The sequence below is a fragment of the Lissotriton vulgaris genome, chromosome 12 (assembly GCF_964263255.1).
Source record: "Lissotriton vulgaris chromosome 12, aLisVul1.2, whole genome shotgun sequence".
Lineage (NCBI taxonomy): Eukaryota > Metazoa > Chordata > Amphibia > Caudata > Salamandridae > Lissotriton > Lissotriton vulgaris.
In genome coordinates, this window is record NC_141700.1 from 287367996 (window position 1) to 287440084 (window position 72089).

Genomic DNA, 72089 nt, shown 5'->3' on the forward strand with positions numbered 1-72089 from the left:
CATGGGTGGCATAATACATGCTTCAGTCCATGGAGGCCTCTGGGGTACCTATGTCCTACGGTACATTGGTACCATATACTAGGGACTGACAAAGGTACCCCAGAATCTAATCTGGAGTGTACCTAGGTGCATGACATAACAGTTTAGGTAGAAATCAGATTGACTGGGGCCCTGATTAGCAGGATCTCAGTCAGGCTAGTCAAAACAGTATCACATGAAGCTAAAAGTGGGGGTAACCACAAGAAGCAGATCCTACTTTCCTACAGTGAGCTACCCAGCTACCAACGACTGAAGAAGGGGGGAATGGGGCAGACTGGGATAGCCAGATGCCACACATAACAGGAAATTCATCAAGCAAACTACTAACTCACTTGTCCTGATCCATCCCAGACTTAAATGCCAAAAGGCCCAAGCCTGTGCTTTCTCTGGTAATGCTCCTACGATTTGGAACACTCTCCCCAAAGATCTTCGCTGCAACCCCTCTTACTCTCTCTTCAAAAAAGACCTCAAAATACTTATCCTCAACAAATATTGGGGTGCCTAGGGTTATTGTCCTTGATCATGTTCACTCTTTTCTCTTCTCTGGTCCATACCTCTCTTCACCCCATCCCACTCCTTCTCATATTCTCACTCACCCTCTCTATACTCCTTTCTCTCCCTCAACTCTCAGCATGCATCTTCCCATTAATGTACATCCCTGTTTCTCCACCCCCTAGCTCTTCTCAATACAATATTTTATTCTTTATGAATGTCCTTCATATTGTTAATTTTATCTTATGATTTTTTCCTTACATGTATAGCGCTCTGATTGCAATTCTATATCCCTTGCATTTTCTGCACATTGTTAACTTTTTCGTATTATGTCAACCTTCCTTGTAAAGCGTTCTGATACTCTCGGGTCCAGCAGCGCTATATAAAACCTTTGAAATAAATAAATAAATAAATAAAATAGCCCATTGACTAGTGACCACATGTTCTCCTCTGGACAATTTTCTAGGGAAAGTAGGGCACCCCAGGCATCCTGCTCCTCAGTTTACATTGGAGAAGAAGACGAGACCTGAAGAAGGACTACTTTGCTGCCTTTTGTTTGTACAAAGTAGGGCTGCACCTTTGTGAAGACGGCACCTGCTGCACTCCTGGGCTAGTGAGGCTTGGACTGTGCCTGCAGCTCCTGAAGCCAGGAAAAGGTGATTTTCCACATTCTCCCAGAGGAGCGACTCCGAGGATAAGGTCACTGATCTCCTGGAACTAGATACAGGATAACAAGAGCTGAAAGAGTCCACAAAGAGAAAGAGGTAGCTACTGCATAAGTTTTGCACCTACCTGTTGCTTTGCACAACTGATGGACAATACAGAATAGCCAAAGTCTGCACTCAAGTCTGCCAGATTGTGTGTTGCTCGAGACCGCATATGTCCACCACAAAGATCATAAGCCCCTACCAAAGGTTTTGCATCCAACGGTGACCCTACCAGACTAGGTGTACATTATTAGCAGCCCGACTACTGCAATGTAGAGGACTTTGAGGGAATCAGATCTCAGTGGCCAAAATTGCCCCAAGTCACCCGTGGTCCGAGGAACCACCACCAAGATATCGCCGCATCACAACCGAAGCATCCTATTGAGCATCTTTTCCAGTGAAGACTTGACTATCTTACTCTTCAACTCTTTCTTTTCCGTGAGAATTTTATTATTAAGGAATCCAGCTCTTTAAAAGGTACCTTAGTTAAAATAAAATAAAATTAAACAAACAGAGGCAAGATATACATGTTTATCAGTGAAGCCCTCCCTAATAATGTAGAGGCAACAAGAACCATCTCTTCAGAAGCCTTCTCGCCTTCTCCAGCATTTTATTGGAATGTAACTTAAACAGGTCAGCATAGTTGTTGGTCACATAGATCGCAAGATAAGGAATAAGGCAACTGCTATTGTAATTCTTAATTAACTCCACAGGTAGCACTGATGGCAGCACGTTACAAAAACAAGGGGGCATATTACCATATGTGATTATCGCTACTTTATCAGCCGTTTTCGGCCGCTAAGCGGTGATAATTCTATCGCCCTATTAGCAAGCTGTCGCTAACAGCAGTTAACGACAGCTTGTAGGCGATAGCGAGCGGTTTGGGGCCCACTTTGCATGTCAGTGATATTTAAAGCTAATGACATGCAAAGTGGGCGTCCCCTACCTGTTAGCGACTGAAAGCAGTCCAGTTCTTAGCCATTATATCCAGTGAGAGTTGGATATTATGGCTAAGTCCTCATTAGCGATAATACGTGAATATCGCTGGATTTCCAGCGATCTGCACGCATTTTGCCGCTAACGCCGGATTTTTTATCGCTTTAGAGATAAACTTTGCTAATAGCACGTTATATCTGAGATAATATCCGGCGATCCTTGGCATTCAAAAAATACTCGCTAAGCCCATTTAGTGATAAATATCGCTAGTTGTTGGTAATATGCCCCCTGGTCTCTGTTTTATCTCGATTAACCTTGTATCCCCCAGGTTTGTATATTCTTGAATAACATTCAGAGCACCCTTAATATTGCCCTGGTCAGCTCTTAAATACAAGACCATATCATCCGCAAAAAACTTAAGTTTGGGCATCCCCTGTAAAGGAGCAGCAATACTAATGGTACTACGTATTCTTCCAGCTTTGGTTAGTGGAATAAAGCAAAAAATAGGGGACATTGGGGACCCCTGACGAGTACCACATTTGATTTGTATAGTTTCTGCTACATTTGTGTTGATTATGACATTTGTGTTGATTATGACTCGTGCTTCAGCCACATGGTATAGATTCTTAAGCATTGCCACCATACTAGCTGGAAATTCGAACCTCTCAAGAGCAAAAAGAAAAATATGAAAATAGGGCTACTATGATTTATTTTGTACTGCATCTGGTAATTTGCTCAAATTAAAAAACAAAAAATGCATCTTTGCCTGCATCCCTCAGCATCAGGGCCACTATGTTGTTTCCTATGGCAGTTGTGCCGTAAAGTTTGCAACTGCAAAGCTTTCCTACTGGCCCCCTACATCTCATCCCTGACAGATTTGGTAGACCCAGCTTGGGCCAGAGTACCCGCATTACCTTTTTTAAACTTTTGAAAAGTTTACAATTTTTTTATTGACCATTGCTTGTATGGGGTTATGATCAAAATTAAATAGAGCTTATAAAATCTGAATGTCTGAAACCCTCAAGTGGTTTTAAATGACAAACGTCTCTAAAACTCATAAAAATAAGCACTATTTTTATAAATTGTTATGACTTTTTATTGGTGTGTGATTATCCTATTTCGTTGTTTGGAGCTGTTAAATGATGTACACACTAAAGCCCTGATTCTCAAAGAATCACAGAACACAGCGCAGCAGCAGAAATGCTGCGCTGCATGACAGGGAGGGAGCAGGAGAGCGCCATATCTACAGAGATGATACTCTCTCCTCCCCTCTCCCTAGCACCAGCGCAGCTTTAAGCTACAGTGCACCAGGCACACACCTTTGCGCCATAGTGCAAGGGTGTGTGCCTGAGTCTACTATTGTTTTGTAGTAGAAGGATACCCTTCCTATACCAAATACAATTCTTAGACACACTTTAAAGCTTTTCCTACTTTGTAACTGTGTGCTGCACAGTGCAGCATGCATGCAAAGTTGGAAAATAAAGGAACAATGAAAACATTTCTCCTTTTAACGCTTGCTTTTCAGTGGTGTTAATTTATGGCACTAAACCCTGTCTACTAATGTCAGTAAATAGGCTTTAGTGTCAAAAAGCATAGGTGGGTGCATAGGAATGCCCATGTACCACCAATGTAATGCCCCCTTGATGCAAAGTAATGCAAAGTAATGCAACGCAGCGCTTTGCTCTGCTTTGAGTTACTTTTCCATACAAACCAATGCTAATACCAATTAGTGTTGGTTTGTTAATCCCCACAAAGGTGCAGTGTTGGGTTAGCATTAAAAAAATAACGCTATTCCGATGCTAAACCTTTGTGAATCTGGGTCCCAGTGCCTATGCCAAGCCTTACTGCTCGTAGCTACCCAGTGTTAAGCTAAGGTTGGCTAAACTATACTGACTGGACCAGAACAGTTTCTGCAAGCATACTTCATGATAAAACCCCACAGCCATATCATATAGTACCCCCAGATCCTCACCAGGGGAGTGAGCTGAAGACTATGGGAGAATAAAAGAGGACAAGGTGAGAAAGCGATATAAATGTGCACGAGTACATGAACAGGCTATGGAGTAGAAGAAGGTAAAGAACTTAAAGGAGAAAATGTCTAATAGCTGAAATAATAAAATATTTCTAATCCTGCTGAAAGAAATGCACCAATGCAAATTGCAATCCATGTGCTAAATGTACAACTGTTTTTCGAGGTTGCAAATGGAGACTCGGGCCATTTTCGTCCACTAAAATGGCTTTGTCATGTACTAACCCGATTGTTCGAGTCGGTAACCTAGTAACGACTCACTGAATAGGGTATGTGACTCACTTTTAGGAAGAGACGTGCGGAGGGCTTCCCTTTCTAATATCGAGTTGCAGGGGCATGTAGGAATGTTTTGCAACCGGAATGCTTTAATGACCCAGTGAAGGAGGTTGTTACCCATTCACAAACAGGAAGGGGTCCCCAATGGTCCCCTTCCTCTTTGTGAATGCGGGTGGCAACATTTTTTAAGAGCAGGCGGGGGCACACTGACCACTGCCTTCTCCTACAAAATAAAAAGGAAACTTTTCATTTTTCTTTTTTAAATACATCCTGTTTAAACAGGCTGCATTTTAAAAACATTGCTTTATTTAAAAAGCATTCACACACATGGTGGTCTGCTGACACCAGCAGGTCACCACCCCTGTGAATGCAGGCTATGTCCAATGGGTTGCAAACTGCGACCTGCCTAATGAATATTGATGAGGCAGGTCATTTAAGACTCCATTGGGAATCGCTAAATGTGGATGAAACACATTAGTACATTTCATTTTGTAAGTCTGTAATTGCGAGTCACAAGACAATCGCAATTAGCAAAATGAAATGGTTGTACATCTGGCCCTATGTGACTGAAACAAATTATAACTTTTCTTTGGACTTGTTGTGGCCACTGGGTAGGTGGCTGCATTGCAGACTAAGGGGCTTATTTACAAGCCTCTTGCGCCGCAAGAGTGTACATTTTTCCCATATTATAAGTGAAGCAGCAGCGCAAGCGGCTTGTAAATAAGGCCCTAAGTGTGTTGGCAAATTAAGGACTCCTTGCTCAAACCCTAAGTCATATGAAGTTTACAAGTTCAAACCTCATCATTTCTTACACTGCATTTACCCCTTCTGAAGTACTTACATTGCTCTCTTAGAGTTGCCCTGTTACTATACTAATCCTGATATCTTTATTCCAGATATACCAATTAATTCTAAAGCCTGAGACTTTTCAGGTAAGGACAGGCCACGTAGCCTTTCCCACTGTATTGTAAAGTCAAACAAATATACAGCCTCATCAGTTTGAAAGTTGGCACAGCATATGATACTTCTTGCATGGGGCAGTGATGAAGGAACTTGCACCATGTCCTCTACAAGATTGCAAGTTGAAATCTTGGCATTGCTCGTTTGGAATGAGTTAAGGGAAACAGCCAAAATGTCTTTTGGTTCCCATAGATACAAGGACAGATACATACAAGCTTTTTTAAAGTTATAAAAGTAAAGTTTATTAGGTCGGAAAAGGGGAAATAACAAAACAGCAGGTTCACAATATCATATAACCTCTTAATCGCTGCCGACGGCCAACGGTCGTCACGAGCGCTACCTCCCCAGTGCTGCGTACGACCATTGGACGTCCATTCAGCACTAGTTCCAATGGACAGCGCAGCACTGGGGAGGGATATTTGCGCCGCAGCTAAGGTGTTAATATCAATGTGCTGAAAACATTTGAATAATAAAAAGATAGAGCAGGAAAATATTTGCAAATATATGTAGAAAATAGGACAAGGAGGGGAGGGAAAATAGAAACGGCAAAAATAAAAGCTCTTTTCATGTAATGACCTTAACATCATTTTAAACAGTAGTGGAATTACATAAATCATAGAGTGCATATTAGGGAAACAAAAAAGCAAAATATATTACAATTAGAATGAGAGCACTAATAAGAAAAATAATGCAATCAAGAAGGTCTAGATACTTCATCAGCTTAGGGTTGATGTATGAACGTTTTTAAAACTGATGAATCTAGAAAAATGGGTATTGGAGACCAGAGAGAATTTCGTTTAATAGTTAAAGACATTTAGCCAGTGTACACTCTATCTAGTCTATAATTATAACAAACTCCATACCACCATGCTTGAAAGGAAATATGAAGAGCAGTCTTCCAATATTTAATAACCTGTTGAAATACAACAGCAATTCATAAGTCTACAATTTATATATTAAAAGTCCAACAATGCCAAACATCAGAAACACTGCCTATAAAGAAATTAGGAAAGCAGAATAGCATATTGTTGTTTAGTCCCCACTACACGACAATATACCATTCTGCGTTTGTTGGACAACCTAACTTTGGGCGCATTGGTTAGATTGATTCCGGGCACCCGCTGGAAATATTGTTGTCCTAGACACCAGCTAGCTCACAGTGCCACCATAAGCATCCCTATGCTTACGGGGAGAGTTTTGGGCAACCACTGAACATGAAAACCCTGACGCCCTTGGGGATCATGGAAGCAGATCAGGGTCTTTCACTCAGTCACTTGTGCTCACTCTTGCTCAAGGAAATACGCAGAATACACAGTAGTACGTTTTCAATATATTTATTGAACAAATGTTATTTTTGTAAAGAATACATGTACTCTGATAATCAGTAGACAGAAGCAGATGAAAGTGATTACAAGCACCAAAAGTGTGAATAGTTAATACAGTTCTACCATGGTACACTTCTACTATGCAAAACCCTACTCTAAGTACACCTAGAGTGTGTGTAGGTGCAATACCAGGAATCTCCCCAAGGAACTATCCAACCCCATTAACTGGCAGGAGAGAATGTAAGAGACTTTCTTGGTCATGAACTGGACACCACCTCATGGAAATGTCAGACGGCTGTGTAGTAAAGTCTCAACATGCGCGGACCCTCGGTGTCAGCTGAATAGCCTTCTTTACTAATCTTATGGGATGCTATTTATTTATAATATACATCAGCCTTGTTATGTGCGTATACATTAGTGATGTTATGGATATGTAGATAGCCCTGTCGCCCCATAGATGAAGATAGAAACAACAGCTATACACACTGCACAGAAGGGCCTTGTACATGATGTTCGAGGCATTGTGATAATGTTGTACAAAGCTAGATGTGTAAACAAAGTAGCTTCAGAGAAACTAATCCAACATTGTTGTGCACTCAACTACGTGCAAAAGGCCATGGCAGAAATGCTGTTCTGAAAAATAGGACAATGTAAGAAATGAGCAGCTTCCCTGCATGGGCCTTGCCCGGGCACATAACAACATGTGTATGAAAAATAGAGTTAATCTGTTTGTATACAAATAAAATATGCTTAATTTCAGAAATTGATGCAGGACAGGACCAACAAGATGCCTGAGAGGCACTATCAAACTTGTGTAAAGAAGCAGGAGAGATTAGAAAGTGGCTATAAATAAAAAAGAGTGTTGGATTTGTGTTGGCAGCACATGATGGCTTGCAAATTTTAAGACATAATTTGTTCCACAATGGAATAGGAAAGGCGGTGTGAAGATCTACTTCCAATTATAATTCTTGTGTTGATTTCTGCCGATCAACGGGGGAGAGGTAAGATGGGTATATATACAGAAGCTGTAGTGGTAGTTAGCATTAATGATGGTGTAGGTGAAATAGGAAGAGGGAACATGGGTAACAAATAAAGTAAAAAGGAAATGGTAGAAGTAGAAGAGATCAATGACTTAAATTTGTGTAGATATGAAAGAGGAAAGTGTGAGATGGATTGAGCCTGCAATAAAGAGATAGGTGAGTTGTTATATATCAATTGATGAGTCCGTAATAGACCTTTATCTCTCCAAGCTTTCCAAAAGATAGTATTATCATTCATTTTAATGAATGTATTATACCAGATTGGGGATTGAAGGAATTGATCTAGAAGTGAAAGAGAAGAAATATAAAATGGGCGTGGTATTCTGCAAGTAATCGTGGGAATAGGAAGAGACATGGAAGAAGGACGCTGAGCAAAGGACAAACATTCTGCAAAGGAGAAAGGTTGAATAAAAGATAACTCCAATTCTGTTCATTAGAGAGATGGAATTGTAGTTGGGCCATCTTGAAAATGTATTGACTGTTTTAAAAGGAAAGCATTTTTATAAGACTGAAAATGAGGAAAATTAACTCCCTATTGCTGCTTTTTCCTTTGTAATTTGGACAAACTTATACAATGATTTTTTTTATTCCATAGATAATGTAGTGAGAGCAGAATGCATTTTTCAAAAGTAGAGGTATAAAAGTTATTTGGAATTACCGAAAGTAGATAAGAATGATGAGAGCTAACATCATCTTATTAGAATCTGACCTACCCCACAGGAGAGAAATAGTGGATTCCATCTTGAAGTATGGTTAGATAAAGTAGACAGTAGGGTGGTAGTGTTGAGTGATACAGTGTTGTTTATATTAGTGGTGAACCAAAGACCCAAATATTAAATTTTTTTTGGGCTCTAAAGAAATCGTGAGGGGAGGAAATCATGTTTGATATACCATTTGATAAGTGGAAGGATGTCATATTTGTCAGAATTAAGTTTGTAACATGAAAGCGAGGCAAAATCACGATCACGATCTTCAAACAAATAAACAAAAATTCACAACTGTGAATGTGCAATATTTACAAACAATTACAATAATATACTGTTCTCTTTAACACATTGTTACACCATTGTTACACATAGTTTTGACAGAAAACTAGTGCAATATTATCCCATATACACTGTAAGGGAACAAAAGGAGAGAATGTATATCAATGTAAAGTTTTTCCATCATGATCAGACGCTATAAGATCTATAAGAAGCTTTAAAATTTAAAAAAGAAATAAGGTTAAATAAATAACCAGATCTAAGCGTAATATAACATTGGTTCGTCATGTGTATCCGTTGAATTAATGAGAAGGAACACTCACCGGTAGCAAGGTAACTTCCCCAGTTTACAGCCTTTCCATGGTGGCATCGCTGCCTTAGAAAGGCATGAAATGGCACACATCATAATATGGATGGCGGTGCCTGCTAGGCACCACCACCATATATGTGCCGCAGGTCCGCCCGGCCGGCAATCGCATAATTGCTGACTGCCGCAGGACCCACTGCCATTTTAATCTGGCTGTGGGTAAATCAGGTTACGATGGTGGGTGGATCTCCACCGTCGCGCCGGCGGTGGCAATCCGTCCGCCATCGTAATCAGCTCCTTAGTAGACGGCAGAAATAGACATCAGTTTGGGTTTAATTCAGGATCAAGAATTACAACTCCCTTATGTTTCCCTTTACCTTGAGAGGAAAATGCATATCCCACCCAATTTCTAACAAGATTTGTGGTCTCCAATTCAGTGACATGAGTTTCCTTTAACAAAGCAATATCAGCATTTAATTTGGCTAAATGAGTAAGAACTCTTTGTCGTTTAATAGATGAACCTAACCCTTTAATATTCTACGAAATCATGCATAAAGTCATGAATAAAGAATTGCAGTGAAATCAGCGTACTCTATAAGTGGATTATAACAATTACATACATTGTTTAACCCTTTTATATTCTAAGTAATTATGTATAAAGTCATGAATAAAGAATAGCAGTGAAATTGGCGTACTCTATAAGTGAAGAATAACAATTACGTAAGTTGTTTAATCGAGTAAAAAATGAAACCATGCATTTCTTAGCAGAGTGAGAAATATAAAAGAAAAGAACACATTGAAAGAGAATGAGCAAGATGAAGAATACGAAATATAGAAGAGAGAAAACGTAGAAGAGAGTATGAAAATAGAAGAAAAAAAAGGAAATGCAGATAAAGAAAAGAAAACATGAAAAGGGTTAACAAAATAAGGATTTTGATAGAATCAAAATAAGACAAAAGACATCAATAGATAAAGGAACTTGTGAAGCTCGACTTAAATTTTGTCTATTTAAGATTCTTCATGATTGGCATTGATCTCCAGCAGGATTAAAGAAAGCTGGTTTATTTCCCATGCCAATTGTTGGAGATGTGATAACACCATCTGTGACTAGGCACATATTATATGTGACTGTCCGTTGATTCAATCTTTCTGGGCATATGTGGGAAAAATCGTATCTTCTACTATGCCTTTACATCTTCCATTCACTCCTGCTGTTATTATCCTACATGATTTTCAGTTATCTCAAAAACTCACCAAATCCCAATGTCGTCTTTTTCACAAAGCAATGGCCACAGCAAAAATAAGTATTCTACCCCATTGGAAATCTCCATCTCCTCCTTCGCAAGAAGAATGGTTGACAACCAACTATGTTCCAAACAGCATCACATGAGAGAATAATGTATAATCTTCAAAATCAAACTGACATATTTCTTTGTGTTTGGTCACCTTTCTTGAATCTGAATAGTGGCATGGACATTGATGACAACACTCTAGGAGTTGATACTAATACCCCTTGATCTGACATTTGACAATATACTTTCTTTCTTCCTCCCTCCCATCCCTCCTCCCCCTGGTTTCCTATTATTATACTAACTTATAGTTTTGTTGTATTATTATTTTATTATTCTATTATCTTATTATTCTCTCTTTTCTAATTTTCTTCTATTCTTTTATTCTTACTATTTCTTATTGACATCTCATTTCTCATTTCTCTTCATATAACTTCTATTGATGCTCTGTTAGTTCTTATATCAACTATTTTTCTATTTTCTATTCAATACTCCGTTCTCAATATATTTTACAATTTTACAAATGAATTACTCCTCGAGGGCTAAGGAGATTTGTCATGTGACTATTTTCTATATTTCTAGCTATATATAATGTTTAATCTCTATACTCAATGTATATATCTATTGAGATAACCTATAATTGATTCTTTAAGACGTTTATATTTCTTATATATGTTGCTTGCATTATTTAAATATTTAACGTTTCTCACGCCATATTTATTCAACTGTATACCTTACTATTTTTCTTTATAGTTGTAAGTATTATTTATTGGGGAATAGTATTTATCATATATGCATTTTCTCTTTTTCTTTTCCATATATTTTGTATATTCATTCATATCATTCAAATTGTAAGTCATTATTAACTTTATTGTACTTATGATGAAATTCTCAAAATGTCAATAAAAAATTATAACGCAAACAAAAGACATACCAAATACCAGTACAAAATAATGGTAAGTGGTGCTATCACAAAAGGGAAGATGACAACATCCAGGCTCCAGAGGCAGCAGGACAGGATACATCCAGATCATAGATATGAGTATTTAAATAGGAGGATTAGCTGGACACTGCACAAAAGGAGGGTACCTAAGAAGCAAAGATAAAGATATACATTATTAACTTATACACAATTATACCTTTAAAAGATTAATAACACATGAATTTAAAAAATAGGTTGACCTAGACATTAGAAAATACAGCAACAACAATGTGAAACAAAAATAAAAAAAAGTTATATGAATCCTCAAAGTGAAAGGGTATTTAGAAGTGTCCATTGTTTCTATTTTACAGTTGTCAATACATTTCTGCAGCATGGATGGATCTTTGTACATTGTCATTTTGTTATTGTAAGTTACTTTAAAGAAGCACGGATAAAAAAGACCAAATCTGGCTCCATGGGAACGTAATGCTGGTCGCATGTCTAGAAATATCTGCTGTAGCTTTAGCCAGATCTTGAACAAAATATAATGTGTTTCTTGATCAAGGAACACCTCCTTTGGTTTTTGCTGCATTGATCCTGATATTCCAGAATTTTTTTTATGACACCCTGAGGTTTTTGTGATGAGGAGGCATGTTAAGATCAATGACCAAGTATATGAGCACATTGTATGTTAAGCTCAGAAGATTTCAGGCCTGTCCAAAACATTTGGGTTAAAATGTTGGAAAGAGAAAATAGGTTAAGAACCCTTGTTTCCCTCAGCAAGACCAAAAATGCCAAGATTATTTAGATTGTTGCTATTTTCGAAATCTTGATTAACTTTCTAAGATATGACACTTCAGCTTTGAGGTACATAACATCTTGAGCAGGATCCTGAATAGAAAGCATTCAATGTTCTATGTTCGCAACTCTATTTTCCATTAGAGACCGTTTGTCATCTAGTCACTGAAGCTTTATATTTCCTCCATATAGGGTTTCAAGGCCCGGATCTCATCTAGAAGGAGCTCCATAGAGACAGAGGAAATAGTTGATGGAAAATCTTTATTTGGCCTTTTGTTTCCTGGTAGGGGAGCTGTGGTTCGTATTTTATAGGGTTGCTAAGTAGAAATTGTAGAGGTGCAGGAGGAGGACGAATGAGAATCTTGAGATACAATATTGGGATGTTCCATACTGGATTCCAGTAAAGGAAACACGTTTTTAGCATTCACTGTATACTGAGAGTGTGCCATGCCAGGGGTGTATAATATTAAATTCTTAGTGTTCCCCATACATAAACATAAATGATAAAATAACGGGAAGGTTTATTGTGAATTATCTCCAAATGACCTGCAGTTAAAATGTTGTTAAAACAGTCTCACACTGCAGTCTATTTTAAGGCTTCAGAAAATAGAAATGCTGACTTGAAGAGATAAATTGTTCAAAATCATGAGGGATGCAGGGTCAAAAGGTTAAGCCATTAGTACAGAACATGTGCTCAGTTAAAACAACAGCTGTGCTGGGGGGTGCTGCTGGAGCTTTTGACTGGAAATCATTCATCTCAGTAAAGATCATAAAGAGCAAATTAAGCTGTCACCTGTGAATACAGATGTGTTCCAAAAGTATTCTGCTTCATGCAGAAATTAAAAGCAGCAGTCTGGTGACAAATTTGTAGTTATGTGATGAAAAATACCTTAGAGCTGCGACGGAGCTCCGTTAGCCTGACACCATCTTCAATGGGTGCTGAGTCCCGTCCCCATACATACAAGTTTTGTTTCACTAGTATCCATAACTGGAGTGGAGCCATTCAGCAGCAGTTTTATAGCTCTCCACTCTCATTTGAACTTTAGATTAACAAAATGAACTAGACGGCTAGCATTCAGCAGTACAATAATGGCTTCCAACTTAGATTGGGGTAGCATAGGTTTCACATGACAAGAAGTAATTCACTTAAATGCCCTAAGAATATGCAGTGTGTAACTATTACTGGCACCTATCACTTTGTGCAACAGCTGGAAGGGCAGTGCCATCAGGGTGCAGAATGAAGAGCCCCAGTCTTGTTTTTTAATTTTGCTCATTGACCTAAAGAGGGTGCTTTTCAGCTGCTTACATGTTGTTTTTTTGTTGTTGTTTTTTTTGAAGCCTTTATTAAGAACCAAAGCAGTAAGACAGCACACAGCTTCTCGCCTACAACCTGAGACGTCAGGCCGGCAGCCAAAGAAAGGAAGTCAAAGGCAGGCACATACTTGAAACAGCATGACAGTATAGTTTAGACACAGCATGTCGCCTACAACCCCGTAGGGCCGGCCGCGATATAAATGAGGTACAGTCAGGTAAGGCATATATCATAGCAGTGGGAGAAGGCACACTGTATACAAGCAAGAATGCAAATGAGGCTTCTTTTATCATTTTCTACAAAAACCAAACTGGGAACAATCCCACCCATAATGTACCACCATATCTTGTATGTGGATCAGAGAATTTGGGGGTGAGGAACCACAGTGTACTGTTAAATAGTAGGGGCAACCTGCGCCAGTATTAGTGTGGTCCGCACCAGGGAAATGCTTCTGGCTAAGAAGGGTAGGAGGGGAAGAGGGGCCGGGGGGGGGAGAGGAAGGGGAAAGGGAAGGGTACGAGGGGGGGGGGGGAGACATCATATGGTTAAGTCTGTGAGGTCCGTAGAGTGCCGAGGTCATGTGAGTAATGCTACGCGTGATATGCTGGTGACGCGAGTATTGTGACGCAGAGCCGGTAGAGGCCGGGCATCGGGAGTGGACAAGGAGTGTATGAGGACTATCCATGATTAGGAGGCAGAGGAGTATCTTAGGTCAGGGGCCTAAGGGCACAGTGTGCAGGCAGGCCCGTCCACAGGATAGCAACCTGGGGAGGGAGGGAGGAAGGGAGGAAGGGGAGAGGGCGGCATGGGAGTAGGGCGGTCAGGGCAAGGGCAAGGCAAGGAACAGGGGAGAAGGGAAGAGTGCTTCAGGTATCAGGATGGTCCTCGCTCTGGCGTCGGAGTAGATAGGCAATGAGGGGCCCCCATATGTCCTTGGGACGTGATTTGTGTGGTAAGAGTTCGGCGTAATTGTGGAGGTGATCTTGCCAGGTAGACATCGTATTGAGCCAGATCTTGAATTTAGGAGCATGGCTTCTGCCCCATCTACATGCAACATGGCGTTTGGCCAACAAAATGCCCAGCGCAAAAAATGTCCTATGTGCTTTCAGTGCCGGGAGCGCATGTCCCAACAAGGCGGTCTTGGGACAGGGGTCCATATCGACCCCAACCATATCAGATAGAGCTCTAAAAATGGCATGCCAATATTCCGCCACTGCAGGGCAGGTCCACGCTAGATGGAAGAAGTCAGCCTCACCCACCCCGCATCGGAGGCAGCGGTCATTATCTCGGAGGCCGAGCCGGAATAATTTGGAAGGAGTAAAGTAAGTGCGGTGCAAGAATTTAAAATGAATCAACCTTAAACGAGTATTACCGGTCACTGCGGTAGTATGCAAGCAGCTTTCCTCCCACGGATCGTCAGAGAGCGGTGTGTCAAGGTCACCGTCCCATTCCCTGCGAACCTTGAGCGGGGGAGGCGATGGGGCAGGCTGGGCATGTTTATACAGCTAGGGATTTCAGTTGTAAGAGCGAGTGCAAGGGGGCCAGGGTGTCCGGCTCGTCAGGGAAGTTCGGAATGACTGCCTTGACATTCTGCCGAAATCGGACATAAAGGAACGTATCCATGACAGTGGGGGTGGTCTCCCCAAAGAACTGGGCCGAGGAACGGAACTGCCCCTGGAGGAAGAGATCTCCCCATGTGTGGATCGCCAGTTTCGTGAGGAGTTTGCGCCCTATCTCCTCGCAGGTTACACTCAATCTGGGGTCGTGTGCTAAAGGCATGCATGGTGGGTATAAAAACGCGACCTCCATGTGAGCCGCCATTCGGCGCCAGGCCTGGACAGTGCAGTCAACTGTGTTGGGGTCCCGATCTGATACACTCGATTCGGTATATAGATAACCCGATGGTTGTATAGGGCGCATATATCCATCTTCTACCGCCAGATGGGCCATGAAGGGAGGGGGATGTAGCCAGTACGTCACACTGGGCACAATCATAATATCGCTGAAAGTTAGAGACATCAAACCCCCCTTGATGATAGGGTAACATTAGCGTCTTTAAACTAATCCTAGCTTGTTTGCCACCCCATATCAGTCTCGACAGTTGGGAATTGAGGGCATGAAAGAAGTGGGAGCCCGGGCTATATGGTATGTTGGTGAAAAGGTATAGCAACTTGGGGAGTACAACCATTTTTATAAGGGAAATGCGCCCCGCCATCGAAAGTGGGAGATGGATCCATTTGGTGATGGTGTCAGTTAATTTGTCAAGTACGGTGCCATAGTTAGCCCCGGGGAGGGTCTCGCGATTTCGGGACACTACCACCCCGAGGTACTTGATTTCCTCGGATTCCCATATCAGGGGATAGTCCAGGGGAAATTGCACGGTCTTATCTGTTAAGGGGAAGAGGGCTGACTTCGCCCAGTTGATCTGTATTCCTGAAATAGCACCGAATTTAGTGATTTCGCGTAGCAGGGGGTTGAGGTTGTCTTGTGGTTTGTCGACATATAGTTATATTGTCAGCATATAATGCTACTAGGAGCTGCCGCTCCGGGTATATTAGAGAGCGGTGGTTATGATGCTGCCGGAGCTTGGCAGCAAGCGGCTCAATGGCTATCGCGAAGAGGACAGGGGAAAGGGGGCACCCTTGTCTGGTGCCTCTGTGGATGGGAAAGGGAGCAGACCTGGCCCCATTGAGGAGGACCGAGGCGCACGGTTCACCATAAAGCAGCTTAATCCAGTCCAGGAAGCTGTAAGGGATCCCCATGCGTTCAAGGAGGGCAAATAGATAATCCCACTCAAGGGAATCGAATGCCTTAGTGGCGTCAAGAAACATACCCGCAGCCTAGCACCTTGGGTTAATATCTTGTAGTACAGCCTGGAGGGTGCGTAGGTTATGTGAAGTTGCCCTATTGGGGACGAAACCCGCCTGGTCAGGGAGGACTAGGCGCTCCATCAACAGGTTGAGGCGAGACGACAGTACTTTCGCTAGGATTTTGACATCCGTATTAAGTAGAGAGAGGGGTCTATAGGAGTCGCAGTGTTCCGGTTGCTTGCCCGGTTTCAAGAGGGACGTGATAAGGGCTTCGCGCATAGACGCGGGTAGGAGACCGCCTTCAAGGGATGCATAGTAAACTTGCTGGAGTATAGGGGCAAGGATGTGAATATATGCTTTGTAGAAGTCGACTGGCAGACCATCAGATCCAGGCGATTTGCCCGACTTCATGGACATGATGACGTCCTTAATTTCATCTACTTCGAGTATATGGTGGAGAAATTTTTGTTGGGACGGGCCAAGCCAGGCAATAGCAGTGTCGTCCAAGTAGGGACGCAGGTCAATAGGTGCCGATCTGTGAGAGGTGTAGAGAGTGGAATAGTGATTCGTAAGAATACGAAGTTGGTCGGGCAGGTCCCGTTGTGGGGTTTGGTGCTCATCCAGCAGAATGGTGACATAGCCATTGTACCTAGGGGGCCGGAGAGCGGAGGCAAGTGCCCTTCCGGGCCTATCTCCCTCGCCAAAGACACGTGCCGTGTGTTGTTTGCCGAGGAATTTGCACTCCCTATCTGCCGCCTCGGCATATTTGTTCAGTTTTTCCCGAAGGAGGGCGTTAGAAGAGTGGTCGCGGGACTCGCGCGTACTAATGTGCTCCAGTTCCCTCAGCTCGGATTCGAGTTTGCGAAGCTCGCCCCGCAGGGATTTAAGGACTCCACCCCATTAGAGATACGCCAACCGCGGACGGTGACCTTGAAGGCCTCCCAGACCACGGTGAGGTCCGATACCGACCCTACATTCCGGTCAAAAAAGTCTTGGATGTCTTGTTCAAGGTCTGCCCTGAAGGCAGAGTCAGCAAGATGTGAAGGATTGAGGCGCCAGCTCAGATACGGGGAGGTCTCAATGGGGATGCGCAGTGATATTAGGACTGGGGAATGATCAGAGAATGTCCTAGCAAGGTGTGTGGCTTTAATTAACCAGGGAGAGAGGCCTGCCGATAGGAACACGTAGTCTAATCACACCCATGTGGAATGTACTGCAGAGTGATGAGTGCCCTGTTTGAGGGACGGATGTAAGTGTCTCCATAAATCAATGAAGGAATGTTTAGTAAGCAAGGAAGATAGAACACGCTGAGTATGGGAGTAGTGCACAGCCTGAGGGTGAGAACGCTCCATGCTCGGTGTCACGACGGCATTAAAGTCCTCGCCCAGGATCACATGGCCTATGCCCAAAGTTTAGATTTTACCCCATAGTGTGAGTAACGATGAAGTATCATCGACATTGGGGCCATAGTAGCAGGCAAAGAGGATCGTATGTGAGTGTAGTGTCCCCCAAACCATGCAGTATCTGCCACCAGGGTCCGCCTCCGTCCAGACAGGCACAAATTTCATACTCCGTCGAACCAAGATCGTAACACCCCTGGCGTAGTTAGAGTAGAAAGAAAAAACCCTGCAGGAAGCCCATCTGGATGCAAAGAGGGAAGTGCTATCTGACAATAAATGTGTTTCCTGGAGCATAGCAATCGAAATGCCCTGCCTATCGAGGTATCCTAAAATTTGCCTCTTCTTTCTGGGGTTGTTCAGCCCCCTAATATTCCACGATACCAGTCGCTGGTGGCATACCCTCTACGTCAACTATTCATACATAAGTAGCATCTTGTTGAATTAAATCACATAGTTTAGGACCAAAGCATAATCAACTCTAAACACAGCCGAATTACCTCGCAGATACCCCCCCACACTCTTCCCAGGGTCATCAAGACAAGTATTTCTAAATCATCAGCAATGAAACGAAAAACTTTCCCGCTCACACCGGCAACCCCAACTGGCCGGGAATTCAGCCCCCACCCAGCATCCCAAAAACCAAACCAAGTACACCCTAAACAGAGTATAACACAAATACCACCTCCCAGGAGGGAAGGGGTTCTTAGGGGTTCGCCCATTGGGGGGACCGGAACTAGGGGCCCTAGACGTACCGAACTACCCCCTTACTTACACCCACAGACCACAGGTGAAACCTGTCGTCCAATGTGGGACGGAGGTGGGTGACCGAGCGCGTGCGTGAGTCTTAGACCGTTAGGCCCCATGCTGATTTAGCACCCAGAACAAAGCATATAAAAACAGGTACATCCTAGGCAATATTCAGCGCACTATTTGCAAAAAGGGGGACAGTACCTCCACAATGACTCTCAATCCTGTTGCGACAATGGTGATTGCGACCTGGGTCTGCACTGAGCTGTGTCGTCGCTACCCCGCTCCCTCCTGCAGCTCTTAAGGAAGTCCTCCACCTGTTGGGGGTTTTGGAAGAGGTGATGTTTGACCTGGAATGTCACTTTCAATCTGGCGGGGTAGAGCATAGCATAAGGGATCTCCTGCGCCTGGAGCTTCTTTTTGACCACTGTAAATTTGCGCCTGGCCTCCTGGACGGTAGAGGTGAAATCGGGAAAGAAAGAGAGAGTAGTATTGCAGTAGTTCACAGTTCCCACCTCTCTCGCCCGTTTTAACACGAGTCCCTGTCTCTATAATTCAGGAAGCGCACCATTATGGGGCGCGGTTGAGCTCCGGGAGGCGGGCGCGCCACCAGGGATCTGTGTGCGCGCTCCACTATGAGTTGTGACGAGAAGGATTCTTTCTCAAACAGTTCGACAAGCATGTTCTCTACAAAGGGCTCCATTTTACCATGTTGGTGGTCTCCGCAAGGCCCAGGATTCTGACGTTATTGCGCCGAGACCTCGCTTCCAAGTCCTCGTTCTTATCTGCGATGAGCTTGAGCAGGCTGTCCATTTGAGTGACCTGTTTCCCCGTTGAGGTGGCGCCGTCCTCCAGGACAGAGATTCTATCCTCCGTTTCCTTGATGCGGGTGTCATGTTGCTCAAGCTTGGTGACAACGTTGTCCATGAGTGCGTTAATGTTGTCTATCTTGGCGTCGATCGTAGAGAGGCTTTGCCTCAGACCCAGCAGTAGTGCCTTCCAGTCCTCATCCGGAGGCGCCTGGGTGATAGGGCCACCATCGGGTTCCTGCGTCTGTTTAGAAGTCTTTTTGGTTTCGAAAGGAATTTTGGACTGCCGGGCATCGTAGCGGCCAATGTCTCTTCTGGGCGTCCGCGATGGAGGAGGGGGAGTGGACGCCAGGCCGCGAAGAGGCTCGAGGTGGAAGCTGAGAAGTTGCCCCCTAGGCCGTGCCCGCGCTGAGAAAAGAGGGAGGCTGCGTCAGGGGGGCCCCAGGTAGCCTGCCAGGGGGTCCCACGGAGGGAGGGCAGCAAGGAGATCAGCCCCGGAGGAATGGCAGCACCGCGGACCGTCGTCCCACGCAGTGCCACCGTCTTGGCAGGCCTCACGACAGGTCACACCAATGTCCCTGTACAAGGGTGGAGGTATAGGGAGTCGAACAGTAGGCAGAGCAGTAATGGCCAGGGGTGGGAGGAGGGGTCCGAGGAGCCCACCGCCCTTGGTAGAATGCAAGTATGTGGATGGAGCTGTATGCCTCGTTGATGCCTCGGGAGTGCAGCAGGTATGGCCAGCCAGGTAAGGAGGGGGCGCTCTAGACCCGAATATGTCATCCAGAGGACTGGACGGGCGCGCAGTAGAGCCTGGGTCGGCGCAGCAACCACGCAGCAGTGAGGCTCGGAGCGGCCCTGTCAAGGCCGGGGAAAGGGGGCCAACTGCGCAGGCAGAGCGAGTCAATCCGGCGCCCCCGTTAATGCAGCGGACGGCGGGCAGCCACAGGTGCAGTCAGTCCATGCCTCGGGGGGTGGGGGGGGAGGGCGTCCGAAGAGGTAACTGCCTCGATGTCTCCGCCCCAGGCCGCCCAGACAGCACGGAAGCCGGCCTAAGTTGGCGGGGGGTCCGGGTGCTGAATATGAAGCGCGGCCTTGTTAGTCTCAGCGGTGGCGGCGGGGGAGGGGGCCGGTCAGGAAGCAGCAGACACAGCCCGAAGGCAGCAGGCAGCCCTCACCTGATGGATTGGTGCCCCCCTGGGCGTTGAAGCAGTCCTCGAGTGTCCTGCGTGCCAGAACCTCGCTATAGGCCAGACTTCCAGGCCACGCCGGCAAGGCCGCAAAGCACCAGACTATCCTGTCGAGACAAGGTCGAACAGGAGAACCACTGCAGCAGCACCGCGGGCCGCCCAAGTTTGTACAGGCAGCCGATCTCGCCCAGGTGCAAGCTTTCCGGGCAAATCGGGTATCGCCGTGATCAGCACGGAGAGATGCAGATGCAGGGGCTATGTAGAAGCGAATTATATAAGACAGGATCCCTGTAGGATGAGTTGAAGCGCTCGGTCATTCGGGAGCCTCACATCGGTGCGGCCATCTTGGGCTGGCGCCACCTAGCGCCCCCCTGCTTACATGTTGTTTACATGAACATAAGAGAGATCTGTAACAACATAATGTTAGCAAGAACTCGGTGGTGGATTGATGAAAATGTGGACAGGTGTATAAGTGAGAGGTTGAACTGTGGTATTAAGATAGTCAATACATTCCCCCTTTAATCCCTCAGAGGTGCCTGGCCAGCAAATCATCTGGCACATGCACTGCATCATTATTTTGCTCCATGGTTTATGTGAAATGTTCCAACCTATTTACAGCTTAGGCTCTCAATTCAAAACTGCATACAGAACCTTCCACTAGATCATCCTACCTTGGTTCTTCTGAATTTCAAGCACACATGGCATCATTTTCTATCTTTGATGAAACATGTAGCTGCAAAGTTTATGATTGACGAACCTCAAAAAGAGGGGATAGAGGAATCTCTGAATCCTAATGATCTGCTGAATGTCTTGGCCACGAATAATCCTTTTTAACAATATTGCCTGCAAGCCACCGTAGTTGAGGCCATTTCAGGTGACATTGATTATTGTTAAGAAAACAGATCCAAAGGACTTAAGTAAGAATGTAATAAAAGAAATTAATATGTCCCAAACCGATATGTGCTGCAAACGGACCAATAGAAAGCAATTCTTGTAATGGGAAGAACCTTGATAAGTTCCTACCACTTCTGGTTATAGAGCCGTTTGCATTCAGGAGCTTTGATATGCTCTTGGCGAAACTGCAGCATTTCTCAACGATCTTCACCGTCTGTGTGGGACATTGTATGGACATTCAGCAGATCATCAGGATTCAGAGATTCCTCTATCCCCTCTTTTTGAGGTTCGTCAATCATTCGTTTCTTACCTGTATTTGTGAAGGAATCAACAAGTCTTTTGAAATCTTGATCTTGTTCTGTTATTGCGAAATTGTTAACAAGCCTTGAGGAAGTTACTTTTCAGTAACGAAACACGTGTCGGCTGCTCGTCGTGTCTCATTTGAAATTCACACACGGGAGAACATTCTTGTAACAACTTATGTCAGAAAATTGTATCATTAATTTGACATGGTTTGGCTAATAATTGTGCTAACAATAACATTACAACAGAAATAATCAGAATATTTTGGATGTTCTCTTTACAAATGGTCTCATATAAAATGTGTCTTTGTTTGTTGTTCATCCTTGAATCCATGACTCTGTAAATAGGTCTGGTTTAACAATTTCTTTCCTCACAGTTGCATTTGCTTCTGTGCAGCGACGGCTCGTGGAGGGAGTTACGGTGGGGCAGGAGGGTGGGGAGGGGGAGGGGCAGGGTGGAGGTTGCTAAAAACCGGCATATGGATAATTGCAGGTAAGTAAACAATTTAATTAATAAAACGAATTTCGTAGCTCGCACTGCATTGCATTTTGCGATGCAAGGCGCACTACGAAATTCGTTTTATTAATTAAATTGTTTACTTACCTGCAATTATCCATATGCCGGTTTTTAGCAACCTCCACCCTGCCCCTCCTCCTCCCCACCCTCCTGCCCCACCGTAACTCCCTCCACGAGCCGCCGCTGCTTCTGTGTTATACACAATTGAGTGCCGAGGAGTAATTTTGAGTTGAAGACTGTTGTTGGGGCTGAAAAGTTCCTCACAGAGTGATGTACATGCACCTTTGTCCTGATTGCCCCACCTGAAACGACATCTGGATCCCTTGTGCAGATTTGATGTCTTAGTGGACATGGATCATGTGTGAGCACCATAACATAAACCTGTCTTAAAGATTGCAGTTTTTTTGGGCTTGAAGGAAAGCCCAAAGCACTACCCTCATAGTGGTGGAAGGCACTACCTTTGTTCAGGGTTAAGGAGCACTAGTGTGCTCGAGGCAGCATACCATGTAGTGATCAGTAGGAGTGAACAGGCCTTTTCATCTGTTTCACTGGAGTGAGGCCTTCAGGCCTACTCATGCAAAGTTCAGCTGCAGTGTGCTTAACTCACCCTTAGAATACATTGAGTTAGTATGTAGTGATGTGCAGCACATGTGTGGTTGCTGACTGTATGTGTGCCTGTGAGTGACATAATAAATGGAATGATTGGATGTGCATGCGGTGTAGAGGATCCCTCCCTAGGCAGATTTGTTAATAACTGCATTTCTGAGAGCTAGGTGGGACACATAGGAGGAAGAAAGAGCCTGGCACTTCAGTACACTTCAAAGGGTGCTCTTTGGTTCTGACAGAGGTCACTGGAAAGCAACCTGGGGACATCTGAGGAGGGATATGGGGCGGATAAGAGAATCATTAAGAGTAGGGCTGGAGCTCTTTGATAACCTTTGATCACTTATTACTGTGGCTGACATCCAGGTGTGAACCTCTAGTCACTCCCATGGTCTGTGTGGTAGGGCTATCAGATTTGGAGACACTACTGCTATGACAGACTGCTTTCTGGAGGCTGGATAGGACAAAGTGGGAGGCACTTCAAAAGAAAGCTGACACCCTACACAAGCTTCTAAGGCTCCAGCACTAAATCACATTTTGTTTCAGGAAATGGCCTATACGAAGGGGAGCTCGAGGCCCTATAAATTATCAACTGGCAAGCAGCCAATCGGGCTGTAGATCAAGTAAGAGAATCTCTGCACCACAAACTACTGCCATGCCAATTGGGTCATAGCCTGTGTGTGGAATAAATCCAGGGATCCCATATGCCAAAGGGATCCGCCATGTAGTGCATTACTTGTGTCAACTGTGCCGTCGCCCATTTGCGGAGTAAGTCAGTGACCTAGTATGCCAGAGGTGGCGCTGTGAAAAACAAGGGTTGTCACCTGGTTTCACTGATGCAGAGATGGAAGACTGCTGTGGTGACCTGTGGAACATATAGCCAATCAGGACACAGCACAGGCAGTGATCATGCACTCCCCATGCTGAACATCTGGACACGTTACCCACTGTCCACATTGTGTCCACTCAAGGTCAAGACTCACCTATATTTTCCATTAGACAATTAATTTATGATTCCAAAGGCAGTAACTTACATTTATCACCATACATGGATCACAGGAAACCTTTTATTACCTATGATGAACTGTATAAAAGGAGGACACAGACCAATTGTAAATTGAGAAAGTTCTCACATGCGTGGATGTAACTTTTCTCATGCCTGCTATGTTCAATTAAACAAAGCATCCCTGTTTTGCCACATGCCTCTTGTCTCTTGGTTTTTCAAGGTATTTCATTTTCAAGTAACACCCCTGAACGCCAAGAGTGCTGCACACCACCAGCAGTCGCTGCAGACATCTGCTATGTCCAAGAGTTGAACTCTTCTGGGGTTTCCGGTAGAGCAACCCCGCGATTTTGAGGAAAGACTGATCACAGGGCTGAAGGGCTCATTGGAACTTGTTCTGCCTGTTAGGGCCGGAGGCACTGGAACACTTTGCCTTTGAAAGAGTCTGAATGGGACTCCTAAGACTCGTACCTCTAGTGGGGGCCTAACCTGAATGTTGCCCATTGTGAATGTGAATGGGGAATAACCACTACCATTAGAGCGGGAGAAGTGGCATTCAGGGACTTGCCTAGATAACACTGGAGTACTGACCTCAGGAGTGTTGTGTGTATTATTTGTGTAGGCCATATTTTACTTTGTGTTTGTACATAAATACTATTTCAAGTTGTTGCATTGTGTTCATCCCCTGCACCTACATCACCCTATGAAGACTTGGACAGCTCAATCTACACTACTTCTAAAAGTTAAGTACTGATGGGTACTTGGTCCTGTTGCTCAGGACCCATAGTAGGTCAGGCACCAGGACATCAAGAGTAAAAGGCCTCAACCCCCATGGTTGGGACCAGTAATTCCAGCTTACCCTGTGTCCCTTTGAAAGGAGTTATGACAACTGTCATGTCAGTGAGCAGGAGGAAAAGATGTAAGCTCCATATGGAAAAGTAGACCTTCATCACCTCAAAGAATGAATGACAACAGTTCCCATAGGAATGAGGGCAGGGATATGTCCTGTCATGGGATCTGGATCTTCCCAGGAGATTGGTACTTGCTAAGTCTAGAAAACCCTACTTTCAGAGGATGAGAAGAATTATTTACATAGCAACAAATTAGAAACTGATACAAAAATTATATACCTTACATACATCTGAGTTTAGATAAATGTAAGCTAAAATTCACATGGTATTTACGAAGATGTACTACACGGTGGTGTTCCTTGGCACTTAAATAACAATATTTTCTTGGTTTTGCTTTTGTCCATTAGGGTACTGCCACTGTGTGGGATTTTTCTTCAGAAAACATTCTAGTGAGTGTACGTTAGTGGGAGTAGGTGCTGTGTGCACCTCCAATCCTTGATCATGTTGAGGATGACTTGTGGTGAAAATGACACCTCAAAACCCAGAGCCTGATGCTAATTATGAAAACACAATTTTGTTTGCTCTGTTTGATCAAGAGCCATAGCAATGACGTGTAATATTAACATGCTGTCAAAACTCCCAAAAACATCACACTGGTCATGTATCTTTGACCTGCGCAGCTCTGGCATGAGACAAAAAGGCCATTAAATCTGGCCAGCGACTGGCGACATTTTTTTACGTCAGCCCTCATCATGATAAGTTTTTCATTAAACTGGTTCTTCCGATATATGGATCTAAGTTTATTTAATTGCTATCGTCTCACCTCCCTTGTGACGACCTCCTCTGGCACTACCCTGTGGCTTCACTAGTGGGAGTTATGGTCCCTACTTGTGCTTCTCAGGTTAGTAAATCAGAGATTCTTCTTCCTCGTATGTGGGTGTGTATCTGTGTTTGCATGTCCAATCATACATTTCTCAGAGGTTTAACATGCGTAGCACTAGACTACTGAATGTGTACAATGGCCTTTATGAGTTATGCTAATTTTTGTCATTTGTGGTTCTCAAGCATGGTATAACCAATCTTACTCCTGGGCCTATTCCTTTAGGCCCAGAAGTATTGTCAATTTATTAGACAGACGAGAAAGATATATGTTCACAAACGTGGAATTGCAGAGGCTCTCACCCTCATTTACATTGGAAATATATTAAAATCTAGCAGTGTGGTTTATTACCCCTGCACTAAAACAATCAAACCTGCTTAAAACATTATCTAATCACAAGAAATGTGCAGAAAATTAGGCTTGGTGTGCCCTCTAGAATGCACTACGGTGAACTGCAATGTGTGTGTTGAAGGCTATTTTTAGGAATCAACTATTTACGTCTGCCTTTTGTGTAACATAATGAATAGCCTTGAATACGCCATGAATTTATGGTTTATGTAAAAAGCATGTCTTCAGGACAGTGCTTAATTTGTAAAAAAAAAAAAAATAAGTGCCAGTGCATAGGAGTCTAGCACGGGCTACTGTATCTGGCGCTACCGACATATCACATTAAACTATAGGTTTAAGTTGTAGTTTTATCATGTGTTTAAGATATATTGAATAGCTAAATGCTCCACTAATTAAATTTGGTAAGAAAATACACACACTGTGCCACCATATGGTGGCTTCTCTTAAATTGGTGCCAGTGTTTCGAGGTACGTGCTAGTGCTGAGCCCCGGTAACCACCAGCACAAATTAAGCACTGCTTCAAGACTGCTCCAAAATCTGATATTACATCTAAGGCAGAAATGTACTTAAATTGTCATACTCTTCAATCAAACAATGTTATCGATTAGCGAAAAATATTGCTAAGGATTACTTTGAATTAGAAGCAGGTGAATGACCTATCAGACACAATCAAACTTTTTGTGGTACAATGTTTATGACAAAAAAACTTCGATTGACATTCACCAGTCAGTGTATCTACAAAAACGCACCCTCACGTTCAGACTGCTTCCAAGCAAACCTTAACCGGTGTCACTGGAATTATGCAGCTGAAAAGGGTTAAATTGTGCAATACGTTTGACTGAATTATACGGCAAGAAAATGTAAATTATGTGGTGAAATGTGGTGTAGTTTTTAACAGTACTATTTCACTATATTGTCATTTTTAGGTCTTGCATACATATATACATATATAAAAGGGTTTTAGGCAAGGAGTCATTTATAAACACTGCTTTAACATTTATTTTCTTTCTATACCTTGGCTCGAAGTTCCCTCCATGCTCCTACCAGTCCATTCATTCATAAACAGCTATCAGCAAACACTCAAAGGAAGCAGGGTTTGCCTAGTGTTAACTCTCTCTCGTAATGTTGATGGCGGAGGGGTTCTCACTCGATGCCTCTGAGATATCGCTGTTAAGGTGTATCCCACAATCACATGACCGTGGGAACATAATAAAGGGTTGGAGTTGCTTACCAGCAGTTTTGCAAAAGTACCAGCTAAGTTTGTGTGCACCTAAGTTCTTTATCACTTCAGCTGCCAGTTAGGCCACATGGGGTAAATCCATACAGGCATTATTTCACAGTCCCTCTCCTGCAACACACAGTGATGACATAACAATTGGCGACGAGGATAGCTCATTCTCATGCTACCTCGCTCCTTGCTGAGAGGCTGCGCCGCCTCCCCCGGATAGACAATACAACAAGCCTTCACGGCCCCACCTGCAACTTACATCCAAGCCTACTCAGAATCTTCAGACACGGCGTAGCTGGTGCATCACCTTTTAAGCCGCCAAGGAGGCACTCAGCACCATGCACTCCAGCGCCTGCCCTGACCACATTGACATAACGCTGCCCATAGCACGCCTCCAGGCCCACCCAGTTTCCTTGCCATGGAGTAGCTGCTACCTTGCTCCTCAGTTTGCACAGGGGCTTTCAGCACCCTGCCCTCCAGAGTACAACATAGACACACGCACCCCCTACTGTAGGAAAGATGCATCCTGTGTGGAGGGAGATCCAACCCGGCCCAGCCGCCATCTTTGGCCCTCAGTTTGGTGCATTTCACTGCACTACATGACACATGCTTCCTGGGCTCTGCATGACCGTCTACAGGTAGGCTGCCCTCTGTTTTTATTCAGCTCTCCTCTCGCTTACTGCTGAAGCAGGCAACAGGTTTGCTCCAACCCGCCAAACGATCTGTGCCCTGTCACAGCATCTCGACCTGACCTCCAAAACGCTGCAGGCCATGTTTGACCGGGTGTAATTTTCCCGATTCATGCCCTTATATAGGTATAAAACACCATATCCTTATATAGGCATAGAAATCATAACCATATTTGGCCTTAGCTCATGCAGTCCAAATACGGCAGGTATACTTCCACTAGTTCCGAAAATCTACATCGATTTCTTGGAAAACTCGCCTTCAGCAGCTAGGGAATTCCCCTTGCTCGAGAACTGACTTGTCCAAGAACTCATGGAGTTTTCAAAGAACTGAGACTCTTTTGTGACGTTATTATGTCCACCTTTACGTCAAACTCTGCAACTTCAAGGTATAAATATGCCCACACTTGCCTTAGCAATTACACGGTGGTTTGGAGCAGTTCGACCATCTACTTGCCCGACACATCCTGCTACAGCAAGTACCGAAAGAAGCCGACCCTCCAGCAGACGCACTGAGAGAGACGCTGTCTTTTCTCCTGCCGAGAAATCCAGCTCCAGTGTTTCCAAGCTCCCCTTGCGGGCTGTTGGGAAATCGAGTCCTGAGCCTGACCTTCTTCATTCCAAATCAAGGAACAGAGCTGATTAGACCCTAAGAGAAATCTTGGACAGATTCTTGGCAAAAGAATACTACATTTATGATACACCTCACTTACTTCTTCCCTCGTACTAAGCTTAGGTTAGGTACATCGGGTAAGGAGTATTTTAGAAGCACCAGTTAAGTACTTTTAGCCTCTTTTATTTATGTATGTATTTATTCATGGTTTAGGAAGCATGCAATGCTCTTACAGTATTATTTTATTCTACTCTTTCTACTGTATGCATTATATTTTGCACCCAGTTTTACGATTGTAGCAGTTCATTTCTTATGCTTGAGAAAGAAGACTGTTCAATAAATCCTTTTATTGAAAACGCTTGTCTATCTATTTTCTCGTCATCTCTGGTGAAACGAAGCAAGCACGATTGACTGAGTGAAATATCTATCTATTTTTTACACGACTCTGAAGATCAGTTATTCTTGGGGAAACAAAGTTGTCATGTTTTTGCAGTTGTCAGGAACTAATCCCTTCTTGTTTATTCGAGAAAGTTTCTAGTGACCTCTGAGCTAGCTGGCACTCACAATTAAGTCTAGTATATTCGATAGAGACCTAGTAGACCTCAGTCCTACGTCTAATCTATAGGATATATTATTCCAATGAGCAGAGCCTATTGGGAATATAGGAACTACACTACATAGCGCCCAGCGTTTGGTAAGGCACTAATTTAACGCTAGATACTAGAGTAACTCAGTCGTGCTTTTCACAGAGACCCATTTTTTCCCGTCAAAAACTCCAATAGACGTCTGGAGTGGGTTAAAGAGATAAAATATCCGCCATAACTAAATAGGACGAAAAAAATCCTATGTATTAGTTTTTGGTTTCGTTCAACGTTGAAGGATACAGTGTTTCAAAAATTGTGCACCTTATCTTTATTTCCTTGAAACTTGCTCTGCAAGACTTTTCAACAAAATGTCGAATAGCGACTCAGAGAATGGTGGAGCTGCAGGAACTGCAGCCCAACCAGGTTTTGACACCACAGGGTTTAATGAAGACGACCTGGATGCCATAATCTTCCCAGAAAATGTAAGGAAAGCCATAGCTATAAAGCTTATAGAAAATGGCCTATCAGCAAGAGGTGGTAGAGTCATATTTGTCATAGAGGCACATGAATATCGGCAGACAGAGGTATTCTATTCATGGATTAACTTTCCACAAGCAAATCCAACAACACATGTGTTCCACTTCTACAAAATGGAGGAACCTCCAGCGGAATACGCTCCTTTCGAGGACGTTGAAATTCCACTAACTAACCAAGAGCATCAGCTCTGGTTTAAAGGCCCCCTACAACATCAAAATCACATTACCAGGCTCGGTCCACTAGGTAGACCAGGAGCAACATGGCCGGTACTAGCCAGCTGTACACCACATCCTGCCATTGAACAAATGACAGGTCCAGAACTGTTAGCTCAGCTAAAACAATGAATAAAAATACATAGACAATTGGTACAATATGTCATGCGGACTTTAACAGTCCAACCTGCTATAAGAATTCCACAGCACAACCCCCATCAGGGGAACACAAACAAAATCACACCACAGACGATACAGTCAGTCATCGGTAAGTTGCCTGCAAAAAGGGAATACATACCATTCTGGTTAACCCAAAAAATTACTCAAATAGAGGCAGCCTTTCCCGATAGTACACCTCATGAGAAACACAGGATTCTAACAATCTGTTTACCAATGGGGATAGCACCACACGTGGAGGTCTGTGACACTTGGGGTACAGTCTTCGCTTCAACCTACACAAAAACACCTGGTGTCCCGTCTATGGCGGTAATACCAGACGTCCTGAGACAGATTCAAAATGAATTCGGACCAGAACCGGCCTTGAATCTTGGTATGAAATTATTGAAAGATTTCAAACGTGTCTCAGCTATTTTGTTAGCTAACATTAAAGGTGAAGCAGCATCCGTGGCAAGCTGCCAAAAATTAAAAGAACTCGATATTACTGAGCAACCGTATGAACTTGCCAGAATTATTGAAAAATCATATGAAGAACTAGGAAGAGATAGTTTGGTAGGGAAACCTATAAAGCCCGAACTAACAGAAAATCCTGAAAAAGATTTTATCAAAAATATTCTAACTACTCCTAAAAGGAAATGGGAAAATAGTAGACAGTCACTTCCTAAAGAAAAGCGCTCTCAGTCCAGAGGTAGATCTCCTCAAAATAAGCACTCTGAAAAGAGGTATAACCTCAGAAATAGGGATAATTTGGGAAAAACCTGATAGATATCAAGATACTGATACACGTGCCTCTCGTACCTTTCAGACTTCCTTGCAGAAACCAGAAAGAAGAGGACGATCAGAATACAAGGAAGAACGCGTGAAGTCCAAAGACGATCAACACGTTCCAAAAAATAGGAAAACTCAATTCTCCAAAAAGAAAAGAAGGTAGCAAGTATTATAATCAGACATGCCGAGGATCTTGAGGACACAACTCAAGAACTGGGAGTGGGCACAGACAATGCTGGACAGCGCAGCAGAGGTCACCATAGCTTGCAAGATCCTGAAAGATCATCTGGAGAAAGTGGATCTGAATGAATACATTCAGGTTGAAACTGCCGACACCAGGGTTAGTGTACCGCACAAGTTATACGAAGTAACACTCCGGATAGAGGGGGACATAACTAGGAAAATAAAAGCACTCTTTTGGGAAAAACTATCAAAGGGTTATGACATCCTTCTGGCTGAACAAGACTGGCCACCAGAATGTGTCAGGGAGTGCCCACATGGCGAGGAAATCATTATGCCAGCCTTCTCCAATCATATTCCTATTCATAAAAAATACACCTATGCCAGAAAATTGGCTGTGGCCAAGGCTCCAGCATTATATAAAAATCATGAGGGATGGGATGAGGACTCTCCTCACCATAAAATCCAGTAAAAAAATCAACCTACTGCTCAGAGGCAGTATCCAGTAAAGCAGGAAGCTAAAAAAACAAGTCAGGGAGTTCTTAGATCAACTCGAATAACAGGGGGTGATTGAAACATTCACCTCATCAATGAACAATCCTTTGTTTCCTGTCTCCAAACCAGACAAAACAAATCGTCTAATTTTGGATTACAGACATTTAAACTCTTGTTAGGTATTAAAAATTTCAGCTAAGGTCGAGGATGTTGTGCGTTTAAATTTGGATTCAATCATAGCCTCGGCAAATAAGACATTAGAAAGGATTATTAATTTACATTTATCACTTTATGGGTGTTGCAACGTTTTAAAAATGCTTATTTTTCCAAACTTTTTATACACATTCCAGACTATTCCTTTATCTATTCCAACTATATTTTTTCTCGAATTGAAAGAATGTGCTCTAGATTTTTATGGAGCTATTGACGATCAAGGAGAGCTCTCAAATGGTGTATGTTTCCCAGATTAAGAGGTGGATGGGGTGTTCCCAATTTCCGTCTATATCATTGGATAGCTCTTTTGCAACACATGGGTGTTTTATTTTTAAAGTATGATTCTACGGAAGATTTCGCCACCCCGTCTATATATGAGATGCTGCTGGGCGCAGAGGCGCGGCAATGTCTAGTTCGTATAAGTGAACCCAGCTATTATAAAAAATCAAAGTTTAAAACTGTTTCGACTGCCTGTGAAATATGGAGGAAGATTAAGAGGAGAATTGGTTTATTTTCTAATTTAAACTTTTACACATCGTTCAATAATTGCCTGCTATTTCCAGAAGTATTTACAGATCAGGTTATGGCTAGATGGTATCGAGCTGGAATTTGCAAGTTGGGAGATCTTTTTCAGGGGAATCAGTTAGTTTCTTTTGATTTTTTGCAAGTCAAAATATAAACTAGCCAGTTCAGATTTTTAAAAATATCTTCAGGTTCGTAGTTTTTTTGAGCAGAAAATAACTCAAAATTGGATTACATGTAATAGGATTGAATTCCTGGAGGCAATCAAACGAAGATCTAAAATGGGGCATTAGAAGTTCATAGAGAAGTCTGAGGATGATCTCTCGGTTTGGGAGACTAAGTGGCAAAATAAACTTGGGTTACCCTCAATTAATCTGTAGAGAATAATTGAGTTAACTGTCAATGTTTTATTTAATGGTCCCTTAAAGAGTCAACATTTTATGTCTATTTTTAATTTATATTATACTCCTGGAAAATTGGTAAAGTGGAATTCTACCCGGGGTAATAAGTGCAATTGCTGTGGGTTATACGCAGCGGATGCACCTCATATGTTTTTTTTTGTCCTAAACTTTGTCATTTTATTAGGGATGTTGAATATTTTTTTAATCACAGCTTACATATTCACTTGCAATTATCAGTGGATCTGGTGATCTTAGGCTCCCAAGAAAGCCTGGCCAGACCTGGGAAGGAGGCTGAGGCAGGCTTTATTTTCATTTGTATATCTATTTTCTGACTTTGTATAACGACCCAGTGGCTGGATGCTGAACCACCAACGTTTATTAATTCGCAATCTAGATTATTGTCCATATATCATCTTGAGACTGCGATTTATAAATCTAAGGGCAAGAGAAAGAAAATGTTGGGTTTGAAATTGTGGGCACCTATCGCCAATTGGATATGAATTTATCTTGCTGTATAGTCCCGAAGTCATTATTTCTCTTTCTTTTGCTTTTTGTTCAAATGTATAAGATTTGTGTATGTTGATATCAAAATGGATGATGTACTATGATTGCCCATTTATTCCTTTGTGTTCTTTTTGCTTGCTGATAAAAATGTCAATAAAAATAATAATTAAACTATTGTTGCAAAACTTTTGCAGTACAAAATGCACACAGTACAGCACTGATGAATAACATCATGCGCAAGAAATATAAAACCACATTAGATATTTCAAACGGTTTCTTCTGTCAAAATATCGCACCAGAAAGCAGGTATTTGACCGCTTTCTCAATAATGGGGACCCAGTGTCAATTTTGCTGTCTCCCCCAAGGATTCAAGAATAGTCCAGGATTATTTTCAGCTACAGTAACAGAGTTACTACAAATGTATGATGATGAGGCATTATCTTATGTGGATGACATCTATCTTACAGACGATGACTCTGATGTGCACTTGAAAGGAGTGAACACCATAATACTTGGGTTTGCTTCTGAAGGGTATAAGTTCAATTTAAAAAAATCAAGAATTGCCCACCTCAATGTCCTAGTCTTGGGATACGAACTTTCAAGTGAAGGCAAAAGCCTGGCAGCCAACTTTTTAGAAAAGTGTGCGCTGCTCCAACCTCCAAAAACGCGGAAAAACTTACAGACAATTCTAGGTTTCCTGAATTTCGGTAGAACTTTGTAATAACTTGAGAAGTACAACAAAGTAGGATTATAAAGTCTTTATTGCGGCTCCCACAAGCACGTCTCAACATGGCAGGTTCAGCATAACAATCGCCTACCCCCACCAACTGTCACTCGTCCTGCGCGTCATAACGGACGGCACGAGACACACTCTATGGGCCTCGCGCCCTGGGCGCGAGGCGAGCTAGGCCACTACATATCTCCTTTCCTTAACACAAGAAGAGACAGAGGGGAGAGAGAGAGAGAGAGAGAGAGAGAGAGAGAGAGAGAGAGAGAGAGAGAGAGAGAGAGAAAGAGATCAGAAGGAAGGAAAGTGACTGAGGAAAGATCACAGAGAGGAAGGGTAGATTATTGTCGGTATCTAACAGGAATACCGACTGCTCTGGTTCTCCTCCTGACAGTAGAGGGACGAGGAGAAGAACTTTGAACACTGAGATCACCATGAAAGATGTTATGGGAAACATCTCTTCCAGAAGTGGAACTCTTAGTGTCGTTAAGAATATTTTTGACTTTCACCACCTTGTTAACATTCCACCAGTCTTTACCTTTGACCCGGACAGCACTTCCACACACTTTATCCACAACAACAGTTTCCCCAAACTTGGAATCACCTTTTTTTACAAAACCTTGTTTTTTTAACTTTGACACGGTCACCCACTGCAAACTCTCTGTTCTTAACCCGCTTCCTTTGATCAAAGTACTCTTTTTGTTTGGACTGGACTTTAGCACACCTGTTCCTTACTTTTTCATCCATTTCTTGAGGAGTGGAATTAGATTTAAACCACTTAGACATCCATGCAGGTCTAAATTATGTACATGGTTTCCTACCTCTCAAAAGTTCAAAAGGAGACACTCCTGTTGAAGAATGGGGGGTGGTCCTATAGAACCACAACATCGTCCTGACACATTGGGGTACAGCCTTGTTGTGTTCTATGGCCCATTTGACACAGTCGCCTATGACTCTATTAAGTCTCTCCACCAAACCATTGGTTTGTGGATGGTAGAGTGAACTTTTGTGATGAGCGATGACAGATTCTTTAAGAAACTCTTCAACCTCAGTTGATACAAATTGCACTCCATTATCAGAAATAATGGATTGGGGAAACCCTTCTCTCATGAATATTTCTTTCATGAAGTCAATGATTTCTCTGGAGTCAACCTTGGATACGAACTTGGCTTCCGGCCACTTAGTGTAATAGTCTGCCATAACAATTGCAAATTTGCACTGTTGAGGTAGACTGTGGAAGGGTCCTAGCACATCTATGCCAAGTTTTTCCCACTGCCCCCCTGGAAGAGGAATGGGCGTGAGAGGGGAATTGACAGTGCGAAGACATTTGTCACTGGAAGAGCAAACTGTGCATTCCTGAACCATTGCTTCAATGTCTCTATCCATTTGTGGCCACCAAAAGTACTCTCTTACTCTGCGCTTGGTAAGTGTGGCTCCCAGATGCCCCTAATGAGCTTTGGCTAGAAGAGTGGATCTGATATTCACTGGAGGAACAAGTTTCTCTAGCCTGAATACCAGACCATCTTCAATCGAAAGCTCTTCACTCACTTTCACATAGGGTTGTAAAGCCACTTCCACATTTCTTTCCTTTGGCCACCCTTGGGTAATATACTTCTTCACCTCTCCTAACACCTCATCGCTAGCTAGAGCCTCCCTCCAACTTTCCTGTCCCACTGTACATTCATTTGTCCATTCCACACTTGCTATGATATAATCCTCCATTTCGTCATAACAACAATCATCATTACATTGCATGTCCTGAAAGGTGGCTGCGGGCAAACGTGACAATGCATCAGCCCTCACATTTTTGCCACCAGCAATGTGTACTACTTCAAAGTTGAATTGTAAGAGTTTTGATGCAAGGCGTGCAATGCGTGGGGTAGCACCGCGGCTGTTGATATTTCCTAAAATAGCAACCAACGGTTTGTGGTCCGTTTGAAGTGTAAACTTATGCCCCCACAGATAATTTTTGAATTTCTCAATGCCCCACCAGCATGCTAGTAGCTCCTTCTCGATAACAGAGTAATGAGACTCTGCCTCTCTGAGTACCCTGGATGCAAATCCTACAGTGTGTTCACTTTGACCAACCATCTGTGTCAGGACCGCCCCTAAGCCATAGCTACTAGCACCCACAGTCAGAGTACATGGGACATATTTATTGCGGCTCCCACAAGCACGTCTCAACATGGCAGGTTCAGCATAACAATCGCCTACCCCCACCAACTGTCACTCGTCCTGCGCGTCATAACGGACGACACAAGACACACTCTATGGGCCTCACACCCTGGGCGCGAGGCAAGCTAGGCCACTACAAACATACATTCTAAACTACGCAGAAAGGGTAAAACCTCTCTACGAATTAATCAAACCTGATTTCAAACAATCTAATTGGACTCAAAAACACACAGAAATTTTGCGTTCAGTGCAAACAGACATGTTAGCAACAAAACATTTACAAACACGTGACAATGTACGCAACCTTGCAATCCGAATCATCCCAGGGAGATGCGGATTCACATACCTAACCTTTAATGAAGGTGAAAAGATACCAATAGCTTACAAATCACACTTATACACACAAGCTGAAATGAAATTCACTTCAACAGAAAAAATTCTGACAGCGGTTCAGATTGCGGTAGCAAAAGACAGAGCCCTCGTGCAGGGTAAATGCATAAAGGTCATTACTCCTGTACCTGCCTTAAAGGCAGTGACAAAGGCAAGCCTTCCAAATGCAAAGGCTTTACATCCAAGATGGATGCAGTGGGTTAATTCTCTTGCTGCGACAGACGTTGAATAAGTTTTTGACCCTTACTTGAAGACACAAGAATTTCTCCAATACGAACAAAAATGTCCTCTGCCCACTGAAATTCTGCCTCTAGAACATTACGGCTGTATAATATATACTGACGAATCAGCACAGCCCACAATTGGGGGAAAACAAGCTTTTTAGTGCAGCGTGCACGATTGTAAAAGGTCGCTGGCGCGATGATAAATTCTTGACCTATGGTTACAAAAACTCAATCACTAGGAGACTGTACAGGTGGGGGATCTGAACTACAGGCTTTCAAGATGGCGCTTGAAAATACTGATCGCGAATTCCCCACACTCATAGTGTGCGATTCGTATTACTGCGTCCAGTCTTACAATGAATATTTGCAGAAGTGGGTTAAAAATTGATTTAAAGATGCAAAAGGTGGCACAATCAAGCATAAAATGCTTTGGGAACAAGTAGTTCTTTTGCAGAAAGAACTACAAAAGACTCACATGATCCATACACTCAGCGTGATGGCGTTCACGTTGAAGGGAATTCATTGGCTGATGAAGCCGCGAAGGCAGCTGTGCAAACGGCTTCCGTAGCTGCAATCACTCGTTCAAAAACAAAAATAGACAGCGAAATAATGCAAGCTGTCACTACTTCAAGAAAAGACAGTGGTAAAATATTACCAAAAGGCTTTCCACTCAAGTACTCATATATAACAGATGTGAATAATGTTCCGTTTGCTCAAATCCCTGGAGTGGAGGATAGAGTAATCCCAAACATGGAACATAGATTAGGACTAATTTTAGCAGCACATGAAGGTCTTGCCTCTGCAAACGCAGGAGTTTCTGCCACAGTATCATTACTAAAGCAGAGATACTGGTGGCGGCGCATGAGGAAACAGACCTGAAACTATGTTTTGGAATGTCAAATCTGCCGGAAAATGAAAGTTTCAACAGTGACGCTCCTTCTAATTTCAGATAAACCATTAGCTTGCGTTTACCTGGAACCCTGCGGTCCCTTACAGAGGGATGGCAACTATAAATATATCATGGTCGCAGTGGATTTCTGATCAAGATTCATTTGGATGTGGCCTCAGCGCTCGGCTGATGCCCGAACTATTATAAAGGATTTGCAAGTCTTTATCGGCACATACGTAATCGGCACACTACATTCTGACCAGGGTCCTGCGTTTAGCTCTAGGGCTTACAAGGAGGGCATTGCCAGCATGGGCATTACATTGCGATTTTCGAGTCCATTCCATCATGAGGGAAATTCGGTTTTTGAGAGAAAAAAACGTGTCATAAAGCAATCTATAACAGCTGGGGTATTAGGTTCGGGTGATGGGTGGGTCAAACATCTAATAAGTGTCCAACGTAGTCTTAATAACCTGCCAAGAAATCCTCTGGGTGGAATCACTCCATATGAAATCCTTTTTGGTACTAGAATGTTAGTTGAAGACCTCGATTATCATACTTCAGTGGTGGAACAAAAACCCTTTGATATCAAAGATCGTTTGGCTATTTTACAGGATTTAAATGAAACAAGAAGAAGTCTAAGCAACCCAGCGAAAAGCCAACGACCACTGAAGAAAAACCACCTGTCCCAGCAAGACCTGTCTGGATTCCAAAGATTGGGGATCTGGTCAGAGAAAAAATAGCGGACAAGAAGGAATTTGGGCCTTCTTACAGAAAACCAGTACCTGTACTAGCAGTTCACGGATCAAGAACAGTGTTTCTGCCGCCCCTTGCTGGAAGAAAGGAGAACCGGTCTGAATCAATTGACCTGGTAAAGCCACACCATGTGGCCGATAATAAGTAGTAGGCCCAGTGCACTCCCAAGATGTAGCAGACAACCAAATCTTACTATTATCCAAGAGTTTCAAACTGAAAGAATCATCACCGTTGAAGAATATACAGTGAGAAAAGAAGGACTATGCATCAAAGCCATGGAACTTGTGCCTCTTGAAACGCAAATAACAGTTCGTCAAGACACTCCCGTCTACAATGATGTAGCATCTGACTATACGAATATGTCAAGGGAACAAGCACCTCCAGCAATTTCAAATAATCCAGATGCAATACCAACAATTGACAGAACTGCCTCTGGCTATTTCATCAACTTTGAAAACTTTTCTGAGGATCCCAGTGAGCCTGAAACAACGCCTGCAAATAAAACTTTCAAGGAAGAATTAACATAACTTTGTCACCAGCTTGCAAATACATATCTGGTTTCACCATGGGTTGAATTTTGGATTGTGTTCTTTTTCTCCTACTATGGCTGATTCTCGTTTTAGGTTTGGGAAAGCTGATAGATAGAAAATACAGTAAAATGGACACAGCAAGTAAGAACATCAACTTGCTCCTGAAGCCACACAAATCATCTCATCGTGAACAACGAGACCTGTCATCAGTGAACATCACAGCCGTTCCGCTACCTGGTGGAATAGCATGGGATAGAACTGATAATGACATGTATGGTCCTGTCGAGCTGCTGAAGATTCCACACAAATGTAAGGTTTCCTTCAGTGATTTCGTTTCACCCAGCACATGTTCTGATGATTGGGACTTTGAAACTGTTAATAACATGTTTTGCAGACCTAGAAATGTCAGCAAAATTTACAAATCAGGATTACTTAGAAGGTTCATCAGATTATGAACAAATGTATTGTTTTAATCATTTTGATCACCATTATTTGCACAAATCTGCAAACACTAGAAATGTTTTCAGTTATAATCAATGGGAACATTGTCCAACGCCACCGAAAGGTAGCTCTAAAACATTCTATAGAAAATTTCCATACTTTTCAGGGTTCAATATCACAAATCCAGAAACATTTTACTTTAGAAATGTTAATAAGACAGGCATGAAAAGTATGTTGACTAATACTAAACAGATCTATTCTGCGGCCTTTTATGCTCAGTTGTCCACCTTGGGATTTAACTTTTGGAAAGACAACATTGAGACAAAAACTGTCTGGGGCACAAAAGACTGGCAGGTACAAGGTCTAGAAGCATTATTCAGAGCCTGCATCATCCCAGAACAAATTATGTTTTTAAATGACACTGTTCAACAGACATCTTGTCTTGGCCTTGCTAAGATAAAAGATTTGAACAAACCGTCCATACCTAAACCCACACCGTATAGTAATAGAACTACAGATGAGGAGGTAGGCGTAAACTATATTTAACAACAGAAAATAACTAATCCTGATTGGAAAAAATGCTTAATCTTGCCACAGACACGAATATCTGTCAAAAAAGATTCCTGAACAAGACACAAGGGTTTACAGTAACTAGTCCAGATCCAAGATATGTCCAGAGACAACATCCAGGGATAATAACAACTTACAGTGTAGGAAAACTATGCCTTGAGTGGTGCAGAAATCCACACTTCCAGAAATAAAACAACACTTATCTTTGCTTAAAGATGGCGTTGACTTACGAGACTTCTTACTTGGACCTCATAATCCACGTCATAAACGTTTCATATACGCCGGTATATACGCTGCTTATAATGAAGCATGGAAAGTCACGCAAAAAGAAACAGCTGAAAATTGATCGTATTAATTTAGAGAAAGCACTCTCTGCAGTTGACAATGGGTTAACAACTCTGTCGTCCAGAATTTATTCTTTGGACAGCATTGTATCTTCTGTCATAGACATAATGGAACAGGACTTGCTAATGTTACAACATGGCCAGTCTCAATTATGTTCTATAATGCTGTTAGGCTGGACGCTACAAAACCTTCGTTCTGGCTATGTGCCTTGGCATCTAATCAACACTATATCATTGTTTACTCTATTTAACCTTACAGATAAACAACTCTCTTTGGCACAGAGGGGAGCAGACTATACGGTGCTGAGCATAGAAAAACTTGAGAGATTACCATTGACTGTTTCTGAGAAACCATCAGTTGAATGGATAATACATGGCACCATCACGATACCAGTGATGATTTTCCAGTTTCAGTATTGCTTAAAACACATACCAGCAGACCTGCATGAAAGGTTGGGTAAAGAATACATTAAGTCGTCCTGGAATTTACCATACAAACAAAAAGGTTGGTGTGGGGGAAAGGAGGTATTTCTTATTGGTAAAAATTGTAAAAACTCACTAAGCGTTACACTGTTGTGTCAAGGTATTAATTTACACGGAGCCTGCAAGGGTTCTTCAAATAACCTTACTTGCCACCTGCAGGGATCGCCCACATCGGTGATAGATCCAATTTTTAGGCAGCTTTCCAATGGTAGCTACATAATGTTAAATGATCACAGCTGTTGTGGAATTGTGCCAGGAATAGCCTATCTCGTTAGTGTGTCAGCCAGGGTCACTTGCTGTATGCAAGTACTGTTTCCTAAAACTAAGACAGACGGGGAGCCGCCGCTATGGCCTTCACTGAACATTTCTTTCTATATGAATTGGTACTTTAAGCAGAATGAAAGCCATTCTTTTACAAAAAACGGTTCCACTGACCTCGTCGAGAGAGACGTATGATCTGCAAGTTGCAAGGACTTCTGCAGAGATACATGCATTATTATCAACAAACTGCCCAATACATTTCACAGAAATGTTAGGTCGTATCTTAAACATGTCTGATACCAGTGGTTTTGTACATGTATTTAAGGAGATTTTTTCGGGACTGTTAGCACCGTTTGAAACAGTCCTAGGCATTTTTCCTAACTTCGTGCACTCTGTGTTCGGCGGCCTGCCTCTCATCTTGGGACTCTTAGCAGGGATACTATTTTTGTTCCTTCTGCTCCAATATGGCAAGTCCAGTCACCAACGATACCCAGATTACCATGGAAATTGCTCTTCTAGCGATGCAGTATCGTGAACGCATAACACAGATCCTTGGCTTGGCTTGTTTGAGAGATCTGAATACCACATGGTTGCTGTCATTCAGACCAATCTGGCAAGATTGCATCTTACCTGTTCTACGATGCCTGCTTTGTGGAGAGGAATGCGTGTTAGATATCTGTCTAGCACTACCATCGGCAATGCCAACGGATGTTGCCGCATTACTGGGTCCGGTAACGGCTCATGTGTTGTGTTGCCCCGAAAGGCTACCAATCCTGATGACGGCATTCATTGAGATGTCACCGGAAAATCCAGCTGAAGGTGAAATACGCAGACCAACAGGCACACAGGTACCATCTGCTATGAACATTGCCAAAGCGGCTGACGCTGATGGTGATGCTTCACATCTGTGTACAATTGATCTTCTTAATGAAGTGGTTCAACTTTCATCTACAGTGGTAGACGATTTCTTTGCCAGCCTAGACAATTTCATGTTTTCTTCTGACACCGAGAATAACTTTTGAAGTTAGCACACAGCGTTCTATGAACTCTGAATTCGACCTTCCCTTTTTCATAACAAAGGCTTCTAAGTTTGGAACTCTATTTCACTACGATTTAATTTGATTTTCTTACTACCTTTCCAAAACTGAACTTTGGCACAAAGTAATCTGCTTAAAGTAGAGCTATTCTTAGAGAACAAGAATTCTTTGAATTCTTCCTTGGAACAATTTTGATCTTATCTACAAACTAACACAGTTTATATACTCTGCTATGAGATGGTCTAAAAAAAAAATTCTGTAACTAAGAGCCATTTCATAAATGTAATCTCATGATGGATTGGGTTAGCATTTCCCATATTACAATGGCATCATTTCCTTTTTAATGGGTACTATGCAAATGCTCATTTTTCCGTGTGCAACCATTTCAAATGCATTTTATATGAATTTTTGGGGGTTGTAAACACATGCTCTAGATTATATGCTTTAGTGCTTGATCTTAGATGAACATGTTAACGTGGAATGGGTGTTGTGTACCATTTTAGGGCCCTATTGTAATTTTCCCAATTCATGCCCTTATACAGGTATAAAACACCATATCCTTATATAGGCATAGAAATCATAACCATATTTGCCTTAGCTCTTGCAGTCCAAATACAGCAGGGATACTTCCACTAGTTCTGAAAATCTACAACGATTTCTTGGAAAACTCGGTTTCAGCAGCTAGGGACTTCCCCTTGCTCGAGAACTGACTTGTCCAAGAACTCATGGAGTTTTCAAAGAACTGAGACTCTTTTATGACGTTATTATGTCCACCTTTACGTCTAACTCAGCAGCTTCAAGGTATAAATTTGCCCACACTTGCCTTAGCAAACACACTGTTGTTTGGAGCAGCTCGACTATCTACATACCTGACGCATAATGCTACAGCAAGTGCCGAAGGAAGCCGACTCTCCAGCAGATGCACTGAGAGAGATGCTGTCTTGTCTCCTGCCGAGAAATCCAGCTCCAGTGTATCCAAGCTCCCCTTGGGGGGTGTTGGGAAATCAAGTCCTGAGCCTGACCTTTTTCATTCCAAATCAAGGTACGGAGCTGATTAGACCCTAAGAGAAATCTTGGACAGATTCTTGGCAAAAGAATACTACATATATGCTACACCTCATTTACTTCTTCCCTCGTACTAAGCTTAGGTTAGGTACATCGGGGTAGGCATATTTCAGAAGCACCAGTTGAGTACTTTTAGCCTCTGTTATTTATGTATGTATTTATTCATGGTTTAGGAACCATACAATGCTCTTACAGTATTATTTTATTCTACTCTTTCTACTGTATGCATTATATTTTGCAACCAGTTTTACGATTGTAGCAGTTCATTTCTTATGCTTGAGAATGAAGACTGTTCAATAAATCCTTTTATTGAAAACGCCTGTCTATATGTTTTCTCGGCACCTCTGATGAAACGAAGCATGCACGATTGACTGAGTGAAATATCTATCTATTGTTTCCACTACTCTGAAGTTCAGTTTATTCTTGGGGAAACAAAGTTGTCATGTTTATGCGGTTGTCATAACTAATCCCTTCTTGTTTATTCGAGAAAGTTTCTAGTGACCTCTGAGCTAGCTGGCACTCGCAATTAAGTCTAGTATATTTGATAGAGACCTACTAGACCTCAGTCCTACGTCTAATCTATAGGATATATTATTTGAATGTGCAGAGCCTATTGGGAATATAGGAACTACACTACGCAGCATGATGACGTATATGCAATCATTGAGCCTTTCATTACCCCTTCCTTGCAAGCAGCCAAGTGAGTCAAATTGGTGGGACGACTCGAAAGGTACTTTGCTGCCATAGGCCTCAAGGTCGACAGACTCAGCCCCATGCCTCTTAATTTAGGCATCACTCACATCCATAAACTTTCAAAGATGATGGCTGAAGCTGGCCCTACTCACACTTACACCACACTCAAGGCTGTGCTGACTGTCCATTTTGCACTTCTGGCCAACCCAGTCTATGAGCCTGTTATGCTCTGCCAGGCCTGGCAGACACCCAAAGAGTAGCTTGATGAATTTTATGCCAGGCTCCAAGAACTCACCGGCACCTGCACCTTCCTAGACGAGCTAAATGAGATCCGGGCACGTTCATCTAGGGCTGTTTCTCAGCCAAACTCGAGGAGTGAATCCCACAAGTCCCCAGGATGAGCATGGCCGACATTCTCATGCTGGCAGGTCAAAATAACTTTTAAAGGCCGAGCCTCTCACATGGAGACAGTCCTTAAAAACATCAAGACAGAGTCTGTCAATCAGGTGATCAGTGACAACAAGCCCAGCTGCAACAGACTAGACTGCCCAAAATTGACCCAGCCTAATAAGCCATGTTGTATGGAGGTGCCACCCCACTCGCTGGAGAGTGCCTGGCCAAAGGGATGAAGTGTTCAGCGTGTGGAAAGATGAATTATTATACCAAAATCTGTTGGTCTGCACCCCCTAAGAAAATCTGCAAAAAGAAACAGCTAACCTCTTGGCCACAGACTCAGTGCTGGAAGATGTTGATGACAACATGGATAATGAAGCCCCAGAAGGCATGGTGCATGTCATACATGCAGTAGAACTAATCCAGTGATGAGGCGAGGTCCCCAAGGACCCAGATGCCAAATGGATGGCCAGCCACTCATGATACTAGTAGACAATGGAGCATCTATTAATGTACTGTCCCTATGGATAGTCCAGTCCATGCTCACCAGTGCATTTGCCTTTGGCACCACATCCTGTCTCCCGCTCGACAGAGTGTTCACATTGGTCATTGGACATCGTGGTCGATCCACCAAAGCAAAGATCTACATCACCAAGGGTGAATCACACATGCTCCTCAGCTGCAACATTGCCAAATGCCTCCAGTTAGTTCATTTTGCTTTTGAGATCCATGCCAGGGCAAAAGATTCACTCCTCAGTAAATTTGAGCCCTTGTACAAAGGAATAGGCTGCCTAAAAGACTGAGAGGTACACCTGCACATGGACCAGTCCGTGCAGCCAGTCGCCCTACGTCACAGAATAATAGCTTTCCACCTTCGTCCTAAAGTGGAGGCTGAACTTTGTAATCTGGATGCAAAAGACATTATCGAAATGGTGGAAGGGCCAACCCCTCGGTTCTCTCTCATTGTGGTCCCAAGGAAGCCGAAGCAGCCGGGGGAGGGAAGGATATGCATTGATATTCGCCTCCCCAACACCACATTTAAATGAGAGAGACACTTAACTCCAACAGTCAACAACACTGTGGGAGAGTTTTCAGTCTCCCATGGTTCTCAAAGATGGACCTGAGGTTGGGCTACCACCAAATCCTCCTGGCACCTGAGTTCAACCTCATAACAATGTTCTCGACCCATCTCGACTTGCAGCGTTACTAACAGCTCAACTTCAGCATTTACAGAACAGCCAAAGTGTTTCAGGAGTTTACTAGCATGGCTCCTTGGGGGTTTAACACCTTGGCTGCTAGGGGGTTTTCCCCTCCTGCGCTGGATTTACAGGATCCCCATTGTTCATGACAAGGTCAACTCGTCATAAGCACAGGGCAGGTAAAACCCATGACGAGTTGACCTTGTCATGAGCACTGAAGGTGTTAAATGTCAGCAATGACATCTTGGTACATGCCCCCAACATTCAAGAGCATTTCCGCAGATTGAGGGCGGTGTTCAAACACCTCCGGGACAGTGGGCTCACTCTCCACTGAGAAAAATGTATTACTCCAAGAAGATATCTGTTTCTTCCTCTACAGGTTTTCAGCTAAAGGTGTCAATCCTGATCCTGCCAAAGTCTGGCACATTTAAGCAGCATCGGCACCCACCATTGTCACTGATATCAGTAGTTCCATCTTTGTTCCCCAGCAGCTGGCCAGACTGCCTGGGACCGATGCCTCCCCCCAAGCAGGAGATCAAGAGCCTGGGGGTATGGCTGGAACAGGACCTATCGTTTAAAACCCACGCCAAAAAGACTGCTGGCGTGTGCTTTGGCCTGCTCCGTTCAGCCCAGAAGATTCTGCCCTTGCTCCCAGTGGCCACTCGTAGGCTTCTCATCCAGGGACTGATCATCTCGCGGCTGGATTTCAGCAATGCGTTATTCCTGGGCGCACCCGAATCTACCCTGAACCGACTGCAGCAAGTGCAGAACGCGGCCGCCAGGCCTTTGACGGGTCTCCCTAGGCGTCAATCTGCTCGCCCAGCGTTGAGGGCACTGCACTGGCTCCCTGTGAGGGACAGGGTGAAATTCAAGTCACTCTGCATCGCCCACAAAGTTCTGCACGGGGTAGGTCCACCTATTCTGGAGGAGATGGTCCAGCCCTACAAGGCCTCTCGCTCTCTTCGCTCTGACCACCAACATCTCCTTCAGGTTGGCAGGGTGAAAAAGGCAAGAACTGGTGGCAGAAGGTTTTCAATAAATGTGGCCTCCTTGTGGAACTCATTGCCCCTACCTCTGCGCTCGGAAGCCAACCTTCTCAGGTTCCGTAAACTTTTAAAAACCTTTTTGTTCTCCGCTTAATCCCTGCATTCTTTTAGTAGTGTTATGTTCTGATAAGCGCTGGGATGCCTATTGGTAACCAGGCGCTATACAAAACTCAGAATAATAATAATAATAATGGTGACTTACTGTGGTCGCTTTATGCTGAACCTCCCAATGCTCACGCGTGTCGACGCGTTTCGGCGGTTCCTGCTTTTGCACCACCTTCCTCTATAAGAAAAAGACGGGCCGCTCCAATTCCATAACCATTTCACCTACAGTGGAGAAAAGAATACCACATGTTGAGGGGTAATATGACGTATGAATAACTGACAAGAAAAGGATTTTGTCAGAAGGAGAGGATGATTGAAGCATGATATTATAAACCTAGCATCCTATATAAGGTTGCCAAAATTAAGAATTGGTGAAGCTGACTGCAGTTTCCCTAGACGGTCCGTCAGGGATTGTACAAAAGTCTTTAAAGATTATTGTATTTTTTAACTGTCCTGTGAAGCTGTTGCGGAAGCAGGATCCACCGAAACACGTCGACAATAAACCTCTGAGTTTTTTAAAATATTTTTTATATATATGTTTTTGACTATATGTTGAATATTGGTACTATTTTTTTTTTTTTTTTGTAAATATCTTTTTATTGCAGCAATGATAGATAAGTATACAGTACAATTTATGCCATTCCCCTTGATGCTCAGTGTGAGCTCCGCTCCCACTCCCCAGTATCACACAGCCATTCAGCTCGCACCCCGGAGGTCGAGCGGCAAAGTCGCAGGTACATAGGAAACTGCGCTGGAGCATTCTGTGCGTGGCTACAGCCAACAAGTGGATGGGAAACGGCAACGCTGCTTTTCGGACCTAACACTCCCTCTCCCCTGTCCCAAGTCCAGTTGAAGCCAAGAGTTTCTGTGCAACTCCCGTGAACATACCCCCCTCCCCTTCCCCTAAACCCCCTCAACTTTTCCTACCCCGCCATCCCCGTCCAGGATTCCCCCCCCCCAACTCTCCCTGCCCCCTACCCAGCCCCCCCACCCCCCCAGGCGTGCCAGAGTATCACCTAATTGAACTCTCAACCTTGTCACCAAGATCAGACCCGAGGCATGGTACCAGGATTCGTCTGCAATCATCCGTAAAACATCTCGATGGAACGCAAGGGCAGTGCAATAGCCGAGCGGGTCTATGCCGCCCCCCCGTCAGGCGGGCGTCCCTCTGGAGCCGGGCTATGTACCGGGGATTCCTCCTCCTCCTCGTCCAGGAGCGTGAGATCTAGGACCAGCCCCTCCCACGCCCTGGCTCTCTCCAGTGCCAAGTCATTGTCTATCCTGAGCGCAGCTCGCAGGCGAAGCTCACCCTCACATCTAGCCCATTTAAGCAGTTCAGCCTTCCAGCGCTCTACTACGGGGCCCCGGGACGCCTTCCACTGGGACGTAATGGCCCGCTTCGCCAGGAGAAGCCCCAAGTCCAGGAACTTGCTAGTGACTTTGTTCTTTGATGTGTGTGGGAACCAATGTAGTATACAATGTGAATATTGGTACTATGTATTGTAAAGTGTGATATTGCAGCAAATGTGTTATTTCACTACAGATATCTAATGAGCTGTGACCAATTGGAAAGGAAATATTCTAACTGTTAATATTGAAGAGAGATGTTTTTAATTTTTTTAAATAAAATGGAACACAATACATAACTGGCACAGTGAGGTTGAAAATCCTGATTGAGGTTAGCGCCTTTTGTGGTTATACTTATACCAAGGGGGTGAATAAAGTCTTAGTATGATGGGCATTCAGTCTGAATAAGAGATATTGGTATGGGGAGTGTAAGTGATACAGTCAAATAGAATAATTTGATAGCAGACACATTAGGATCCACCAAGGGAACACTTTTGTTTAACTACTGTGACTTACCCAGTTCCCTTCTGGTTAAAGGGTTACTCTCTATTTTTTATCCCTATTTATAATACATGCCAGTCACATTGAGAAAGGCCTTCCAAGCCCAGGATGCAGAGTGCATTATATTAAAGGTGTGGACATGTAAGTGCAAGCTTATATGTTCCTATAGTGGCCTTTACCATTAAAGGCTATTACAACTGATAGGCAGAAACAGTATAACATGGGCTGGCACCCAGGCAGACCCGAGTTTAGCAGCTCCATTTTGGTACCGCCAAAATATGTCATGTTTGGTATCAAACAACATGCCTCATCCCCCTGACACAAACCTAAGAGGTTGCACACCTGGTTACCCCAGCCTTTCCTGTGCTCTGATTGCCAGCCTGCAGCTGCTGCCATCAAGACAGCAATCTGACCTACTGTCAGGAGGTATAACCTCTCCCAGGATTCAGAAACAATGTCCTGGATGGGAAGAAGGTCACACCTCCCTCCCCAACAGGATGGCTAGTAAGTGGCACACCAAGGCGATGAGCTTCAACGCCTTTACCACCTTAATATGCACCCAGGTTGCTTTTCAAAGGAGGAAACAGCCTTTCTCCTTACCCAAGCACATTTGCACCTGGGCAGGCAGGAAACTGTAGGTATTCAGGAGGTGTACACCCCCAGAAGCTTACTACACATCTAGGGTGGGCTACCTGGTCTGTGCCGCTGGGGAAGACTTCCGTCATTATTAAAAGTGGTAGAATTGAGGGTCCAGGGTAGAAAAGGCCCCTGAGGATGTGGTCACCTCAGGGGCAGATAAGCCGCTGGGGCTAGTAGTCCATTGGCCACTTGCACCCACATTCCTAACACCCTTACATCCAGGATTTAAGAGCTATCCCTGACACCAGAAGTTCAGTTCTGATCTGACTTGCAACAAAGGACACAAAAAGAGACCACAATCTGCGACAACATGAGTTGCACAAACCAGGCATGATACTTCGCACCTGTGGCAACCCTCCTGGAATTGCACAACTGTGTCTCGTCCTGAGCCAAAGCTTGGTTCCCCCAGACAGAGGGACACCTTTGAGGCCCCAAGGCAATGTCAGAAACACCAGGACTAGTGGCAGTACACAACTGTGTACCGCAGGTAAAATACAAGGTACCAGAAGCAAAGAATTTCTGGCCATCGGGCCCTCTGAGGGATCACCCAAAAATAGATGGTCCAGTACATTGTGGGAAATGTAGTCCAGACCTTCAGGAAGTTTCGGGCAGGTATCGTTTCCCCCAGACCTCAGCATTTCGAAATAACTTTCTGCTGACCTTACCGCTGCCAAGGCTTGTTGGTTGCCGGTCTGGAATCCTCCACCTTTACTTGACGCTGCACCTTGAGGGAACCGCACAAAACCTTTAACCAACATCAGCAGTGGTTTTGTTGTTGACGTTTTTGCACCAGGTTTGCGTAAGTGGTAGAACCTGCAGCACCAAGAACAGCCAGGACAACTCTGCACCCAAGCTTCTTAACCCCGGTAAAATTGAACTGACTCACTGTTGTGGCTTGATCCTGGGATCCGAATCACCTTTACCCTCCTTAGGTTCCACACAACTCAACCTGCAAGTGACCAATAGTCACTCGTGCTTTTTCCGATTGACTGCACTGATAACTGTTAGAACTGGCTATTTCTGGTTGGCTAAGGCTGACGCCAAAGCCAGGCAGAAACCACCATTCTAGTCAGGGCAAGGGATACCCCTGCTCATCCCCTGGTAGCTTAGCCGAGCAGTACGGCTAAACTCGGAGGCAATGTGTAAAGCATTTGCACCAGCACACAACAGCAACAACATCCTAGGCACACCACAAAAGGAACTCCACACAAGGTTATATAAAAATAACTTCTGTATTGTCAAAACACATCAGATTGAAGTCACACATGTACATTTTGCCAACTGGCACGGGCAATATTCACAAGGGATTATTTACAGGACAGAGCCACATGGGCCACTGTCAGAATCAACACTTTTAGAAATAGCACTTCTAGAACTTAGAATAAGTATTGCACAAAATAACAGTTATAGATCACATCCAGTAACTACTGGGAACAGGTAAGTATCACCTATGCGACCCTAAACACCTTAGGAGAATGTCACGCAGGGGACCAGGACCTCACTAGGACCACCTGTACTAAAAAGAACAACCACCTAAGAATAAAATACATTTAGGGGTATAGGTAGGAACACATTACACATGATGCAAAACCAACATTCAGAGGTGTAGGGAAGGAAAAACACATGATGCATAAAACATACATTCAGCGGTGTAATAACATGGCACATGATGCATCAATCACATTCAGAGGTACCGGAGAAAAACACATGATGCCTAAAACATTCAGAGGTGTAAGGAAGGAAGAACACATGATGCATAAACCAACACATTCAGAGGTGTAAGAACAAGGAAGACACATGATGCATAAAAACATTCAGAGGTGCCAGAACATAACTCAATAGCGCAAAAACACATGATGCCTAAAAACATTCAGAGGTGTAAGATCAAGGTGCGTAATCATATTAAATGCATTACATTTCCTAGCACCACATCACATTGCGCAAAACTCACATTAGGCAATTACCATCACATAGATAATCACATTACGCCTAAATAAAATCACATACCAGCCCCCATCTAATAAAGGGACTAAAGAGCCCTGTGTCCAGAATGTCAGGGCGGGCTGCCATGCAGTGCCAGTCAGGGGTGCGCCACTGGCACAAAACCTAAACGTTGCCGGTGCCCACTACTTGCTGGGCACCTGAGGACATCACACAAGACCTAAACGGTGCAGCTGCCCACTAATTGCTGGGCAGCTGGGAATCACCAAAACTGCGACAGGGCCCTCACTGACCCTAGGACAGAACTGCACCAAAATGTAGGAGCCACACAGGCTCTGGGCAACACTGCACAGAACGTTGGAGCCACACAGGCTCTTGACACAGCTGTGGGGCGTTGGAGCCATCTGGCTCTATAAATACACATGTCCCAAGTCCCTCAGGGGGACTCTAAAATCACTGCGGGCCTTGGAGCACCCTGGCTCCTAAAACAATTATGGCCCCCAAGCCCCTCACAGGGACTTTTCAAACAAATAAGGGCCCTCAGTGGAGCCTCTCGGGGCTCTAGACCACGTTGGGGCGACCCACTGCCAACCGGGGCCGCCCTACAGTGCCACACTAAAATGTGCCCCTACGTTGGAGTGGCCCACTGAGCGCACGGGGCCGCTCTGTCTCGGTGCCCTCGACTGGCACTTCACCAACCATCTGCTCCCTCATGGAGCAGCAACAGAACTGCCCCAGCATCACCCAGCCCAGCCCCGACTCACCAGACCTCGGCGGAGCTTCGAGGGGCAGGCGGCGCTGGACTTCTCTGCCGGGGCTCTCCTTCGCCGGCGCTTCTCTCTCTGCTCCTCTCCTCATGCCGCTCAGCTTCCTTCTCTTCCCAGGGCTCCCTCAGCACACGGGAGCCCCGCAAGCACCAGCAGCCTTCCTCCTTCGTGCCGCGGCCCCGAGGGCGGGACTTCCGGTCCTTCTCCGGGGGCCGCGCTAGGATTGGCTGGCCGGCCCAGCACTTCCGGGTCACCGCGGGCAGCGCGGCGGCCCGTTTCAGGCGCTCAGAGGCTGGGGGACAATTAACCGAGGGATGGGCTCCCTCAAGTTAAATTAAACATTTAAAAATAGTGGCCAGGCCCCTGGCGGGGTGAGCACCTGCCAGGGGACCAAATCATAAAAAAATAAGCGAGGTAGGCACTCGCTAGCACAAATGAAGCGCTCCTAAGCGCCAAAAGCAGATGAAGCACTCCCCAGCGCTACGACAGTCACCAAAGCGATTCCATGCGCTAGAAGCAGAGCAAAGCACTATTAAGCGCTGGGGACCATAGGAAAGTGCTCCCAGGCGCCAGGGCAACAGAAAGTCACAAAAGTCCTTCAGGGGTCCAGGGCCTCAGCAGTCCAGGACATAAGGTGGAGCACAGCAGCTCCCAGAAAAGGAAAGTCCATCAGATATCCAGGGGCTGGGCAGGGCCCAGGGATTCCCCTGGGCCCAAGCAGCAGCACGCCCCTGGTAGGATGCAAGTCAGAAACAAGAACATTTTGGAAGGGGACATAGCCCCTTTTTATACTATAAAATCCTTTGTCTAAAGGGTGCAGGCAGTGTGAGAACCAGCTAGAACTGGTTATAGGGAACTCCTTTCAGGGTGAGGGGCAGAGGCGACAGTCGCCCAGCAGGAGGTGGAGCCAGCATTGTGGCAGGCAGGCACAGCCCTCTTCACTCCCAGGTGCTATCTCCTCCCACTTCCCTGGCAGCAGATGCAGCCTTTCATCCACGGGCTGACTCAGACAACCTCCTGGGGCTCCCCAGCCCCTGTCACCCTCAAACCAGACAGTCAATCCACAAGCAGGCCCAGGCACTCCTGGACCAGGCTCACCAGTCAATCACACGCCAGACACAAATTACACAAATATGCCAACTTAAAAGTGGCACTTCTACACTAGACACAGTCATGCCGCATATATCATTACGCAGCATTCAATCTCACGAGTTCGCACATATCAAACTCGACCCTGCATTCCCCACACACCAGGAACTACCATGGGCATACATATTCCCCATTCATTCCTATGGGAGGGCAGGTCACTCACCACACATACACAGAGAGCTCACGCACTTTACACTGTACCACAGTGAAAAAGTGGGCAGAGGCCTAAAATCACCAACACCAGGTCACAGAAACAGGCTAGGAAAAAGCAAAAAGTCTCGGGGTGAACCTGCCAAAAGGGCCGGGTCAAACAATAACATTAAGCAGTACTGTTTTGCACTGATTTAATGTTGATTCTAAAACCCATAATTCTGGTTATGTTTATCCAATTGACTTCATTTTGGTGTCTAAATTTATATAATAGTCTGCTTTATTTCTATAAATTGGTGTTGGAAATTATCATCCACGTGGATACTCTGAAATTATTAACACATATTCCTCTAGTAATGCCTGACTTATTTTTGCCACTCTACCAGAACTGAGCTAAGGATTTATTATTGTGAATCCAAGGACTGTGTTTGGGGTATTATGGGAGTATTTCAAGCTGAAGCCTAGTCAGCATCATCAAATAATACTCAACCATCCTACAATACTTTTCTGAAAGACTACCGCCTAACGCCTCACATCACCACTGGAGTAGCCCCCAACATCCTCTGTTGTGCAAGAAGGATGAAAGATGCAATACCACACCATCCTCGGACCACCATAACAGCCTGGTCCCATCCCAATAATGTATCCAGAACCAAACGATGTTGTAAAGCAGACAGGACGCAGTCCCAAACATCCAAGTCGGAGACTTGAACGAGATAGCCATCCTGGAAGCAGGATCCGTTTGCTTTTTGAGATCGTCACAAACAACAGAGGGGTGATAATGTTACAAACATTGTCTTTTGGTATTTCTTGGTTTTATACAGCTGGCTCACTGTAAAAGAATCATTACAGTATACACATATAAGCATGTCAAGGGTTCACAATGATGCAATGTCATTTTGTATAATGTGACAGTTAGAAGAATGCCCTAAACAGAATAAGGCTATCAATATAACTCCTAACCAATACCCCCCCGACCACCTCCCCCCACCCATGTTCTGGCCCAATGTATCTAGATACTGAAGTTGCAATTGCACATTTGGACTTTGCTTGGCGCTACCTTTCACGTTATGTAGCTCTATTTTGCATTGTGCAGGGAATTGCGTCCGCCTTTGGTCCTATAACTGCATTGTCCATTGCAGTGTATGTGATTAGGTACTGTGTTACTAGGGTGTTGTGCTGCGGGTTGAGGTATATTGCACTAAAATTCTCCAAAGTAACATCGTATTCCATAGATATTGGATCTTTGAGCAACCCCCGGGCTTCTTCTTGCCTAATTGCCGTGCTTTCAGCGCTACCCCATCGAGCCACCTCATCATACCATGAGGATGGTGCAGGGGTCCTCACAGATTTCCACCTCATCGTTATGGCTCTTTTTGCTAATATCAGAGCAAGACCCAGAAAGCGTAGCTGGACCTTCTGGGTGCTTGTGTACTTACGGAGCCCTACTAGGCATTCTTCTTCAGTGTCTGCGATCTGCAGGTGTGTGACCTCTGGCACAGTGTTTTATAGCCCCCCCAATATTGGCTAAGGTGTGGGCATGCCCACAGCATATGTGTGAAACCAGCCTCATAGGTTTTGCAGCGCGGGCACTGAGGTGGGGTGTCTGGGAACATCTTGTGGAGGCGGCGTGGGATTAGGTAGGTCCTATGCAATATCATACATTGTATGAATGTAAATTTTACATTTCGGGACGCTCTTTTGGGATGTTCCAGCATACTTTCCCAAGCCTTATCAGACATATCTCGCTCAGTTTCGTCCGACCACTTCGCTCTCAATTCAGTGAGGGGGATTGACACCTGAGCACAAATATCTATATATAGCCATTTTATAAGGTGTCTCCCATATAGTATATTGTACAAACTAATTCATGAGGCAGAGGCTCCATTCTCTGAGGGGCCCAGATCTTCTTTACATAATTTAATATCATAGCATGCATTAGGTATAGGTGTTTGAGGGCCCCTGCAATGCACATGAAGTTCCCTTGATCTGGTAGTGTTTTGTCGCTAAATAATGCTCCCACAGGGTCTATTCCCACTTTTGCCCAGGCCTGTAGGCTCTGCTTTGTGAGCCTTCCAGCAGGAATTGGCATCCCTAGTAGCGGGATGATCCCAGCGTAAGGAATAGAGCGGGTCGTGTACATCAACTCTTTCTTCCAACACTGAAGCTCAGTTTTTAGTAGTGGTGGTGTACAGGGTTGAAGTTTGCTTTTTTGCAGTACCAATGTATGGAGTGTCCCTCTATCAATGTTCTGGGTAGTGTATCCTATTTCCTGCAGGTTGCTGCTTGCAGTCCAGTAGGACAGCCACTGCAACTGGCTAGCATAATAATATGCCCTAAAATCCGGCACCTTCAGTCCTCCGTTGTGTGGTTCCAGTTGTAGTTTTTTAAGACTCATCCTCCGGCACCCATTCCCCCATATTAGATCTAACAGTATCGTTTCTAGAGTATGAAATACGGAGGAATGTTGGTAAATTGGTGAAGTAGTACAACAATCGGGAAAGGACCACCATCTTGGATATCGCAACCTCCCCCCATTACCGATAGTGGCAATGACGACCAGAATGTGACCCTCGACGCACTGTGCATATTGCTTTCATCAGGTTGCCATCAAGCTGATCTTCTTGAGACCTATATATATGTATACCTAGGTATTTGAATGCACTACGTGCCACCGATATGTTATATCTACCAAAGCTAATTTCATCCAGCTGGGCGCATTCATGCAAGAAAAAGGTGTTTGATTTCTCTTAATAATTGGCGAGACCAGAAACTTGTTCAAAACTAGAGAAAATACCTGGAAGGGGTTCCAAGGAGCCCGTGAGGTCCTATAAATATAGAATAATGTCATCAGCATAGGCTGAGATCAAGTGCGTAGTATCGTCTAACGGGATCCCCAGTGGGCCAGCCACCTGTCGCAGTTTAAGTGCCAGTGGCTCTATGGACAGAACAAATAACAGGGGGGACATGGGGAATCCCTGTCTAGTTCCTCTGTGTACTGTGTATTCTTGTGATATGTGACTTCTGGCACGTGCTCTCGCAGTAGGGTTAGTGTACAGCAGCTGAACCCAACTGAGGTATTCAGGAGGCAACCTAAACTTCTCCAGGGCTTTTAACATGTAGCCCCACGTGAGAGTATCAAAGCTTGTTGCAGGTCTAGTGCTATGCAGCCAGTGTCTCCGAACTCCTCAGGTGTGGTGGCCATGATATGGTGTAGTCGCCTTATGTTTAACGACGTGCTGCGCGTCGGCAGGAATGGCCACTGGTCCCTATGTATTAGTGTGTGTAAGTGGGGTAGAAGCCGGTTAGCTAGGATCTTACTTAGTATCTTGTACTCTGTTGCTAAGTGCGAAAGTGGGCGATAGCCCAAGAGATCTGACCTGTCCAGGCCCGGCTTGGGGAGTGATACCACCAACGCCTGCATTGTTGTATGTGGAAGGTGCCCTAAATCTAGCACTTTATTATACAATTCCTCCAGCTTAGGTATTAAAGCCTCGGAGTAGGAGCTAAAAAATTCTATTGGCAGGCTGTCAAGGCTGGAGCTTTATTTCGTGGGAGTCTATTGATTGCCGCCTTTATTTCCATTTTTGTAAATGAACCTGTTAAGCTTTTCTACGTTTCTGCACTTAACTTCGGATAAGGGAGTCCCTCCAGAAATCAATTATTGAAGCGTTAATATGAGTGGGTGCGCTGTATAGAGTGCTATAGTATTTGCAAAATGCGCTGTTTATATCCTGCTGGGAGCGGGCCATACCTATCCCTGGGACGTTAACATTATGATTTACAGGAGCTGTGGGATCATCTCGCAATATTATAGCCAATAGCACCCCAGATTTATCAGCCTCAGTGTGTTTCAGCTGTGTGTATCTTCTATGGTCTATTACCCTGAGGGTTTCTAACAATTTGGCATGCCGTATGCGCAGTTCCTGTTGTGGGGCCTGTTTTATCGGGTCATTCACTGCTGCCTATCCAACTCATTCATTGCGTATTCTACTCTAACAAGGCTTATATGTGATTCCTGCCTGGCCCCTATGGTGGCACGATCGCAGCACCCCTGAGCACCACCTTGAGCGCACCCCACTCTATCAGGTTAGTGGAGGTAGTGTTCCAGTTTTCTAAAAATTAATTTGTGATTGTCATTGACAACGTGCTGCGAAAGGGGGCATCCTCTAGCATCCGGGGCCATATCTTCCATGTGGGTACTGGAGTGGATATTCTGCTCCATGTAACGCAGATCTCCAGGGGATTATGATCAGAGATGGTTTTCGCTAAATATGTGGCATGAGTCACTTGTGCTGCGATATTAAGTGAACAAAACATTCTATCAATGCGTGTATGAAATTAGTGGACAGGTGAGAAGAAGGAGTATTCCTTCCTTGCTGGATACATCATTCTCCATACGTCCCCCAATGCCCACACATCAGTCCAGTTACACAGGGCCTCAGCTTGCCTTATAGTTCCTACTCCATTTAGGGGAGGGTGTGATCTGTGTAGTGATACATCCAACACTGAGTTGCAATCATCTCCCAGAAGCCACTGGTATATGTCCCACCCAGTCAGCACTGCGCTCAACCTATTAAAAAATGTATCTTGATCAAAGTTTGGGGCATATATGCTACCCAGCACCACTGGCGAACCATCTAGCATCCCGCGCAACAATTTCAGTTCAATAAATGGGACTCCATGTCTAATCCATATGGTTGCCCCACTTGCAAATGCCAACTAGCTAGTAGAGAAAATCTGTCCCCTCCTTTTCTTGCGAACTTTTCCGGCTTCTGACTCGGTGAAGTGTGACTCTTGGAGGAACACTATCTGCGCCTTATGCCACTTGTGTACTGAACCGAGTCCCCGCACATTCTAAGTGATTAAACTATAGGAGCTTAGCATAGTGGAGTTGTGGTGCATGCGTCAATAGTGTAGATACTGTGCCCCCGAACATGGAGCCAATCTCTAATCGTGGGCCAGAACCCCCAGATTCTCTCTGAACTGTCAATACACGGCTCAGCCATTGAACTATGCTGGGCCAAATAGGGAACTTAAACATCCAAATATTGCTACATTTATACGGTGCGTACGCTTTGTGGTGGTGGTTGCTATCACTCACCATGGTACTTTCATACAAATATTAACTGGTGAGCTCTACGGACCCCGGGGGAAGCTGTCTCACTATTCTTACGTTATTTAACGTCATCAGTGTCACTTAACCTTAATCTTACACTAGTCCATCTAACCATATATCAGACGATGGCTATCGCACTCTGCAGATACTGGTGCCGGCCTCAAATACTTTGTGAGTCCTGCGAGACCCTACTTTAAACCAACATCAACAGTCAGTGTACTTCAGTTTATGTTCTACTTTCTAGTAGTATGCACACGGCTAATCATGTTTTTTGGCTATATTCCTTATATTAAGACAAGTGTACTTAATTTCTCGAACTGAAGCTTTATTTTGATTCTTAGTTTCTCTCAAGAATGCTACCTTGCGCATCCTTGTTAGGTCTCGCTAGAGCCAGCTCATGCGCTGGTCTGGCGAGACATTTAGTAACTGGCTTTTTGAAATGTTACCAAAGACTTTCTCCGGCCACCAGCGAGCGGTTACGCTCACGGGCGCGCGCTTACGAGCACAGGCGCCATCTCGCGGGCAACCTTACAGCTACAATTACTTTCACTTTCGCAGCGCCGCCATCTGCCTTTCCTCGCTCCGCTTCTCCCACACCACAGAAAGCATCCTCTTTCAAGGCTGCACGGCCCGTTACTTTTATGGCTGCGCGGCCAATACTTGTTATTGGTTTGCACCGAAGCAGAGCATGTACTTCTTCTTTTGTGGAGACAGGGGGTGCACCCTAAAAGGTCCTCAACAAGCACAGGGTACCGCTGTTGCAGAGCAGTGCCGCACACCCTCGCCAGGCTCCAAGCATGCAGCTAGGATGGCGGTCCTCGAAAGACGCCCGTGCTACGTGTTTTTTTGTAGTGCAGCTTGACAGCTCCCGAGGTAAAACCATCGCAAGGTGTGCATCTCTGTTCCAAAAATATACTCCTCCTGCGACACCTCCCCCGCTCTCCCAAGGGATGACACCAGAGACTCCACTGTTTCAGGTTCGCTGGAGCTGGATTGGTTTCCCACATTCCAGTAAAGTTTCCTTGACGTACTCATTGAGAGCCGTTTCTTGTAGAACCTTTTCTTGCTTTCCCTATGCCTTTCTGTTATTCCTTTCAATCGTGAACTTAAGGAATTTCCATTTGCTGCCTTTCTAAAGAACACAGAGAAGCTGGATACAAATTAGATAGTTTAACATAATTTTTTGCCGATGTGTGAAGGAAATGAAAAGAATCCATCCGATGATATCCAACATCTGTCATTGAGCCGTACCCCTGGCTTCACCCAGTGAAAAATGCGGAATGTGTACCCATGTAACTTGCGGACACTGGGACATTTTAGGCAGCATCCACACGTTTTCTGTTTTCCATTTTGAGCAGCAGCCTTATGGTGGGAGCGTGCGCTTTTTTTTGTTTACGCTTCCAGCTGGATTCAATGCAAAGGGCCATCAGCCATCCTTTTGTTCAAGTGTCATCCTGGTTCGGAGATACTGATAGCGTAACTCTGGGGGCACTAGAATTATGCAGCAGTGTAGTCTAATTTCTATAGCAAGAAACCGCAAATTAAGAGGGTAAGAAATAGAACATTTTTATAGCAGAATTACTTCGCTATTTCCACATGTTAACAATTATTTGGGCAAAGGTCTCCCTTCTATATCTGTTTACCACCTAAATACAGTAGTCATTAACTGAAAGGTTACCTGTCTCTGGCAAAAGGTGTTCTGCTGCGCGGCAAGATCTGTGGTAGTGTTTTTAGTAACTTTTGATCTATTTGAGCCAAAAACTAATTTTTGTTTTATTAAAATCTGCAAAATCTGCAGAAGATGCTGGATTAGGTGGCAAGTGTATCGAATCCACAATAATGCAGAAACTTTTCAAGCCGCAGAATTGCATAATTCCTCTGGCCCTGCCAATGCAATGCAAATGAAGGAAATAAAGGCACACAGCCTATCACTTCACAAGTACTTTAAAATAAACTAGTATTTGGAGGCATGTTTTTCAGTTTGTTTATCCGTTATATATGAGGTATGGATGTACTGTAAGAATATCCAATATGTCTTTATGAGTAGTTATACAAATATTGATTGTCATAGAACTTCATTTTAATTATTTTTTGTGCTACTAATCCCAAAGTAGGGTTGCGGAGCTCTTTAAATCACACGTACATAGTTAACATAACATTGTAAATAATACAAGTGTAAAATAAATACATTCCACACCATGCCACCTAATTCCAATCAGCATAAATTCACTCAAAGCCACACACTTCCACCCAAAACAAATCAACTCAACACGTTTTCATTCCACACCACATACTTCAACAAGAGCCAACATAATACAAATCAATAACAGAAAAACATAACACACCACATACATACATCCACACCACAATTCCACATCACAAAATTCAACAGCACACCACATAATTAAAATCTATTACATAACACTCCACACCACAAATTACCATACCACATAATTACTCTCCATAATAGTCCCACTCCACATAATTCCAGTACACTACATAACACACAATTACTATCTACGATTCCACTGCACACCATACCACATCATTCGACTACACACCACATACATCCACAATTCAAAACACATAAGTAAAAACATTAACATTTATAACGCCAATAGCTCTAACTCTCGCAAATGCAAAACCCATTGCTTTTCGCGCCACACTCCAGCAAAGAACCATCCAGAACAGAGGGTGACCAATACCAACACATAGTCCCTCGTGGGCACAAAGACTGTGCCTTTAATACTGAAACGTGTTCGGTAGTCTTGGGCTGTGTTCACATGATGGTTACAGTATCCTTAAAAGCTTACACCTCGGATACACAGAAATGCTTAACATCATACAGACACACAGGGCAAATTTTTTTAATTTTTTTAGAGTTTTATATAGTGCGAACTAGACCCGAAAATTTCAGAGTGCTTCACATAACACCAGTTTTGTTACACAAGGACACATTCATTTCTTTCTGTTAGGCACAGGAGGCGAAGTGATTTTCTCAATATCACAGGATGTTGAGCGTTATTGCGGAGACTCTAACCCGGTTCCCCAGCTTTGAGGTTTAACGCTCTAGCCATAAGGCTACATTCGCTCCTCTAAATTTGATGGATAATGTGCTGCATGACTAAACACATAAGGTCCCAAAGGCGAGACCTATTGGCTATGCCAATGCTTGTTTTTACTTTTGCGGTTTGCCCTATGTTACCCTGAGGAAGATGTCACCTTATCCCTAATGTTTCACCGAAACGAACATTAGCACTACCTTGGTTCTATAAAGTGAACTATAAAGAAACATATCATAATGATGGTATAATTACTTTACTTTCAGTCCTGAGCCAGAGCGTCACTTTCAGCAGAGCCTGCAGCTCTGTGACAGGCTGCCTGCTGCTGGTGTGATCAGGTCTCTGCTGCAGGGCTGGGTAGGTAGCGGCGCAACTTGCTGACCGGGGTAGACCGCTCAGCTCAGGGTAATGATTTTTTATTGGGGTTGAGGCTGCTAAACTAGTCTTAAAATAATAAAATACAGTCTGGCTGTGACCTATGTGTGCCTCAGCCTCATTCTCCGGTGTAATTTCTTATATGTATATCTTCCACTCGTCTTCACTGCTTGATTTGGCTTGTGCGAAAGTGTCACTGACAGTTGCTGAAATGTCACTCATAGTTACACTCAAATCATGAAAATGTCACACATAGCAATCTGAAACATTGGCAGCCATGTGTTTTAACTCATCTGCTGCAGCAATTTTTGTTTGACCTGACAGTCATAGATTCTTGTCCCGGAGTTGCCCGTTTATCTTTAAAAGATGGCTGGAAAATGAAGCATGTTGAGCTGGTGTACAGCAGTTCTTTTTTATGTGCATTTTTGGTGTGCCACGCAGCATCCACGGTTTCCACTGCCTCTTGCCACTGTCTGGTCCACACTTTGAAAATAGTAATCATTTTGAAGGTAGGAACTCTTTCGGAGTTTAGGATCCCAACGTCTTAGGCATTTTCAAGGTTTTGCAAGCATATTCGTGACTTTTACATTTTTCAGTCTGTGCTCGCCTGCAAATCACTTGCACTGCGCTTTTTACGTCTTTTGCATTTGAAACGAGCATTGGCAAAGCTAATAGGTTTCGTCTTTGCGAATTCTGTCAACTTTGTCCGTATTTTTTGTCATGTTGCGGAGCAGATGAGCTGCTGTGCATTATGACTTAAAGTTAGAAAAAATGCGATGAGAAGGACAATGCTGGCTGCATCAAAGAGCTTTTTTAATTTTAAGACATTGCACCACAGCTCAAATGCTGTGCGACATGTAACAAAGCATTGACAGGGCCAACTCATTTTGCATAGGTGAAACCTATTGGCTTTGCCTTTGCTTGTTTCAACTAAGTTGTGATTTACAAATGCCGTGTTTGCACACTTCCTTTCCACTGGCTTTCCCTGTCTTGGACCTCGTTGAATCCATTTAAGTCAATGAGTGGGTCTAATGCCTGAGCACTTCCTGCTTTCCCCTGATATTGCTCGCTGAGGACCTCCACATCTTGCTCTTTTCACTTCTGTGCGAGTTGGTCTCGGGATCATGGATTTAATGAACTCACACCCTGGTATTTTCGATGTAGCTTTGTATCTCTTTCTACGGCCACAAATGTACCTAGTGGCTTTTCAATGGCCGCTACATGATGTTTATAGATAAGTATCTTTGAATGCAATACTCCTGTTTTACAAGTCAAAACGAATATATATCTACAAAAGGAGTAAGAATTACTTTAGGCAAAATATACACAATTGTAAACAGTCCTCAGTGGAGTAGTCCTTAACAAGGCTATGCCGTCTCCTGTAACAGCAATAACACTTTTTTCAGCAATCAAAGCCCCTGTAACTGGCTTTGTGTATATTCCTAAAATTCCAAACATCTAATTTAGCGGACAATTCATTTGCTCATTTGCAGTGATGGCTAGACCTTAACGATGTAAACTTTTTCCCAGTGATTTTTGTGAATATTTCCTGTCAGTACAGTCGCACAAATGTATTATTGAGTTAATAACATTCATATGAATGTAGTCATTCAGCCCATTTGATTTCTTTGTACATGCAACCACCTTCTGTGTAGTATATGGAACAAATGGAAGCAATCTCATATTTATAGAGAATTGGTGCTGTAAGGCTGACTACCATTGCTTGTTGTTGCCAGGTTTGCAAAGCCATTCTGGCATACTTATCATCTTAAATAAATGTGCAAATTTATTTACGGACTCTATACTTGAGAATACAGCTTGTCACCAAATAGCATCACTAATAAGGCTTAGCACACCCATTTTAATAAGAGTCATTTTGAATTTCCACCTCTATGAAATTTGTTTTTGACATTTTCTTAACATCACTTGTTAACATGCACCTTTGGGCGTAAAATAGAGGGTTTTATTGCTCATTGGCTTAGAGACGCAAATATTTTCATAGGTATTTATATTCGTTCTACTAGGCAGTGTGATAGTACACTTCTACTCACTGTTAGTTCATTTGGGGCAGATTTATCAAGACTTTGCACCACCGCAAATTCACACAATGCAGCACAAAAATCTTGGAAGAGTAATTACTTTTCAGCACAGACCTATTTTTTTGAGCTGGACACTGCTGTTGGTTTAGTGTTTTTGACTTTTTGTCAATGCAGTATTACATGGTTGAGATTTGCATAGTCCAGCGGAAGCACCTATGTTTTTGACCCACAGCCTGGAGGCAGAGCCAAAGATGAAGAAATATATTTATTTCTCCAAACAATTCACACATTGCATGCGTGATGCACCGTGCAGCACTCATTAAAGGTGTGAAATATTTTTAAAATGGTTTAGGCATAGGAAGGGTATGCTTCCAGTATAGAACTGATGCTAAATCATGCATTCACCCATGCATCCTGTTTGTGCCCCTGTGCAGGTCAAGAGGGCAGCAGCTGTCCATATTTTGAAAATAGGACTCACTGTTGTGGCACCGTTTATGTAAACCCTCCCCGTTGTACTAGTATTAACTCTTCTGCTCACTCATCAGAGATGGGCATTGTGTTAGAACAATTCTATTTACTGCTCAGTAAGGCCCATGGTTCGCACATAGATCAACCGGAAACAGATGTATAATATGGTCAGAAACAGTGCTTCAGGTTGGGCCTATGTTGCCTCTCATTTCACTAATCCTCTCTGAAGATTCAGCCTATAAGATTAATGTAACGTCTGTGTCCATCCATGCATTCACTCATACGTTCTTTCATCCAGCCTTCCATCTATTTATGCACTCAGTACTCAAACATGCACGAATGAAGTTATGCCATGTCACTTACTCAATAATCCATACAGTCATGCACTCAGCTATCCCTCAAACACTAACTTACTTTCACATCCACTTAATCACACAGCCAATCAATCAATCAATCAAAGCATTTATGTAGCGCACTACTCACCCAGAGGGTCTCAAGGAGCTAGGGGAGGGGGGTCCGCTACTGCTCGAACAGCCAGGTCTTGAGTTGCTTCCTGAAGGCAAGGTGGTCCTGGGTCAGGCGGAGGTGGGTCGGGAGGGAGTTCCATGTCTTGGCGGCGAGGTATGAGAAGGACCGTCCCCCTGTGGGGGCTCTTCGGATGCGGGGGACGGCGGCGAGGGCGTGGCCGGTCGATCGAAGCTGGCGTTTGGGGGCGTAGAAGTTGAGGCGGCTGTTGAGGTATCCTGGGCCTTGGTTGTGTAGGGCTTTGTGTGCGTGGGTGAGGAGTCGGAAGGTGATTCTCTTGTTGACTGGGAGCCAGTGCAGGTCTCTCAGGTGTCCGGAGATGTGGCTGCGACGCGCGATGTCCAGGATGAGTCGTGCTGAGGCGTTCTGGATCCGCTGGAGTCTCTTCTGGAGTTTGGCGGTGGTTCCGGCGTAGAGAGAGTTGCCGTAGTCCAGACGGCTGGTGACGAGGGCCTGGGTGACCGTCTTCCTGGTCTCGGTGGGGATCCACCGGAAGATCTTACGTAGCATGCGCAGGATGTTGAAGCACGACGAGGAGACGGCGTTGACTTGTCTGGTCATGGAGAGGGAGGAGTCCAGGATGAAGCCCAGGTTGCGTGCGTGGTCTGTTGGTTTGGGTGCGCTGCCTAGGGCGGGCGGCCACCAGGAGTCTTCCCAGGCGGAGGGTGAGGATCCCAGGATGAGGACTTCCGTCTTGTCTGAGTTCAGTTTCAGGCGGCTGTTCTTCATCCATTCGGCTACCTCTTTCATCCCTTTGTGAAGGTTGGCTCTGGCGGTGGCGGGGTCGTTGGTGAGGGAGAGAATCAGCTGGGTGTCGTCGGCGTAGGAGATGATGTTGAGGTTGTGCTGGCGTGCGATGTCTGCGAGGGGGCTCATGTAGACGTTGAAGAGGGTTGGACTGAGCGAGGAGCCTTGAGGAACGCCGCAGATGACTTCGGTGGCTTCAGATCTGAACGGGGGGAGGCGGACTCTCTGTGTCCTTCCGGCGAGGAAGGAGATGATCCACTCCAGTGCCTTCTCCTGGATTCAGACGTTGCTGAGTCGCTTCACTAGTGTACGGTGGCAGACAGTGTCGAAGGCCGCGGAGAGGTCTAGGAGGATGAGGGATGCTGTTTCTCCGTTGTCAAGCAGTGCTCGGATGTCATCGGTGGCTACGATCAGGGCGGTCTCGGTGCTGTGGTTGGCCCGGAAGCCAGACTGCAAGAGGTCGAGGGATCCGTTCGTCTCGAGGAAGGCGGCCAGCTGCTTGTTGACGGTCTTCTCGATTACTTTTGCAGGAAACGGGAGCAGCGAGATGGGGCGGTAGTTCTTGAGGTCGGTGGGGTCGGCTGATGGCTTCTTTAGTAGAGCGCTGAGTTTGGTGTGCTTCCAGCTCTCCGGGAAGGTAGCGGTGTCGAAGGAGGTGTTGATGATGTCCCGCAGGTGGGGTGCGATGACAGCGTTGGCCTTGTTAAAGACGTGGTGAGGGCAGGGGTCGGTAGGAGATCCGGAGTGGATGGAGTTCATCGTGCGGACGGTGTCTTCGGTGCTGATCGGGGTCCAGGCGCGGAGGGTGGTGGTGGGGGGCGGTGGTTCGGTCGTGGCGTGCGTCGGTTGAGTGCTAAAGCTGTTGTGTATGTCCGCGATCTTGTTGTGAAAGTAGGAGGCGAGGGAGTTGCAGAGGTCTTGCGAAGGGGTGATGTAGTTGTTTCCGGCGTTGGGGTTGGAGAGCTCTTTAACGATGTTGAAGAGTTCCTTGCTGTTGTGTGCAGACAAATTCACCTATCAATGGAGAAGCCCTTTGACCTTTCGAAAAAACATACTGATTGGCTTTGCTAATGCTTGTTTAGGTCTGGTGTTTGACAAGACCTTTTGATTTTACTAACATTATCCATATAATATGCTAAATATTTAGGGGCTTTCAGCCAGCCCTCGTTATCGATTGATCTGTTATTGAGTCATGAGCATTTTCTTCCGCCCACTACAGTATACAGCATGGGGCAATGGACTAGTCCACTTCAGCCATTGACTAACGTCTCTGTGCTCTGTGAGTGACGCCATTCTGCTCTTTCATAAGGAGCAAATCTGGACACATATAGTACCCTTCAGGGACAGGGATTAATATGACAACGTTTGTTTTTTCCCAGATTCTTTTTCGTTTATTGGCAAGGGTCCAACTGCTCTCTCAGCAGTAGTTTCAAAGTATTATTAGTTTAGCACAGTTACTTAAAACCATTGCTGTACAGAATCTACTTTAGCACAGTTATAAATTGTGGCTTTTAACACATTTATCTTATAAAAACAGGGCTAAAAAACAATTTTCCAGGCTTAGAGACCGGTATGTTTGTTGAGAGAACATCATTATAGTTGCCTGTGTGAACGTTTTCCTGTGCTTGGCCTGATAAAAGTAATTAAGACAAAGGGTACTGGGCCAAAGGACGGAAAAAGTCTGTAATGAGTCTTTGAGGGGGAAGGGGAGGAGATAAGGCGGCCAAGGGAGGTAATAGAGGATTGTCCAAAAGTCTCACAAATCTACCAAACCTTGCGAGCACTTGGATGTCAGTAGATGTAAAGCACAAGGCCGAGGCCTCCCAGCACGACCTGGCACCCCATTTTAAAAACAAGGGTTTCAAGAGGGACCTTCTGGGGGTTGCTAGTGCCGGGCAGCAGCACAGGAGATGCATCCATTATTCAGAGTGGTATTTGCACAGCCTACAGCCCCCCCCTCGCTTGTTGGAGCCCGTTTGTTGTAGGCCGTCGAGCGCAGGCCTAGAAGTCGCATAAACATTATATTCTTGTGAGCCACTGCGCTTAAATTTTCCTGGAAATATGCTTGTGGGATCCCAGGAAGATACGAAGAGTTCAAGGGGAGCAGAATGGTTGATGACTTTACAGCCTGCAGATCCATAGACTGAGAGATAAGTTTGACTTGCTTGTTAATGGTGCTTTTCCAGGCCGAGTATGGAATAGTGACTGAGCAGAGAGACGACTTTTCAATCTCTAACACTCTTATGGCCTTTTCGATCTGGGAATTCCAGGGATTGCCAGGACTAGACAGGATTCCTTTTAGCTGGGATTTAAGAGTGTTGTCACCTGCTTTTAGGGTCCTTATGAAATATTTCAAGGTGTCGGCCTCGCAGTAAAGAGATTGTCTTTGTAGACCCAGCTCCAGTCGTAGTCTTGCCCGCTGAATGAAACTTGGCAGATGGAATTTTTTTTTATAGGTGGAGATTTGAGCGAGCTCAAGACTGGGGGAGCATGCGCCAGGAAAGGCCTGGTGTCCATAGGTTAATGCAGGAAGTAGAATAGCTTTAGTCACCTTCAGGATGGCTTCTGCAGAAGGGCTGCTCAGGGTTTGGTTCAACCGAGTCAGGGAGTATGTAATTGCGCCTGCTCTCTTTTGCAAGGCAGCTAGGTGAGCTGTAGGCCTGGATGTCTCATTGAACCAGACTCCCAAGTAATTATATTTTACTACTGTGTTAATCCTGGCGGGCCCGATGTTCCATACCAGCCTTTTCTTATTCTTGCATCTGTCAAATACCAGTACCTTCGTCTTTGCCTGGTTGATTTTCAGAGCATTGGCGGTGTTATATATATGGAGCATGCTTAGTGTCCGTTGGAGACCCGATTTTGCTTGGTCCATTAGTACGATGTCGTCTGCGTATTGTAATATGTGAAGTGACTTTTTGGCGGGACCTAGTTTTGGCGGGAGAAGATTACTATTCTCCAGGAATGTACCGAGATCAGCTGTATAGAGATTGAACAACAGCGGGGCAAGAACAAAACCTTGCTTTAGCCCATCTTCGACGGCAATTCTTGAAGAAAGTGTCTTTGGGCCGGTTTTAATTCGCACCCACGTGTTCTTATGCAGGGAAATTAGTGCTCCTAGTAGGTCGTGTGGAATACCCCATTTGTTCAGCTTCCTCCACGAGATGTTCCGAGACACTTTGTCGAAAGCCGCGCTGTAGTCTATGAAGCAGCAATAGAGTGGAAGATGTTTTTTTTGTACTGCTTTTTGACTCAGAATGGCTAGAGTAGTAATTTTGTCTATTGTGGAAGCCGATGCCCGGAACCCAGTTTGGTAGTATGGAACGATGTTGTTTTCTACGACCCATTTTTAAATCAACCGAAGAAGACATCGGGCATATGCCTTTACCTCCAGATCTAATAGGGCAATGAGGCGGTAGTTAGCCGGTGACGCAGGGTCTCCTTTCTTGAATATGGGGCATAGAGTCAAACCTAACCAAGAGTCTGGTAGCTGGCCTGTCGCGAACACGTTGTTAAATAGGGGAGTCAAAAGGTCTGCCCACTCTTCCGGGGCACTCTTGAATATCCCGGCAGGGAGTCCGTTGGGCCCTGGAGCTCCGTCTTTTTTCATGGTTCGCAGATGCTTGGCGACCTCGACTGCAGTGGTCAGTTCGAGAGTTTCTATTTGAATGGAAACTGCGCGATCTCTTAATTCAATCACTGCGGGGTCCCCAGAGTCACTGCGATAAAGATCGGACACGTGCGAGGCCCAAGCTTCTTCACAGACTGCGTTTCCTCTCGTCTTGTTGGTGGAGCGGAGTTTATTCATATAATTCCAAAACTGGGACTGGGTTTTGCCCTTGAGTAGGGCAAACATTTTTACCCACTCGGACTGTTCTTTGAGTCTCTTGGTCTCCCATAAGGATTTCTTGTAGGTCGTCCGCAGCGATGCCACCTTGTTGGCAGTGTGTACGGTTCCAGTCAGTTTGTGCTGGTGGACGGCCTTCCTGAGGATCTTTTGTTGGAAGGCTAGCAATAGGTCATGGGTTTGCTTCGGGTGTGGCCCGAGTGTTCTGTGATGAACCGCGGGCCCTGCCAGGAGATCCTGTAGCTTGCCAATTGCCTTATCCCACCGATAGTGTGATTCTGTCGGAGCGCTATGTCTGAAGTTGAGTGTTTCGCCCTTGAGCCAGGTTCCCACCTTGGCAGATCCCCGTGAATCCAATTTGATTCTTCTGACCATGGTGTGCAGTTCAGCCCGCGTTGAGTGCCCCACTTCTGTCGTTTCGAGGGCGACTTGCACTTGGAAGTGCAGTGTAGCCATTATGGGGTTGTGGTCGCTCTCCAAACGATAGGGAATTTCCATCTTGGCCAGATGATTGCCGAGGAGCGGTGAGAGAAAAATATAATCGATGGCTGAGATTCTCCTGAATGTTGGCAAGAAATGAACGTCCGGATGCTGTTCCAGTGAAATTTGCTGAGCCGAGCGGAAGTTATGAGTTGTTAAAAAAGTGATCATCGCTTCTTGCTGTTTTTTTTCCTTGCTAAAAGGCTGTTGGTTGCGAGGTCTTTGATGTTAAAGTCTCCTAGTAGCAGCACCTCCGTGGATGCAAATTCCACTAAAAGATCTTCCAGCTGTTTTATCATTTGATCAGTTACAGTTGATTTTGCAGTTTTTGCTGTATTGTGGTAAATGTTAATTGGGAGGATGGAGCGTGCCCTGCCTGAAAGTGACAGACCGGTGATCAGGACCGTCTGCCCTGCCATCAGGTTCCAAGGGATAGGTGTGGCCGTTATCTTGCACCTGTGACTGATGAAAATAGAAAGGCCCCCTGAGGGTCTTCCATGAGAATTGACCTGGACGGCCGGTTGAAAGAGTTCATAATACCCAAGCAGAGGTGATGGCGATAGAGACCAGGTTTCCTGAAAACAAATGATGTCGCTTTTGTTCATGAACTCCACGGCTGATTTTGAAGCAAGGGTTGACTTTAGCCGCACGTGTTCCAAGATATGCTAGTTAGTTTGGAATCGGGCCAGTTAGTGTTCTTGTTAGGAAGATCGCTGTTGCTAAACGAAGTTGATTGACGACTCTGGGACAGAGTCTCCATGGCGCATGTCGTTGGCATGGGGGACCGGGCAATTAAGTTTGCAGCTTATCATACTTTGATTGTTGTAGCATGCAATGTTTAAAAGATTGTCAGCTTTCGACGCATCTGGGAGCCAAGCATGGGTTGCGCCCCGGGACCCCTTAAGAACACTGGTGAGCTGTTTCGCAGGGGCCTGTGGGAGAAGAACGTGCGGGTATTTTTGTTGAGTAGGAACCCACATTTCAATGCCCCAGTTTTCAAATCGATTGGTTTTCTTGAAAATTGTATTCCTGATGGATTCCTGGGACCACATTGTAGTGGTGGCCTCTGAGCCCCCTTTCCCTGGTATTGTGGAGAACTTGACTGATATAAGGTCTGAGGAGGCGACCCCGGCCAGCCCTGGAATGCAGTTGAAAAGGCGGAGGAGGTTGCATCTGTTAAGAGTGTCGTGTGGGCCCTTGTGCTCATAGTGTGGATAAAAGACTAGTTCTGCTCCCTTTTCCGGGATCTGATGATCCTGACTCCTGGCTGTTCCAGGTAAAGGGGTTGTAGCCGTCAAGAGCTGGAAGCGTGCTTCAGGTGGGTAAATAGTCCCCCCCCGGTTGATTTGTCATTCCCGAGACTTGTGGCACTTGTGGCAAAAAATGCCTCTGTGGGTGCATAGGGAAGTTGCAACAGGCTTTAGTTGGGTCTTCTAATGGATGGGGCGCACGGCGGTCTGTTGCCTTGCCCGCTGTTGAGCTATGAAGATCCGTGATTGTGGTTTCTGCATTTGCCTGGGGTTTAGGTGGACTTTTCCGGTCTTCTATTATTGCTTCAGTGGTCTGTACAGGGTTATTCTGGTTCCCAACGCTGTAATCTTGGGTACTTGTTCCTGTAGATATGTTTGACGGTGATACGTTTACTGTGGTTGTGGTGTGCGCTTCAGTAGCTCTTGTGATCCCGGGACTGCCCAGGGTTGATGGCCCGGGCTGTTCACTGGTGTCCTTTGGGCCCACAGGGGTCGTACTTGTCTCAATATTTTTTGTTTCGGATTTTAGAGGTGGGTTGAAAATGGGGAAATAGGGGAGACCCCTTGATTTATTAACTGGTAGACTGGGTGCCGCTAACCTTCAAGCCCCACTCTTCTTTTCTCTAAACGTTGTTTTTTAGATTGTTTTTTAAGTTTTTTTCTCTCCCTCCTTGACAAAGAAGTTTTCATTGGAGGCTTGGAAACGCTGTGAGTCGGGCCCGTGTGAGTAGTGTCCGAGTGATCGGGTCGCGTGGTTGATACTTGTGTTGATGTGGATTCAGTGAGTTCCAAGCCCGCTGTAAGCGAGCCAGGGCTGGTCCCTGATGAAAGACTGGCCGAACTTTTGGTAGTATGGTCGGCGCGAGGGGGAGTGTTTTTTCTCACAGTGCATGGGCCGGCTGGTGTGGTGGAGCATAGAGGCTCTTCAAGCATGGGTGGAGTTTGAGAGTCTTGCATGGGCGAGGGCGGAGATGTACCATGTCTGAGGCTGTGGCATTCTACGCTGTTCAAGATTGCGCTCAGGATTTCGGGGAGGGATGAGAGTTTGTTGATTATTGGGCTGCAGGTACAGGAATTCCGATTGCCCATTGTCCCGGCCAAGCCTTCGAGGGTGCTTATCCTGGAGCCCAAATCCGACAGTGCTGAGGCCATAGTTTGCATTAGATCGATCTGCAGCTCCATTTTCTGCGACTGCCATAGCGTGGCCTTGGCAATCGCGTCTTGTTTGGCATGGAGGGATGTCAATGAGACCGAGATAGAGTTTGTGGGGTCTGACAAAATAAACACGGATGATTCCTGGTCCTCTGGAGGGATTCTGAAGGAGTTTGAGGAAGGGCTGAAGCCCGGTGAGTGCCGAGTGATTCTGCAATTCGGCTTTCTAAAGAGGCCAGGAATCGGTTAGATAGTTTGTGAGATGTTGAGAAGCCATCATTTTTGGGGCTCTTGTTTGAAGGTAGGGGGTCGTTCCGACT

At 44.6% G+C, this 72089-nt stretch overlaps 1 long non-coding RNA gene across 1 annotated transcript; it reads right to left on the reverse strand.

Annotated features, from left to right (window-relative positions):
• Positions 1 to 11232: 11232 nt before the first annotated feature.
• Positions 11233 to 46448, reverse strand: LOC147673981 (uncharacterized). Its single transcript, XR_015302417.1, has 2 exons — positions 46309 to 46448; positions 11233 to 11472 (listed from the first exon to the last, which is right to left on the reverse strand). It is a non-coding gene; the product is annotated as an uncharacterized LOC147673981 (long non-coding RNA).
• Between the last annotated feature and the right edge of the window lie 25641 nt (positions 46449 to 72089).